This window comes from Lepisma saccharinum, chromosome 1 (assembly GCF_977018435.1).
Source record: "Lepisma saccharinum chromosome 1, izLepSacc3.1, whole genome shotgun sequence".
In the NCBI taxonomy this organism is placed as follows: Eukaryota; Metazoa; Arthropoda; class Insecta; order Zygentoma; family Lepismatidae; genus Lepisma; species Lepisma saccharinum.
The window spans coordinates 149,605,563-149,677,651 of NC_139229.1; the positions used below are offsets into that span (position 1 = coordinate 149,605,563).

Sequence of the window (72,089 nt, forward strand, 5' to 3'; positions counted from 1 at the left end):
TATTTCTGCCTTCCTAAATTTATTTCCTAGGCTTCCCCCAGCTAGATTTCCAATATTTTTCCCTATACCCTCTATCAAGACAATGTATGGGCCACAACTGTCGAGTTCATATAAATTCTGATAGGAGATCCTTCTGTTCTGAGATTTGATACAATTTTCTGTGTTTTGAGACATTGATCCTTCTTGTGAATTATTACATTGATACTCCTCACTATTGATGTTATCCACTTCGATATATTGCGCCGGAGAAGGAGGAACATCGGGATCCACATAACTAACTTGAACACTAGCATTTTCATGCATTAATGCAGCATTATGACAATCGTTTGAGTCTTCTTCCATTTGGACTCTGTTTGTAGACCTTAAACGGCCTTTTACTTTACTTCTTATATATCTTCTCGAAGATCACACACGCTTAATTGACACAAGTTATCTCTCTCCTCAGCACTTCGGCTGTTTGTTTCTTTATACAGCATATTTGCATAAGATACAATTCAATGGGCTTGTTTTAAAACGTTGACTTCGCCATTTATTATTTATCTATGGTCAGGAAATTTTGAGACAAGAAATGGGTGAAATTTCCAGGCATTGTGAAAGCCTGAGAGAGTATTTACTAGTGTATAATTTGTCTGTGCTCGAGTAGATCACACTTCCCTCAAATTGTCCATCGACTCAATTACAGGAAAATATCGGTGGACAAAATGTTGTAAACAAGCAGCATTCAAAATTCCACATAATAGGTCAAGCTTTATTCATTTTGTGATATATTATTTATTAAAAGAGCAGTAATAGATAGTGTAAGTATAAATTTATTAAATTTATTTAGTTCTTGACGTTAGTTCTACCTGTTTATGCACACTACATGCAAAATAATTAGTTACCCCTCAAAGGTAAATTTCTCGAAAGGGACAGACAGCTGAAATTCGTAAGTTCATATAATTTGAATATTTTTACTTACGTATTCTGCATTGAGAAACATTGCTGAAGGTGCATTTCGCTTATTTCACGGAAATAAGCTGTATTTGCGACATATATCGAGTAAGTTTTCTTCGTTTCTTTTTGCCTTCGGTAACACACAAAATGGCTGTCACAGTTTCACTACCGTACTCTGCATGCAGCGTTTCCACCCCATTGCACCCAAATATGCCTACATAGCCCCACGAACCATTCATATATAGCCTCATGAACCATTTCTGGTAAGGTTAGGTTAGGTAGGGTCACGTATAGGTTACAATAGTTAAAAATTGGTTTAGAAAAAAATATGCGCAGCCCCACACACCATTCTCGCATAGCCCCACGAACCATTGACACACAGCCCCACAAACCATTTGCGGAAACGTACCTTCTTCAGTTACAAAAACACATGGGTAACATTATAGTATAGGGGTGACGTATGTCTTCAAATTTACAGGAGAAAGTACTTACGGAAATCGTTTTATGTAGCGTTGTGGAAGTTCGTGAATGTAGTTTTGATCCATTTTAATGCGAATACATGTTGTTTTCTGCGAAAATCTCTGTCCGACATGCTGTTTCTGCTGCCGCCATTTGCTTTCTGCACGAGAGCACAATAGATGATGTAATCCCGTAGTCAGTGTTTCATACTCTCCATGTTTTCACTAGAACATGACGTGTCGAGTATTTTCTTTAACTATGTTTGCCTAACCTAACCTTACGGAAAATGTTTTTTGGGGCTAACGTCAATGGTTTTTGGGGCTAACATCAATGGTTTGGGGGCTAACATCAATGGTTTGTGGGGCTAACGTCAATGGTTTGTGAGGCTAACGTCAATGGTTTGCGAGGTATTAGCATAATTTCATATCCGGGCACGAAAGTAGGTATTTTCCAGTGAACGAGGTTGCAACACTGCATAAATCGACAAAACACTCACACAACGTGCGATGAACCAGTACACTGTCGCCATAATGTGTATTACAGAATCGAAATAACAAGTAACAGTAAGTACTCGTAAATGTAAGAAATAGACATTATCTTACTTAGAAATGCATTGTTTCACCTTAGGAAATGTCCCGCATTCCAAAATAATATGTTAGAAATGTAAAAAATTGCAAAATATATGATTTATAGGTGTCACCCCCATACTATAATAGTACCAACACATGTTTGGCAACACTGACCGGGATTACGTCATCACACACAGGCTACATCCACCTGGAAGTAAATGGATGCAAGAGCTTTCATGCATCGGTCACACATTTTTATCGAAAAATAGATGATTTACCGGCAAAATTAAATGAACGGTAAGAGAAATCACTTCCCAGAACTTCCATAACTATAAAGAAACTGCATTCGGTAAGTAATTTCTCCTGTTAATTTGATTAAATCCGTCTGTCCCTTATGAGAAATTTACCGAATGCTGGATAGTAGTGTGGAAGGAAGTTCTAAGCTTGGAGAAACTATTTAGCACAGTTAAAAACTTAGCTAACTACTATTTACCGGAGAAATGATTTGGTAGCTTACGCATTATTCACATTTTGCTGGTTCATGATTTACAGTCATCTCGGACACGTATTTCCGGCAAATTTTCATGTGAGGCCCGAAGGTGGTTTCATGCTTGAGACCAGATTTGCTATCGGGTGTTTAAAGCATTTAAAAAAAAGGTAAAGTAAAGGTAAAGTCCTCCCCTGTGCATAGCACCATGCCATGAAGGGGTGTGGGGGTAACGCCCCACACTTTCTTGATCCGGTCGTGAGTGGGGGTGATGTGATCAGCATCATGCCCCTGACTGCCTTTACCCCCCAGGGTTTCCCCCAGGTACCCAATGTTATTCGACGCTGGGTAGGCGCCGGGGCCGCTTCCATCGTTAGAAAAGTTCCCGGATTTGAACCGGCCGGGGATCGAACCCGGGACCTTTAGCATGGTAGTCAGACGCGTTACCGACTGAGCCACCGCGGCCTTGTTTAAAGCATTTATAGATGTTATTTAATGCTGAGCCTAAGGACCATAAATGTGACCTACCTAACCAAACAACATCAACACCTACCTAACCAAACAACATTCTTCTCATCAAGAAGAAGAAAATGAAGTAGGATCGGTCAGTTTGTGCTCCGCTAGTTTTACTAAATTTAAAGTGTTTTATATGGCTATGGTGTTGAACAGTGTTACAAGCGAGCTTCAGTAAGTACTAAACTATATGTTTTTATGTATAAAACATGAATTAATATCATGAATGAAGTGGTATATTTGATACTTTTCTGCGTTTAATGAAATGTAAACAAACAAGCGATGTCTAAAGTGTTGTATAGCCAACTTTTTATACAGCGTAATAGGAGCACAGACTAATAAGTATCGACATGAGTATGAGTGTGTGCGTGGAATGTCTGTAATTGGAGGTTTACCTCTGTTGAGGGCAGTAAATAAATAAATAAATAAACAATAGCTTTTACGGACATAACTCTGCACTGGGAGTCTGTGTCCAGGACGAATGGCCGCTGACAAACTAAGCATCACATATAGGAAAGAGGTATGGAAGGGGAAAATCGTTTTCCGAAATCACATATATAATCACTAAGACTAAAGTAAGTGTTAACATGTATAAATAGAAATCGAAATGTGTAAAGACAAATCATGTGTTCCATGATTAGTTTGGAATTAAACAATCGGAACTTCTATTTTTGAGAACATAAATTCCTACATTTGAAAGGCATGGAAATTATAGTTTTGACTGAAAAGGAAGCTACAGAGTGAGTGTTTAGAAGGAAATGTAAAATGTTTATTGATTGATAATAGAGAACTCAATTATTTTACGTAAGCTAGAATATTCAAATGCTAATAAAACATTAATTTATTTTCAGTGCTGGTGTTCAACGCTGGAAGTAGCATGAAAGCCAAAACATGCCAACTGTAATTGTGGTGGATGTATCGCTGTCCATGACAACACCTGTTGTCATTTCAGAAACGGGCGAAACTGTCAACAAACAGTACCTTGCAATTAATGGCATAAGTACTTTGCTTGATTATCTGGCAGTTCATTCAAAGCTAGAATTTGTTGCTTTGGTAAGTCTGTGTGTGATGCCTTCTTTCCATTGAAACGTAATGTGATTTTATGTCTTCATGATTCTGAACTGCTTATCTTTTAAATTTCCAGTTGTTACAGTTTCAAGAATTTCTTTTCTGCTTTCTGTTGTTCTTTGTTTTTTTTTTCACAACAAAAAAAATTATATTTGTTTCCACTAATTGAAGTGTGTCACTGGGACTGGTATTTTTTTTATCTGGTGTTAACCTTGTATGCAAAGTATTCTTCACAGGTCAATGTGAAGTTCCCCATGCATATTGCACCTTACTTTATACGAGTTTTAAATATATTTTCATTCATTTATAGGTTGCATTTTCATCTTTATATGAAATAGTATCTCCATTTACACGTGACTTTGAGTCCATTAAGGCAAAACTACAAGTTCTAGAGGAGTATGACAAGACTTGTGTGGAGGTTGCATTGCATGCAGTCAACACCCTTGTGTTGGAAGAGTGGGGAAGCACAACACCATGCCAGGTAATTTGGTGCTCTTTAGAAGGAAGCAAATTCTTTTAAACTGACAAGTGTGAACTTTATTGTGTTGCACAAATCTGCTGTATTGATATGATTTGGTGAATGGGGGTTTTTGAGTCAGAATCAAATGAGCCAATAATGTTGTCAATATTCTTACAGATTTATTAAATGCATCCAGAAAGTAAGTTTCCCTGGGGTCGTGCACAAAAAGAAAACATTATTTCATTCAATGATTTGTTGCCACAGATACAGCATTTGTCCAGTTACTTGTCAACATAATTCCCACCGGAATACAGGCACTTGTCATTGCGTGGGACCAACTTCTGTATACCTGCATCATAGAAGTCCACCGCCTGTGCGACGAACCACTGTGTGACAGCCGTCTGAAACTCTTTGTTGCTGTGAAAATGTTGACCGGACAGGAACATTTTCAGGTGCAAGAACAGGTGCTAATCACTGGGAGTGAGATCCGGGCTGTACGATGGATAATCGAACACCTCCCAACCGAACCTGCCCAGAAGGGCTGCAGTGCGCCTAGCCATATGCGGCTTCGCATTATCGTGCAGCAAGATCACCCCGGCACTGAGCTTACTACATCGCTTATTCTGAATGGGTCATCACAATGTCCCCAGTCTCACCTCTCGGCAGAAACTCGATGAGCAGAATGCCTTGTCTGTCCCAGAACACCGTGCACATCACTTTTCGCACCTACACAGTCTGTTTGAACATCGTCCTGCATGGAGATTCACTGTGACGCCAATGCATGGACTGCTGCTTGCTTTTTGGGGTGCTGTATGCAACCCACGTTCCATCCCCTGTGATGATCCGGTTGAGAAAATCGTCATCATCATGGTAATGCTGCAGAAATGTCAGCGCCGTGCCCATGCATTTTCCTTTGTGTTTCGGGCATCAGTTGTTTCAGCACCTACAGGGTGCACAATTTCCGGAACAATAGGCTTTTGGTAACAATGTTGTGCAACAACGACCGAGAAATCTGCGGGAAATGGCTGCCGAGTTTCACGACGATCCTCCAATATGTGCTGCTGCACCTGCTCCACAAGCTCATCCATAACAGCCGATGGCTGCCCACTGCGCTCGTTGTCAGGCACATTTTGCGGGCCTTCAGTAAATGTCCTGCACCACAGGCCTGTAGCTAGAACTGACCTCCAGGGGGGCTCACAGGTTATCAGGGGGGGGGGGGGGCTTTGTAAAGCAAGTCCATTTTTCAAAAGTTTAATAGTATTAAATGAAGGTAACTTATGTGTATTGGGGTCATTAAGTTAATTTAAAATATAAAATTTAGAAATATCTTACACGTACTACAGGTTTTTTTTCTACATCTTCTAAAACATCTCTTGAAGTGCTAATGCATCCCTTAATACACACTCCACACTATTTTTGATGATACAGATATTTATATCATACATGTTAAAATGTACAAGGTGGCGCAAAAGTCATCACTTGATTTTCTTAGCCTATAGCTTGTGTTTTAAATTAAACACAGTAGTTTTTTTTGTGTTAAACTTTTATTCATACTTGTAAGTTTCATGTCCTCAATTTTTAAAGATAACATCCAATAAATGACCACCATTCGAATTGATGCAAATTTGGGCTCTTTTTATTGTGTTTTCCATGTGTTGGAAAACTGCAGGGAAATGTTTTCAATTTTATGCTGAATATTGTCCTTTAGTTGCTGTAACGTCTCTGGCTTATTCACATAAACCAATGACTTCAAATATCCCCAAAGGAAAAAATCTGGAGCCAACAAATCGGGGGACCTGGCCAGCCATGGCAAATCACCAAGACGGGATATTACTCTGCCCGGAAAAGTGTCACGCATTATTGTCACAATTTTTCCACATTCTTGTGGGTTATACTTATTCATTTTCACACACAATAAATTTCGTGAGTATCTTCTATTTAACTGACAAAACACTACTGATATAAACAACAAGATGTCAAAATAAAGGTCAGTTCAAATAGGATGATGACTTTTGCGCCACCTGTTACAATATTCACTTCAATCATAGTGCATACCGCACATTCCACCCCCAGGCCAAAGCAATAAAAAAAACTTGGGATCTGTTGACATTTGATGCAGATGCGGAATGTATGTGGATAATGACATCAAAGTCACAGATTTCTGTCAAACGAGAGACTGCAACAGGGGCAGGGAAGGTACAGATATAGAAGGCTCCCTATGAAAGAACTTTCTATAGTCTAGAGAATCTTCTAAACACTTGTTGCTGCTTAGACTTCTGCTCATAAACAAGATGAACGAACAAAGTTGTGAACAAAATAATACCGGGTGTCCGAGAAGTCTTTGTATGAAAAGAAAAATTAACTGTATCCGCTATATGCAACATAGACATGAAAAAATGGTACCAAAATGTTTGGAAACTATTCAAGTTTTATTGGCAATAGGAAAGAAATCAATAAATCTCCACATGAGCACCCTTGGTAGCACGGAGTACATCTAGTCGAAATTGAACTTTTCGCCATGCATTAGCCAACATCACAGGAGGGATTGATGTGATGACTTGGGTTATCCGTTGTTGCAGAGTTGCAAGATCAGATACAGGAGTTCTGTAGACATTGTCTTTCACATAACCCCATAAAAAAATGTAAAGGGGTTGGTTATGTCTGGAGATCGTGCAGGCCACACTGTCGGTCCATCTCGACCAATCCATTTTCCAGGAAATTTCTGATCAAGGTATAGGAACGAACCTCCAGACTCCAGTGTGGTGGTGCACCGTCTTGTTGAAAGGTAACATGTGGTTGGTATTCTAGCAATTGCGGAATAGCAAACAATTACAACATGTTGAGATACACTCCAGATGTTACGGTGTCCTCACAGAAAATGAACGGTCCGATTATTCTGTCATGCAGCAGCGCGCACCAAACATTCACCTTCGGGCTGTCCATGGTCGACTCCCTCACCTCATGAGGGGGCTCCTTACCCCAGATACGCACGTTGTGTGTATTCACTAAACCACTGACACGAAAGACCGCATGGTCTGAAAAAGCAACACGTTCCAGCTAGCCATTATCAGCGTCAATGCGTTTGCCGTCATTGGGCAACAAAGCCTGCAGAATTTGCACTTTGTATGCACGAAACAGTAAACGTTTGTGTAACACATCATAAACAGAACATTTTTGGCATCTGTAATTCACGTGAGGCCGTATGCACGGATTTCTTCGGACTGCGCACAAAAGCCACTCTGACATCTTCCACCCTCTCGTCTGAGGTTGCGTCAGCAACAGATCCTGTGGTCTTGAATTTGTCATATCACGACTTAATGCTCCTACCATCGGGCGGCACCTTTCCGTACGATGTTTGAAACTGTGTGTGCACTGTTTTTTGTGACCTGCTCTCGTGAAACCACAGGATACATTCAGCTTTTTCCTGACTTGTGCACATTTCCGGTTTGCTGGACACTGGCACTGCTACACTACTGCAACGTTACAGAAACAAAAAAACTTGAATAGATTCCGAACATTTTGGTACCATTTTTTCATGTCTATGTTGCATATAGCGGGTACAGTTAATTTTTATTATCATACAAAGACTTCTCGGATACCCGGTATATTCTGTGTACGTTTTCAATCTTCACCTCAAACAAATTAGAATACAAAATAGTTTTACCTAATGTCAAGGGGGCTGGTGGCAGTGCCTGGCTACGGGCCTGCTGCACGAACGACGCACCATCTACTTGCTCATGACGTCTGGCCCATACACCTGGCACAGCTGACGATGAATATCGATCGGCTGTATGTTTTGTGCGTTCAAGAACTTGATAACCGAACGAACCTCGCACGTGGCGGGAGAAGGAATAAGAGCCGCCATGTTTCATCGCTGCCGCGACGCTACTGAGGACTTTCGGGCATCTTCTAGGACATTCACTAGCCAGAACATGTGCCTCTCACGCATGCGCAGAACCGGTTTCAAGACGCATGGCCTGCCACCTGTGGGTGAGTGGGAAACTTACTTTCTGTAAAGTAAAGTAAAGTGTTCCCCTGTGATTAGCACCACGCCATGAAGGCGTATAGGGGGTGTGGGGTAACGCCCCACACTTTCTTGATCCGGTCGTAAGTGGGGTGATGTGATCAGCACCACACCCCTGACTACCTTTACCCCCCAGGGTTTCCCCCAGGAACCCATGTTATTCGACGCTGGGTGGGCGCCGGGGCCGCTTCCATTGTTAGAAAAGTTCTCGGATTTGAACCAGCCGGGGATCGAACCCGGGACCTTTAGCATGGTAGTCAGACGCGTTACCGACTGAGCCACCGCGGCCAACCACTTTCTGGATGCACCTAATATGTCGGTAGATTTAAAATTATTTTAATATCTGATCCCAGGTAATACTTTTTGGGTTGATTACAAGATGAAAGCATTATTCACTATGGTGTCTTGAAAGACATCACGATTATCTCTAACCGTTATTGGACAATTCTCTTTGTTTACTGTGCATTTATACATGTATGTATGTGAATAATTTGCTTTTCATCCAATAGTGTTTATTTAATGCAAGGTTATTTTTCAATTTTTTTTGTATATTTTTCTAGATTGTTCTGGTGACAGATGGAACACCAGGCGTAGGTCCAATGTCCCTGAAACATTCAGTAAGTACGCTGAATCATCGTGATAGCTCCTCACCCTTTCCTCTGCCATTCTCCTTCCCAGCTAAGTTGAATGTTATGTGCATCGCATCACAGGAAGATCCCAGCATTCAAACTGCTCTTCCATTGTACCAGAAGCTGGTAGAATTAGCTGGAGGGGACGGGAGTGTTTTCGTACCTGAGGGAAGTTTATCCATGAAGGTCAGTTGCAAATTAATCATTTATATTGTGTTAGAGATGATATGATCCATATTTTTATGTGACGTCACAACTTTAAAATACGAGATGTGGCTAGGAAGAAACCGGACTGTTGCTACAAAATCTTTTATTGGTAATTTTGTACAATACGAACAGTATCCCCTTCAAAGTACTCTCCTGAACTATCGATACACTGCTCCATACGAATCTTCCATTTCTGGAAGCAGTGTTGGAAATCATTTTCTGAAACCATGTTCATAACTTCCGTTGCTTTTGTTTTCACAGGTTCTACAGTCATAAATCTGTTTTTTTTTTCAGTGCTGATATGACACTTTGGGAATAACAAAAGGTCACACGGAGTGATACCCGGCGAATAGGGTGGATGTTCTAACACTGGGATCCCATGCTTGGCCAAAAAAGCCTTGACTGACAATGCCGTATGGACAGGAGCATTGTCCTGATGAAGAATCCATGAGTTGCTCTTCCACAAATCAGGTTGACGTCTTCTTACTCGCTCACAAAGGGTCGTCAGCACCTTAATGTAATAATGTTGGTTGTTTTGCAATAACTCGAATACTCAAGCGACGATCCTCTCGAATCAATTCACCGACATTTGCAATGTTTGTTTCCGTTTTCGACATGCAAGGCTGTCCAGGACGCAAGTCATCCGCGGTCACTTCTCGTTCCTCTTTAAACCTTTGAAACCACTCAAACACTTGCGTGCATGATAAACACTCATCTCCGCATACTTTCTTCAACAAACCATACGTTTCTGTGGCAGATTTTCATAAGAAACTCCACATTGATACGCTGTTCCACTTTCTCACTTAACATTTTTCCGACGGAGCACTTTGTCGACAAGCTACAGCGGAACTGAGAGCCACGCACCCTGGGAAATCAGAAAGTTGATAGGCAGGATATCACGTTATACACTCATGCACCGCTTGACCTTGACACGCTTGCAGTTTGTCAACAGCAACATCAATCTGTTTTTTTTTCTAGCCACACCTCGTATGTCACTAATATATTTGTTTTGAGCAAAGAAAGCATAATTTCCATGTTATTATATGTAATATTGCACCTTGTTTGTAATGTATATATTTTGTTTAATGTTTATTGTATTGTATGCTCTATTATGAGTAGTTTAATGTATCTTCATGTTTGCGAGAGTGCACTATGTGAATTTGTATTTCTAAACATGTATAGATGTCAGTTTTATTGATAGTATCCTTTTGTAGATAGTGAGTGATTCATCTGTACTTTAATCTGTGTTCTCGAAAATAGTATAAAAGCGAGGATAGCGCATAAGTAATATCACACTTTCACTATGGATCGTTGAAGATTTTAAACTTAAAAGGAACTCCTCGGTGTTGTGCATATATCTTGGTATGGTAGTTCGGTGTGCAAGCTAGGTCTATGTGATCATAGGCATGCCGATAGCCACGCATTGAGTTGATGCATTTTTAGTTGAGTCAATTCACCGACAAAGCGAAATCCTCGCCTTCGTCTCAAGTATATTCACATTATAATTACCATAATTAAATAAAGAATAAAACCTTTTAGTTTATCTACTGCAGCAATGTGGTTTTATTTCTCTGTGCTGTGAATATTGTCTTTGCCTAACACTATCCCTGTGCCTGAGAGGAGTCTGTGTACTTCACTGAGTCTCATCGTTCACCGCTGAGTATTATTAAGTTATTATTAATAAATATTATAATACGTTTAATAGAATAATAATACAGGTTTGAGCATATCAGAGATTAGAACATTATTTAATTGCAAAGATTTGAAAGGAAATCGTCTGACATCTTTGTGTGTCTAGTGTGCAGTTACATGTTTTTCTAGGTTTCAGATATGTAAAATGCAACCAGTAGTGAACACCCAATAAGGTTTAAGTGTTAAATTTGTAATCTTGTAAACATTTTTCACCATTTTAAATTTTAAATAATTTTTTCTCTTTATTGTGGTAATGGTGAAATGCAAAGTTGTTGGTGGCAGAGTTCACTCAAATTAAAAAAAATATATTATAATACTGATTTTTCCCTTATTTTATGTTATTTATTTTACCTCTCAAGGTTAATCATGGTAATAAGAGAGGTAATTAGCACATAATAGCATAATTCGGCTGATGTATCGGTATCAGAAAGTATTTGTTGGATTTGGTCTTTCGCAGGGTTCCCAAAAATGTCATGCAAGACTTTTGCAGTTCATTTAATTTGCACCAATATTGTGTGAAAAACTTATCTTGTGATGACATAACAGGTATTTTGATATTCCATGTGATTCTTTAATATTTTGAAGCAAAACTCGGGTAAATTGATGCTTAAAGTTGGAGTGGAATATCATATTCCTATCTCTAGAATCTTGACTATTGCACTATTCTAAATGATCAACAATTCTCAGAAGAATTTCCTCAAAAAAAATAAATTGTATGCTACCTCTTGATTGCAGTACTAGGCAGACCTGACCTTTATTTTGTGATTGATTTTGCACAATTACGAATAATTACAAATACCAAGAACATTAATAGAGGAGAGAAGAAATCACCTATGCAGATCTTTAGATTGTTTTCACTGTTTTATGTACTCACTTTATTGGTTTATCTATGTGCTTTCTTTTTCCAGAATGTTCAGGCAATGTTCCAGAAGTTAGCAGAAGCAAATTTTGCATCATTCCAGGGCTCTTTGAAATGTGGAAATTTAAATTCAAATATTGTTCTGTCCCCGACACCCCAGGTAATTTTGAATAATGTTAATTAAAAGAGTATTAAATTGTACAATTTCGAGCTTCAGTGTGCAAGGAGTGACCTTTCCGGAGGCTGTCAAATGTTGTACACTTCAGAAACAGCATTTCTTATAGAGGCTCTGGTGTCTGGGCCCTCAGCTAGTACAATCCATGAGGTTTGTGTTTTGTGTCCTGGCCATGTGTGTGATTTTTCTCTTTTTAATTTGCATTCATCCTTTGTCAGGATAAACCATAAGTGGCACAAAAGTGATGTTAAATAAACTAAATAGCCTCCTTAAGTTGTTTTTTGTATGGTCGCTGTTCACATATATAAAAATTCAAACATATATCTGAAGTGTTGATTGGAGGGGTAACTTCTGTTAAATTTTATTACTTAGAGTAGATTATAGCAGAATAGAGCAGCCCATCCATTTACAAAGAAAATGAGAGGGAAATGCTCCCTTGCCGCTGGCGAGATGCTGCGATTTGCCAAAAGCTGGAGTCAAACAGTTGCACACTTGCAGCTGGAAAATCAAGATCACCCATTTCTCGTTGCGTTTTCTTGGCTTCATCCATCCATTGCATTTGGTCAATTTCTCGCTGCAAGACCTGGCTCCTATCCTTACAAAACACGGAGTCGCTTGTTTCAATGTTATTTTAGATAGTGCCCTTTTTAAAAAGAAAAGAAAGTATAGATTCTGTTTCTTTGCAATGAGAATTGTACATACAGCCATACGAACTTGCTGAATGAGTCTGTTCACACAACGACGAAGCTTGCAATCACATAACTAGAAATATATTTCGAGGGGAATTAATTTATCCTTCATGCATTTCATGAAATCAACATAATTCCCCCTCTAGGTTCCATCACCAGTGTGACTTGCGCCTAACTTTGGGAAGGGTGGGGGGGGGGAGGACCGAACATGAACATTAGGTTCCAAAAGGGTTTTAAAAATTTCTTCTACCATTGTACATTTTAGTAAACATGAAAATTTGTGGGGGAGGGGGTGTCCTGCCTTGCCCCATGCTCTACAGGGATTAACGCGTACAGCTAAAAACAAGGGTACTGGGTCCGAATCTGGGATAAGTAAAGGATGCTTATTAATTTTCTCAATCAGTATTATATATTTCTATTACCGTGATAACCCTAATTAGTAATTACATAATGATGCAAATAGAAATGCGGAAATGAAAAAACAAGGACCTCTCCTATAGAATCATGTCGCCCCTGTTGATGTAAAAATATGCATATAGCATTAGGATCGTTATTTACATATTTTTATAATTTTGGTTTAGAATGTGTATTCTCAGCACACATCCTCAATACAAGCTTGGGAACAAATAATTAATAATAATAATAACAACTGAAATTCGGTATTACAATATTTATAAAATATTCATAATAACCATCTATAATGATTACACCAATTAAATGCAGGAGAGCTACTGTATAATACTGACATGCAAATGAAATTTAAATTAAATATAATGTATGGAAAAACCTAGTTTTAGCTTTTGATTTAGGAGGGGCGATCGCCCCCATCGCCCTCCCCGTGGATCCGCACCTGGTAAAAAAGTATGCATAAATAGTTAAATACCAGTATAGAAAATTCCCCCCAAGCCGCTAAGCACCTTCATCAACCACCAGAACAACGGCAAAGCAAGCTTTGCGCACGCGCGAATTGGCCAGACTGGTGCAAAACTTACAGATGTTTGGAATGTCTGAATATTGTGGGAAACTGAAGAGATATTGGAACTTGACCTAACCTGCAAGTCCCCCATCCATTTTCACATCTTGTTGGGATAGCAATAAACCGTTCTCATTCCTGGCATGAGGGTCAGTGACCTTGAGAGGGAGAAAAGCATGCAAGCTTCCTTGCAAATGGATGGCCCGCTTAAGAGATATTTCATTGCCTTTTTGTGCAGAATACTATTTTTTATAATTGTAGTAATTGAACAACATCTGTACCTCTTGTATCATATTGAGTTGATTTCAATATAATTCATATAAATTTTCAGCTTTGATGGCAGAGAGTTTAAAATTTTGTGGGTTTCTGAAGTTTTTGGCAAAATTTATTTTAAGTTTAGTTTGTGTACACAGAATAGTTGTGCTTAAATTTACATTTTCAAGAAATATACCCTCAGTGGGAATTAAACCGTGAAGCCCATGATTACAAGGCACATATTAATGTTAGCCACTACATTTTCAGGAAGGCACCAGGATGTTTTTTAAAATATATAATACATGTACATTAGGGTAGTCCAAAAATTATTTTTTCGAATTTAATTTCACATAGTTGCTAATTTTGTTCCTTTTCCATGAACATATTTTACCTCAAAAAATCTCCCTAATTGAATAAAATTTAGAGGTCGCTCAAGCGACATGAAGTTTTTTCATAAGGATACATATGTAATGTACATATGGGATATATGGGACATTTACAGCATTCAATAATTATTGATGAAATTGTACTATTTACACTATGAGGTGAATTTTTATCACAATGATACAATTATTTATTACACAATTGCAGTTTATTTCAAAAATAAATTAAGAAAATTTAAATATTCAGTCAGTGTTCATTTCAAAATCAACTTCTTTAAAATCCAAATACAGTCAACTCTCGATTCTACGACCCCGGGTATAACGACCCTCTCGAAGTAACGACCCTTTTCCCGGAAACCGTGAAAAATTTAGAAAAAAATTGAAAAATTTGGGAAAAAAAAGTTGAAAAATTGAAGGAAATCGGCCGAAAAATGCGTTGTTTTTTCCTCCACTCATTCGCTTTACGAGCGCTCTACCGCTCACAGTTAGGTCTGAACTAAAAATAGACACCTCCACACCATGCTTGAGTGATATCCAATAGCACTTGACCTCTGCCCTCCCCTCCCTCAAGTGCACCAATGTTACCCCGCACCCGACTGCCGCTACCCAATGCGCCAGGCTTGTTTTGCCAAGCTTGCTCTTGGATACGTGAGCAGAGAAGATCGAATGTGCTGGGATGTTATTTTAAATCGACTTGACTTGTTTCCTTGTCCTAAGTGCTGGTGAAAACTCGCGGGGGAGGGTGGGAGCAGCCCGAAATGACTGCTGGACTTGCAGTCTTTGACAATGTGTATGGCAGGTCAAGCTCTTTCATCGATAAATACACCACCTTGAGAGATAAGATCGCAGGAATGTTCGAAAATACAGATGCGTGGCGCCTGGAAGTCTGGCCCATCTGTCCAGCTCTGACTAGAGTTCAGCAGGTTCCCGTGAGTGAGCAACTTTCGGCCTTGTAGCCGACAACTTCCGGTAACCGCTTTCATTCAAAACGTGTTCTTTGTTCCCTGCAACACTTTATAAAAAAGCGAAACTGTTAGAGATAATCAAAACCACATAGGTGAACTAAAGATCGTCAACCCGCTTAATGCGTTGTCATCCAGGTTTGCACAAAAGTTTACTTCGATCTTACGTGCATCATAACTCCCGTTTCCCACTTCATACGTTTTCCTAATTGTGTCGATGTCGTAATATCTGCCAAAAAAAAGTGTTCCGTTAAACGACTGACTTCTCCCTCTTTTCCTGTCAGCAAACGTAGGGGGAGGGGGGGGGCGATGCAGATTGTTTCAGCCAGGATTTTCTTGCTGATGCGGGCTGATTACAGGCGAGGGTGGAAAAGGAACCACCCCTCTTCCTTTCCTTTGACGTCTAAAATGGGGCAACCAGTTCTGGTTATATTCTTGAAAACGAACAAAAACAATAGAACAAGTAAAAAAAAAAGTGACCCAACTCCCTTTCCCCAGCTCATTCTCCGCCACTGGTGTGCACGGCAATGTTGATAATTGCAGATTTCAGTTTTTTTTATTTATTTATTTATTATTATTATTTTTTAATGCTGTTGTCTGCATAGGAAATATTGCCCGTATTATTGTCTGTTGCATGGTAAAACGTAAAGCAAGGGTAATTTCTTTCTTCTTTACACTGCTGTTAAAAGTTCCGTCTTCGACAGTTGCGTTATCTTTAAAATGCTGGGACTTTTCTCTTCCGCCACCTGTTGCTCGAACTTCCAGCCGGTCTCCTTGTTTTTACGATGCAGCTGGCGCCAGTGTTTTGTCTAGAGTCGTTTTCACGTTCAGAAGACACAATGGGCTCTTATGGGCAATGCTTTTCTTATGGGAAATACGAGCGCACTGTTGTCAAATTTCTGGATTTACAAATTTAGCTTAAGTAAAATCGGTACCTGCAGTTTTACAGGAAATTTTGTAGAGAATACGATGGTGAACACAAAAAACTGGTAACTTGCTCACATAATTTTAGATAAATTAAAAATGCAAATTTTCTGTGAAAACACAATTTTTACATTGTTTTCATTCCTAACGTTGAAACATGCCGTAAAATTGAAGCTTTCATTATGAAAAAAATTGACACTGTTTTTTAATTGTCATAGGTGACAGTGGTACTCAGAATTTATCAATACTTTAAAGCATATTTGCATTAAAAAATATTCAAATAAAGTATGTGGAGATTTTTTATATTCGTGCAGTAGAAAATGTCGTCGCTGGCCATTTTTTGTTCTGTAATTCCAAGTAAAAACTTCCAGCGACAAAGTTGTGGAGAAAATAATGAAATTATTTTTTATAACCACTCAAAGGTTCCCAGAAATATTATTTCCATGCATTTGGAGTTTCTTTTTAACCCGAACCGCGCGCGAAGTAAGGAGACGTTGTCTGGCCATCTTGAGCTGACTCACCGCAGCATTCCGGTTAATCACCACCAAGTTTTCCAGCTGTTATTTTATTTCCATTCAGTAAAAATATGAACTTCATGCAGTTTGTTATAATAGAATTGAAATTACTTAAATTTAATAATTGACAATTATTTCCAATGCTGCTGTTGTGAGCAACATTAGTGCTGTCGCAAATACACGTTGTTTTCGTTTACATTACTGTCGACATTAATGCTGAAATGAAGATCACCTTTCGGTTTCCAACTTACACATAAATTCATAGACACAATATTAACCTTTGAAAGGCTTTCCAACACGTGACAAAATATGGGGCTTCAAGATAGAAATATGACATGCCTTGCTTGAGTCATTCACGTCTTATCAGTTCACGTGGGCCATAACTCATTTGTTTGTTTGGGTTGCAACTTGAATGTAACCCATGTGCCAGGGTCCCCTTACTTGAGTGAGAGATCTGCTTTGGTCTGTTTAGACTTTTTCCCTCTCCCGAAAAAGTGTTTTCAGTTGTGTGAGCTCTCAGTGATTTTTACTTTTTAAAGTGATTTCTGAAGTGTCATATTCGTGCATTACACTTGTGTTTGTAGTGATCGCAATGGATCATAGTAAAAAGGGTAACTGTAACGTTCACAATATAATATTAATGTTAATAATTACATATAATTATCATTATACAAAATATGTAACACCTTCATTGTGAAGGAAGGTCATCATTTTCCGGCGACATGAGCTAGTGCTGTATTGGCAACACTGTGCGGTTTCTCCATAAGCGCCGTTGTCTCTTCTGAACGTGAAAACGACTCTAGCTTCTGCAAAGCTCTTGTTTGCCGATAACAGCGATGACTCAACCAGCGCGAAGGCGAAAGTTATTGTTTTGAATCTCGCAAAGCTGTTTTGATTTGATGATAACGAAATTCGATCTCCAGAAAGGAAAACAAGAGTTAAAATAACTTCATGTTCTGCGCCTTCTGATAAGCAAATCTGTAAATTTCATTTGCATCTGCTTTTCTTCAGAGCCATTCATGTGGAGGAAAAAAAAAGTGTGTTCAATGTAGGAATGGTTGCTGACTGATTAAAAAGACATTAATCAAGGAGAAAACGTTTGGAAGGGTGGGTGTTTGACATCGAGAATACTCCTAAATCCAACATTAAATCGTCGATTAACGTGAGAGTAAATAACGATCTCCCATTTTGATATGTGAAAATGTTTCATAAACCTTGTTTTCAGTTCATTTTATGCTGATGGGCTAATCGGGACTAAATATACAGTTTAAAGTGAAATTCAATTCCAAACCCGAATGATTATCGACTGCCACGCTGTTTAATGACTTGTCCTACAATACGCATTGGGTGAAAACAGATCGCAAGTTGCGCATTTCCTTTTTCACGCTGGATTACAATGCAAGTCAAGGAAGGAGTTTGGACTGCTCCCTTGAATGGGGAAGCAGGGTGAATGAAGTTAGTTGAAGCAAAGAAAAGTGACTTTTTTACGATGTATTTTACACAGCCGAACCAGAACGAAAATTACAGCCCTGCCTTTATTTTCTTTTTGTCTGGTACCTAGAGAGGTTGTGTTGTTTCTCCCGAGAGATCTAATCTTACCAGTTAATCTTGTAACAGACAATGCTCCAGTAAACCTGTATAAAATCCAACATTCATTCTGCCCGATTATCTCCCGACTTTTGCTGGTACCAGTCTGACTGGTGTCAAGATTCTTCGAGTTTCCCTTCCAATAAGCGAGAGATTGTTTTCCTTTCCATTGGTCTCAGTGCAAACGGGTCTCTCATGAACTAGAATTGTAAGAATTTCCTGGAAAAGCAACGACTGTGCACAATTGAAAGAAAGTAACATTATTTTAAATTCTCTTTTGTGAAAACTTTTTCATGTTCTATTTTCCTTCTCACAACACGCATCCTGTGCATAACAGGTTGTATAACTACCAGGATAAATGGTGTTGCCATCTCCTAGGCATCTTTGTGTCCGTTTGAGCTCCCTTTAAGCTGCAAATTCCAATAACGACCCCTTCGAAATAACGACCCTTTTCCCGGGAACTGTGAAAGGTCGTTGAATCGAGAGTTGACTGTATAATCTTATGAAGGGAGTTGGTAAATTTTTGAAATAGTCTCAATCATCTGAAACGTGACTTCCATGTTCCCCGACGATGTGAATAGGACCTGCATTTCACTTTATTTCCTTGCTATTGACTCATTAAAGTTGGATATAAAGGCCACTGAACGTTCAACAGGATTGTTGAGAAAATTCAGTGACTGAATGATTGCTTTGACGTTTTAGAATTTATGCGAGTCACTCCAGATCTTGGCTTCATTTTGGAACCTGAAATTATCATCAGCTGGAAACAAACCTAAGGTGCAAAGGGAGGCTGAATTTATCAAATCAAATTAAGCTTTATAAGTCTGTCAGTTTGATGCATATTGAACTCCAGTTTTCATCAAAGCCTTAAGATGGGTTGTCATTTCTTGCTTTTCCTTGGAAGGTACCTTCTTTCTATCCAGTTGAGCTCCCAAGATACTGCAAGCGGGCCTCAAACTTGTTCCTTGCAGATTAAGAAACTGTCCTATACTCATCAGTCAACCTGAATATAAGTAAGTCATTGTTCGAGGCATCTTGTAGATATTCTTGCACATGTAGCTGTATCTACCTCATCTCGTCTTCCAGCACCTTACAATTATATTGACTACATTTTAGCCAAAACTCCTAAACAAAGTTCCAATACATTTTTTCTTCTATTTTCTCATCGTTCATGTTTTAAAAGCTGTTATATCGAAAATCATGCTCACAATGTCATGCAGCACCTAGACGACATGGAACATTTTTGAGGCTTTGAGCTACCCCTAAATATATTTATATTGCCTCAAAATTTTGCACAGAGTATGTCTACACCTAATGGAACAAAATTAGCAACAATGCGTTGAAATCGGAGAAGATGTTATGTTATGATGGACCAGCCTAATGTACATATATTTATCAGTTTTTGTATTACATTTTACATAGAATTGTGTAACTTTGGTTGTTTGTTTTTTAACTGTCTCATTTGTTGTTATTCCAGCCATACTGCAAGACCATAAATTTTGAAACTGTGAAGAAGTACATCTCAGACACAATACAAATAGTTGGGTTTCTGAATGTTTCAGATGTAGGAAGTCCCATGGCATACTCTCGTCATTTGGTTTTGCCTGTTTCGTCAGGAAAGGGTAGGTTGATTTTCCATAAAATGTATAGATTCATAAAATTAAACGTGATATATTGTGCAGTTTTCTTGAGTAGAAATTCAAGCTGACAAAGGCTGTACATAGGATGCTATTATAAATTTTCATATTTCACAATCCTCTTCTTCTATGGTGCTCCGGTCCATATTCAGTCCATGGCCTCCCCAATTTTCCTCTTCCATCCCGTCCTATCCAAGGCTGCTCTCTTCCAGTTCTAAGCAGTTGCAGGGACGTCGGAACCGGGGGATGCTAGAAATGAGACTATATTTTTTCCAACTTGTCTTTCATTTTGTAAAAATTGGAAAAATATTTTTGCACTAGTTAAATGAACGTGGACTCAAGTTTTGATACCAGCAAGAAGTATGTGACAGAAAGATACATGTACAGATGAGAATTGCAGCCACATCTCCGCAAATCAAGTGTAAGGTGGAATTATCCCCTTAGAAATTCGCCGCTTCGATTTTACAGACAGATGCGGTCGGTCTGAAACAATAAACCCCGCGTATCCCGATGGGAAGGGGGCAGAGAGCAGACTATATTTCCCCCCACAACCACCCCCCTTAATTTTAAATCTCTTCTTTTCCATCTGCAACTACATCCCACGGATGCAAGGGCTCCAAACCAGGCGGGCAGGTGGAGCTTGGTTGAAGGTGGGAAAAAATGACGTCTGACTGCCATGCAGAGACTCGGGTTCGATTTCCGTGGTGGGTGATCTAAGGTTGGAATTTTTCCGGCCTTATCCCTGCAAAAAGCAGCTCCTGGACTCACCCAGCCTAAAATGAATGGGTACCTGTGGGCAACCCTGGGGGGGGGGGGGGGGGGGTAAATGTGGCCGGAGCATGGTGCTGATCACATCACCTTCACAATGTCAGAAATCGAAAATGTGTGGTCCCTACCCCCACATCCCTTAAATGTGCCTACATGGCACGGTGCTATTAGCACAGGTTAAAAAAACAAAATCACATGCGAACAAAAGAATGAATGGTGTTACCTTTCTCTGAGGTCTAAAACTAAGCCATCAGCCCTGAACATGACGTTGGTGCTAAGCACAGGGGAACACTTTACCTTTACCTTTTTTATGAATCTATGACCATTATCGTTGGAATTTGTAAGCTGTGCCTTCCAATTGTTTCTTTACACATTTCATTTTTGCCTATTTGTGCGTTCAGGTCCCCCATGATCATCTACACATCGCCGGATGGTACACTGTCTATTGTCTTTTCTAGTTTATCATGGAAGTCATCTTTTTCTAATTGTTATTTTTCTTCTGTAGGTGCATAGACATTTATGATGGTTACATTAAAGAATTTAGTTCTCATTCTTATTTTACATATTCCCTCATCTGTAGGTTTAAAATCAATTAAGTTCTCTTTCATTCTTCTCTCTACTATGAAGGCCACCCCTGCTTCTTTATTTCCTTTCTTTTTGCCACTACTGTATATAACATGTCTCTTTGTTTCCCATATATCATTATCTGTCCACCTTGTTTCCTGTAGGGCAGCTATCTGTATGTTATATTTAATCAGTTGGTCCGTGACTATTGAGGGGCCCCCTGGTTTGAGAAGTGTTCTGTACCCATCTCAATGCCCATATTCTTTCACCGTGGTCGTCTTAATTTATGTCCATCCTTCCGAGGCTCTGATTGTGGTTTCGTAACTGTTGGAATTTTTCAGGGCTGAGTTGTCGGCACAGCACCCAACCCCCAACCTGGTGGGCCAGGATTTTCTTTCTGGGTTTACTCCCTTAGCCTTTGAAGTTCCCCTTCTCTACAAGGCAGTGGTTTCCTTGTTCTCCCAAGAGGGTGGGTTGCCTCTTCCGCCATCTCTGCCATTCCGAAGGTCTCCTTCTCCGCCACAGATGCCGTTGAGAGGTTTTCATCGTATCCCTGGTAAGGGGCCCTTATAAGGTGCTACCATCCAGAGCCAGATGGACCAAGGTTTTTTTAAAGAGGTATTACTCCTCTAGGTTCCTCCGTCTCCTAAGCCGTTGAGATGACCATCCATCTTCTTCCGCCTTTTGACCGTTAGGTTGCTTCTTAGTCTGGCTCTTTACTCGCTAGCCTGCCCGGCATGGGTGACCCTGCCAGTAGCTATGCTACCTCCGGTATAGGCTAAGGGATCATCAGAGGATGCAAGCCCCACCACCAACTACAAGGCCCTGCAACCACTAGGTGGGGATTTCACAATCCTGTCTGTCAAAATCTCAATCTCAAGACGTTTAATGGCTATGAAATTAACGATGTACACAGTATGTATAACATGACTTACAGACTACATAAGCAGTTTGAGAGAAATTCATTATTTACTCTGTTTTTTTTTTACATTCATTTGGAAAACAAGAATAGAATTAAACTTATAATATATCTAATTTAATCCAAATAAATACTACATATTAAAGGTAAAAACTATCCCTTGTGCATTGCACCATGGTATGAAGGCACCTAAGATATCTGCAGATAGGGCTCCAGGCACCTTAATTTCAGGATTGCCCCCAACTTCTCATTGGTATATGCTAGGTGAGTACCTGATCCTGTTTATGAGGAAACTGTGTTGGGAAAATTACCACCTAAGATTACCCACTCTGGGAATTGAACTGGGTCTTCCACATGCCAGTCTGACAACCTACCAATTTTTTTTCTCTCTCTCAACATATACATACATACATCATATATATGTGTGTGTGCATGTTAGGGATGGACTGATAAATATTTCCAAATAGTCCTTGAAGAGCCTGAATGGTTCATAAATGTATGTTGCTAGATGACTGCAATGCAAATGAAGCTGCATATTTAGACATTTACACCCAAAAGAGTGGAGCATGGAGATTATTTGCTTGTTCAAAAACATTTTAAGAAAATGATAACGAATCAGTAAAATTATTGGTCATTTTACCAAAAAATGGATGCACCAATTAATGACTATATCAGTTGATACCATATGTAATATACATGGTGCGGCATTTAACGTTTCCCATTCAAAATACTATAACTGATATATTGTACAAAGAAATTACATGAAATGAGCAATGTTAGGCACTTAAAAGTCTTGCATTTAAAGACGGCGTAGGTTCAAATCCCGCTCTGGTCGGAATTTTTTTCGGCCTACGTATAGGGCCGGTGGCAACCCACCATCGTGAGGAAATTGGGGAGCTCCGAGTGAGTGAGTGTAATCCGGTAACGGAGACCTACTATAACAGCTGGGGATACGTCGGGCTGACCCCCCGACTATTCCAATACTGGTTGAAGATCTCCACGCTTAGAGGTGACGAAGGAAAGCATGGGAGGGAGACCGGCAGTCGGTAGGTATGCCTAGGCCCTTCATGGGCTGTTGCGCGACGGATTATTATATTATTAATATTTAACGTTCAGACCTTATTTTTTGAATAAATCGAATCACATTAGTTAGGCTATAGAGATTAGGGTGGGTACAAATATGTGTCATTTAATGGTAGTTAAGCAGAACTTTCGATATTGGGCTGATTTAAATCCATGCAAAATCTTGAAGCGGCCGCTACACAGTCTTAAGGTCATATTCTGGTGTCCTATTGCAGTGCAGGGAATTGTCGGCCCCTACTTTTTCGAGGACGATGCGGTGACCGTCAACTCCCAATGTTACAACACCATGTTAACAACCTTCTTCCTGCTTGAGGTGACACGTCTTAACTGGAACATGGAGAGCATGTGATTTCAATGAGATGGAGCCACATGACATCTGTCAATGAACATGCTACGTACTGCTTTCCCCAGGCAACTTCTCTCGAGGTTCAGTGACATTAATTTTTGATTGATTGAGTTGGCGTTTTAAGTTAACTTTATGCACAGTAAGGCTAATCAGGACTGGGCTTACAGTTTAAAGTGGGATCCGAACCACTATGTGCCTCCACGGGGTATCGAACCCGAGACCCCTTGATTACAAGGTGACGACGCTACCACTTCACCATCGGGGGAGGCCCCAGGTTCAATGACATTCTGTGGCCCTCCATATCCTCGACTTCAATGCACCAGACTATTTCTTGTGAGGTTCCCTGAAGGCTAAAACCTACGCTCGTACCCTCCCTGATCCCAACAGCCTTAAAAATGTGATATGTGAGGAAATTGCTGATGTTACGCCAGACAGAAGTGTACAGCACCCTGTATAATCTATGAGTGTCCATTGTGCTAGTTTCTTATTGTTCTTAATAATTAAACTAAACTGCAGGGTGCAACAGCCATTTACTATTCTATCCATATCTGTAAATTTTATTTTGGTAGTCATGAGCTCTTTGTACATTGTTTTCTATTGTATGAAATTCGAAATTGCAGGAGATGTTTCACCTAAAGTCAAGGTTGAGGGTGATTCAGAAGATGAATCTGTCGTAGACGATGGAAGGATTCCATCATTCTGTGTTCTTCTACATGGTGCACTAAAGGTATGTACCTTTATGTCATCCGTCTTTTGATTAAAAATTTTATTTTTGTTTTAAGAAGTTAGACAAAAGTTCATTTGAAGGGTCAGGAGGAAAGAAAGAGACAAGTCAACTCTTGTCAAACTCCAGGAAAATGAATTTTAATTGCAATACATTACTGATGATAAATAACAGTAATAGCTTAAGTTGCTACATAATTTGCAATACAGTATATGTATTATGTTAGGCAGCAGTAATGAAATGGTACAAAAAAACATATTCCTTGATGAATGAGAGTGTCAAATGTATGAAACAAAATAGCGTCGTTGCCTTGTAATCAAGGGGTCCCGGGTTCGATACCCAGTGGAGGCACAAGTGGTTTGGATCCCACTTTAAACTGTAGGTCCAGTCCCGATTAGCCATACTGTGCATAAAGTGGACTTAAAGCACCAACTCAACAACAAGTATGAAACAAAAGAAAGCATATTGTAACGTCCAGCACAGCATCAACAGGAAATGACATCACTACCTTGCTTACGGTAGAAAGTTATCTTACCTGTTTTTTCCCCCTGACCCTTCATTTAAGAATTGGATTTGTGTACAGTGCTTCTTCGTACATTTAGTAGAAAATTACCATTGTTATTACACTGAAGTTATCACAACTTACACCCTAACCTGAAAAATAACCTTGCATCCATTGTCTCTTAATTTTTTTTGCAGATACGTACCTGATGTGTGCCAAAAATGTATATCAATTATAAGAATTTTATGGTGTTTTGATGGTTCAACATGGCATTTTTTTTCTCACTGTACAATTTCAAGCATGCATTACAACAAAATGCAATGAATTACAATCATTATCCAACATGTTCAGAGGTTGATGAATTGCCATGATAGTAGGATTATTTTTTGTTTTTCTTGTCGAATACAGTATAGACAGTATAGGTAATTGTTGTGGGTAAAAATGCTGTAGAATATCATGTAATGAAATAATACGATAAGAAAATGAGTACGGGACAGCGAGAGTAAATAGAGAGAAGACAATGTGGTCAACCAATTCTGTGTATCTATCTCACTAATCACCTTGTTAAGTGCCCTCGGTTAAATTTGAAGTCCTGACTGGCACGTCATTTTACATATGTACTTGTCTGGTGTGTAATATTAACCAATCAGAATTAAAGTTAATGTGTTAACACAGTAGGATGCTATGGATATATGTTGAAAAGGAATACCAGCTTACATTTGCTAAGGAATAGCATTTATGCTGAAACAATTATAAGTATTTTTATGCAAAATATATTGATAAAAACAAGGGGAAAAAGTTACAACTTGAAATTATGCATAGGTAATCAAGAACATTATCACATATAAATGTAATTTAAATAAAGAAAAAGTTTCTTTAAAATTCCCTCTTGAAGAAGAGTAATGCCCGTTTGCACCAAGGTCGATTTACTCGCGAGTAGGAGTAAACTCAGAGTTAACCCACGAATCGGCTGATTATGTTGCACCAACAGAAATGCTGGGTAAGCTGGGAGTAAAAGGAGGGTCAACTTTACCCGCCGAGATCGGCAAGTAAAAGCAGAGTAAACCCACATGCAGTGGAGTAATGGCTGCCATCCACAACCAATAATGTATCACTTCAGAATTTCAAAACTAAATAAATGTAAAATGGGAAGTAATAGACTCAAACTGCGTATGTAAAATGCGAGAAATATATAGTATGTTATTAAATATATACTTTGGCAGATGTTTACTGTGCACATCCTGCAGTACAGAGTTTGTAAATTTGCACGTGCAATACAAACATAAACATACACATAGTAGCCGGAAAGAGTGGAATAGTCTTCCTAGCCATAAACGATCGTGAATACTACGTGAAGGTACATGTATACATCAAAATCTACTGTAAACATCACTGTAAAACTACTTACTATGATCGCAAGCTGCAATAAAATATCAACATTTATTCACGTAAATATTTTCCCTCTTCTTTATCACATGCTTGAATTTTTCTTGTGGCAGTCACTTGTCACTGTTTACGGAGTTACCAAAGTCCCGTTAGCGCCAGGGCCTCCCCCATGGTGCAGTGGTAGCGTCATTACCTTGTTTTCGAGGGGTCCCGGGTTCGATACCCGGTGGAGGCACAAGTGGTTTGGATCCCACTTTAAACTGTAGGTCCAGTCCCGATTAGCCTTACTGTGCATAAAGTGGACTTAAAACACCAACTCAAACCAAAACCCGTTAGCGCCACCCTTCCTCTTTCTTCCTGTCATGCAGCCACACCACGAGGTGCCAAGAGTTGAAACATGCCTTGTTGAAACAGGTAACCAATCACGTTCTTCCATCTGTATGATGTTTAGGCACTTGCTTTCAGGCTAGCTGCTATATTAGAGTAAAGCCGGGGTTTCATGACTCGAGTGGGGTGGAATGCCTCTCAGATTGGTGCAATGGAAAATGATCCTAACTCTAGTGTTACCCTGGCCCATGGATTTTCAAACTCTGGAGTTTGTGCAATGTTGGTGCGAACGGGCATCAGTCTTTTTCATATATTTTAGCATACATCATATCTAATTTTAGTATATTCAATATGTCACTTTCTTCATTCAGGTTTTCTACAAGATTGCTTCCAGCCTTCAATTTTCAAAACTCCACATTGATTAAATCACATCCAAAGTGTAGAAGATATTTGTACCACTTTGTCTTACTCCTCAAACCATCCATTTGAGGTATTGCATTATTCATATGCTTGCTTGATAATGCAGATGAAAGCAAATAACAAATTCCTGCTTCAAATTACACTTGGCACTTTTCACATATCCTTGGGTTATATCACAAGTTCCAAATCTTATTTAAAGATATGTCATTATCGAAGTACTTTCAAGATTCAGTTATGTGAAAAAATGTCTCTATATAGTTTAAACAAACTAATTAAGATTAACTTGTAAAGTTTAATCCTTTATAAATATCAATAATTGTACAAATATGAATCTACCACAAATTGCTACATTTGTACTTTTACTCCTTCCATCATGAGATCTTTTCAGTGTCACAGACAATAACTAGTATCAGAGAAACTAGTTGAAGAAATATTTTTAGCATGTGTCATCTTCAATTGTTGTTTTATATTTTTGTCACTAAGTGCTTAACAGCCTGAATGTTTGTGAAGTAAATGTACATATTTGCTCTGTTACAGCTATTTTGCAATGTATACAGGGTGTTTCTAATGTTTGTTTCCAATGCGTAGGAGGTGATTCTACAAGTGAAAATAAACACAGAAGTTCATGTGACGAAATGCTGAAGACGGTACTCATTTGGATTTATTGAAGTGGGAAAAAAAGTGTGAAAATTATGTTTACAAGGAAATAGTGGCACAACGTCCAACCATATGACCGTGGCGAAGGGCGTTCCACAAAGAAATGCTTCATGCTCTATTAAAAAAAAGCACAGGGCAGATGTGTGAAGTTGATGCACAAGGGATTCCCCAAAGGAAGTGAATGGGTCTGTTGAAGTCATGGGGGTAGGGAAGGGTTTAGTGAGATGTGTTATCCACGGAAAGTGATATGTGGAGACTGACAACCAAGAAGAAAGCGAATATCCGTAGTGGACATCACCGTTACTTAGAAAAACAAAGATGGTGGTGGTGCTGCGCTAGGTTGCATATGTGTCAACATGTTCACTGTGTACAGAGTGGAGTTGCCGAGGGAATCACATCACAGACGATTTTCAAAATGTCTGCCATAAACGTCCACACAGAGATGACAACGCCGAATCAACGATTGTGTAGTGCGAGCAAACAACCCTGCGGTGTCTGCTATAGACGCTGTAGCGACATTAATGCGTGCAACGAGATCCTCGGCTGACACGACAGGTGTTTCGCACACGATGCGTTTCATCTCTCCCCACAGAAAGAAATCCAGGGGAGTGATGTCCGGCGATCTTGCTGGCCACGGCACAGGCCCACCCCTACCAATACACCTATTGTGCAACAAGCCATTGAGGGCACCATCATGTTGGAACCATACTCCTTGCCTCAGTGCCAAGGGCACGACCTCCAACAGTTCAGGCAAAACATCACAAAGGAATGCATGGTATGTGCCACCATAAAGGCGGACAGGGAAAATGTACGTCCCAATCAAATGGTCATGCACTATCCCAAACCACACATTAACCGGAAACCTGCGCTGATGGTGTGCCATGAGAATTGCATGTGGATTTGCAATATCCCAAATGTGACTGTTTTTACTATTGAACATGCCCATTTTAGTGAGCGTTGCTTAATCTGTCCACAACATACGTGGGCCAGAGTCCTGAGGTAAAAGGTCTTGTACCTTTTGGAGTTTGAAAGGCTACATCCCCTCTTCGGACAGGACGTGCCACACATTAACATGGGAGGTGTTGTGGACAATGGCTATAGCCCGCGTACTGGTGTCAGGACGATTCCTGATGGCATTTTTCACCGTATCCACAAACTAATCTGTGCGCACACTTTGTGGCCTTCCAATTTCTCGATGGGGTGGTATAGAGCAACCACAAGGAAAAAAACCTTGGATGAAAAGTCCCCATGCAGCTTTCTCTTCTTCCGTTCCGCTCAGGCCATAAGGAAGCTCTCGCTCTCCCTTCCTCGCGGGAGTATGGTGCACAGGAGTCACGGGTCTGCGCAGGTTTCTTTGCTTGTGGTTCCACTATAGCACTTATCCTGTTTCCTGAAGTCGAGTATGTACTTCTTGAAAGAAGGTGTGTGACGGCAGCCCCCTATTTGGAAATTATTCCCCATACAAACGCTGTGCTGCATGGCTATTATTTTCTGTCTCGCCATAAACGAGATGTCTGCCAGCTCCTCTGCGGTGTATGCAACCATCCTTATACCTGGATATCTGCCAACCCGTAGACGACGAACACTAGTGCACTGTACATGATGGGCCGTGCCTATCGATAACACCTAGCAGTGCCTATTACGAGGTTTGCCCAATTTGCCAAGTTCACATCCTTCTACTCATACGTCTTCAACCTCAAACTTGTGATGGCAACCTTATGCGCGGTGATGCTGATATCTCAGTAAGTGAAGCACGAATGGCAGCAACCGGTGCTTTCCTGCTGGAAGAGAACTACTGTGTTAGCGCCCCTAGCGGGAAACGCCAAAGTCAAGGTCACACTTTTCGGCCTTTCTGCATGTGGGTACGTACAAATATTGACAACACAACATCGCGACGAAAAACATCGCTCACATCACATTGCCCGGGTTGCCCATGCTAATCCCTCCATAAAACCCTACCCTACCCCCCATGACTTCAACAGACCCATTTGCTTCCTTTGGGGAATCCCTTGCACATCAACTTCACACATCTGCCATGTGCTTTTTTTAATAGAGCATGAAGCATTTTTTTGTGGAACGCCCCTTTGCCGCGGTCATATGGTTGGCCGTTGTGCCACTATTTCCTTGTAAACATAATTTTCACACTTTTGCCCACTTCAATAAATCCAAATGGGTGCCGTTTTCAGCATTTCGTCACATGAACTTATGTGTATATTTTCACTTGTAGAATCACCTCCTACGCATTGGAACCAAACTTTAGAAACACCCTGTATAACAATATACTTTTCTAGTGATTACAATTACCGTTTTTTGAATGTTGATACAAAGTACTAAGAATGGCATCATATTATACCCTGGACAATTTTATAGAGTTGACCTTTGTATATAAACCTTGATGCCAATGCAAATGTACACAATTTCAATAAATGTAATTATAAATTAGAATGTTTCTTATGTTGCTTGTTTGAAAGAACACACATGTTTAAAGATATTGTTTTTTGATATTATCAGTTAAATAATAACTGTTATAAATATGTGTTCAAAATATTGCACAATTTGATAATTTTGTCGTGATATACAAATTAGCTTTTTTAAACATCATATTTATTCAAATTAGTTCAAATACTAATTTCAGCCACATTTAATTGCATTATATGAATAAATTTCGAATAATCATATGACCAAAACTATTATTATTATTATTACACAACTCTGAACTTAGCCTAACCATTTCAAATCTTAATATGACAATATATTAATTTTATTTTCTCAGAATATCTAGATATTGAGGAGACATACTTTTTGAAAGCATATATCCCAAAATTCTCTACTGTCGTTCATCATGTCTGAATTAAAATCCATTTTGGCTCATGATATTACAGAAATTGATCATGGAATAAATTTCAGATTTTCAAAGAACTTGCTTGTTATTTTGAATTCTGTTTGTCATTATTGTTACTTTTCTTTTCACAAGACAATCATGTACATATTTTCCTTAATTCTTTTTCAGTTGGTGTTGTAGATTTTTCACCTTTGTCTATTGCAATACTTTCAGGTTGAAAACATGGCAGCATTGTGTATATTAGCTGAAGACTGGTTTGGTATAATGTATTCATGGGCAGACAGCAAGAAGAAATCCAATTTGATGTTAACTATATTTGAACCAGGTAATTTTGTGTAATTGTATTTATCATATTTGGTGGTGAAGTTATTTGCACAATGTACTACAAACAACTGAGGAGTTCCAGGTTGAAATTCCGACTAAGGCATGACTGTTTGTGGTTGTCCCGTCATATATTACATTCATTCAGCCAGTGATAGCTTCTACCTGTTCGCACAATCGCATGTGCATACCAAATAAATCGTAATTTATTTTTATTATACTTACTCGCTAAACATCATTATCTTCAAAACATCAAATGTTTCCACTCCACTTCACCTTTCATTTGCTTTGATGCTTCACCGGCATTTCTGCCTGCGTTTGGTCTGTCCCATTGACAGGCTCACACCTTTCGAGTTGAGTTACCTGCTTACTATTTTCAGCAGACAAGGGAGAGAGAAAGTAAACTGGTCGGGAAAGGGTCTTCTGGCTTTGACACAATGCCTTTGTACCTTGTATCAATAGAGGCTTCATTTGCACAAACAGTTTGAGAGCAACAACCACCAGCCATGCGGTAGAATGCAGTGATGTTCGGTGACGTCAGCACTTGGGGTAGCAATCAGTGGCATGCCCAAGGGGGGTTGATGGGGGTCATTAAATCTTCCATATTTGAAAATGATTAAAGAAAGCATAACATTTCCAAGTATTTTTTTCTGCACATAATATGTTCCCATTTCATAAACAATAAAACTATATTTTTACATCCCACATTATACATACATATTATACAATGTGTATAAAGTTGAGGTGTAAATACAGAGAATGTAAGTACTGCAGAAATTTCTCCCCTGAGTTCTTCAGAGGATTTATAAAAGAATCGAGGGGAAACCAATCCCCTACCTGTTCCTATAGCAGATAGACTGGGGTTTCCTAAACCAAGATCATTTAACCATTGCACATTGCAGTGGCCGCGGTGGCTCAGTCGGTAACGCATCTGACTACCATGCTCAAGGTCCCGGGTTCGATCCCCAGCCAGTTTAAATCTTTTCTAACGTTGGAAGCGGCCCCGGTGCCCACCCATTGTCGAATGACATGGGTACCTGGGGGAAACCCTAGGGGGTAAAGGTGGTCAGGGGCGTGATGCTGATAACATCAACCCCACTCATGACCGGATCAAGAAAGTGAGGGGCGTTACCCCACACCCCCTATACGCCTTCATGGCATGGTGCTAAGCACGGGGGAGCACTTTACCTTTTTTAGGGGAGGGGGAGGCAAGGGAGGTAGAGGTAGGAATTTTCCCTTTCCCTTCTGGCGGGCGTTTCTACCTGAAACTGGTGTGGTGGTGGAAAAGCCAGCTAGACTAGCTCCTTCAAGTTGTTCCTGCTGATCTTACCAAGGGGCGAGAAGCACATGAAAAAGGAAGTGGTGATGCAAACTGTGGTTTCAACAAGACAATAAATATTGTGATTTGAAAATAATTAGAGATGCGAGATTGATTTATCTATCTCTGCTAGATTAGCTACTCCTCAGTGCACGTCACTGCTAGAATGTAACTTCCATCAAGTATTTCAATCTAGTTCCATTCCAGACCATGTGACAGTTATGGGCAGCCCACACATCAATCCAAATTGATGGATTTTTTTTATAAAAATGAAATTTTGATGGCATCTTCACCATCTCACCCTGTTCCAAGCATATATACCGTATTTACGCATGTATATGTACCATTTCAAGAAATTTGGTTTGTCGAAATAGTGGGAACCATGATACACTTTATCTGATGCTTCCGATGAAGTTACTGGATTCCCTCTTTCCCCCTTTTGGAAAATTTTCAAATACCATACTGATCACCAGTCAAGTACAAAGTTTATGCATATTCATGTTACAATATAGATTTCATTATGCTTATTCTGTGATTTTTGTCAACTTATGAAGTCGTTTCTTCTTAACCCTTTCTGGAGGAGCTTGAAGATACCGAGTTTTTCCCAAGAGATGGGGGTGTGTTTTGCTGTTTTTCAAAAAAGTATAGTTTACTTTCTACTTAAATACAATTGGAAAGAATCGTTTTGAAAATGGAATTAGGCCAGATGATTTTGGGTCAAATCCACTGGTAGATAAGGCTTAGCATTAAGAAACCCTAGTGTTAGGGTAAAAAGTCTGTGTGGGAGGGGGGGAGAACTGCTCCCTATGCCCCAACCCTAATCGCTGTACCACCACTGTCAATGCGTATAGACACCTAATTGCCGCTACTCAGGACATACATTTTTTTAGCAAAAGCAACATGTAAAAAACAGAAGTGAGTTGGTGTTTTAAGTCCGCTTTATGCACAATAAAGCAAATCCGTACTGAACCTACAGTTTAAAGTGCGATCTGAACCACTATGTGCCTCCATCGGGTATCAAACAGGGACCCCTTGATTACAAAGTGACGACGCTACCACTACGCCATCGGGAGACCCCAACAAACACAAGGGAATGAAATGCTGCAGGAAAAAAATATTACGTTCTAACTAATATAATAGGAAATGGAACACACAAAATATAGGGAAACACATGAGTCTGCATTAAGCTACATATCTCCTCAACCCCTGACCCTAAAGGTTCGAACAAAAAAACATTCTCTAGGGGAAATCATGAGCTCTTAATTTGGTCCAGTGACTATAGGACATAAATTGCATAGTTTCTTACATATTTGCTGTTATTTGTGTGAAAAACCAACTTTTACGCTAATTCTAAAAATTAAAGAAAATGTTTGAAGCTTTGTAATTCAATTACAATTTATGATAGCTCTATCAAACAAAAACCATAATTTAGCAAATTTTCTGCTCTATCATTTTGGTTATCTTCACTTTTTGTGTACAATGCACAGTTTTCGAGATATTATTTTATTAATTTTTTTACTTTTCAAGGTGAATTTTAGGTGCCATTTTTCAAGATGGCGGCGAACCTACAGGTTAGAGAGTGGTAGACTCTTGAAAATCGGATTCTTCACATTTTTTTTTTACTGTAGGGGCAGTTGGTTTCATTTCTGTTGCAATTAGTTCACCAGAAAACATTATCTTTCCTCGACTAAGTTATTCAATGCTATTTTTAAGAGATCACCTAATTCAACACGAGCCCAAGTAATATTCAGGAACAAAAAACACATGACATCTAGCAGTTGGAATTTGAAAGAAGTGGTTACAACATGCACACAAGAGACGCAGTTCGATTATAGCTAATCTTATTGGACAAAAATAGTAAGATGGTCTATGCCCATTGCTCGTCTGGAAAGAGTTAACGAACATATATTTTTCTTCCAGGCAACAATGTAGTCCCATGGCTTGGTGAGCTGGATCAACTTGGCCCTCTTGAAGATTTTGAAAAAGATAGGAAAGATCGGAAAGATGACTCTGTTGCCCCCTTTCCTGCACATCCTCCGGAGAAGAGGAGCTACTCCCAGAACTGTGTTGTATGGATACGTCAAGCTGGACTGCAGTCGGACATACAGAAAATCCTTCGCCATGCTAGGAAATTACCTGACAAAACAGCACAGTTTTACAAGGTTTGCTTTTTCTTTTTGGCAGAGTTTGAAATATTTGAAACAGCTTAGGTACACCATTTTTAACAGTACAAGCAATGTGTAGAATATAATTATACAGGGTGTCCACCATAAATCCCCAACATATTGAAAGTCAAAATATATCTTGCCTGAGTGGCAGAGAGGTCAGTGTAACTTGCTACAAAGCGAGGGAACCTGGTTAAGATATAGATGGATGATTGTGTGTGTCCCATCATCCACTTCATCAGTCCATCATCGCAAGAGGTAGAAAGCAACGTAAAATATAGAAAGAAAGACATTAAAATTGGTCAGTCAGTTGCAATAGACTTACATATTCAATTATGGCATTCCAACAGTAGCAAGAAGGGTATGATACTGTGGTGGCAACCCCACCATCTCGAATGAAGCTGTAGAAAACATGCAAAGATCATTCTGCCACCAACATTTTCACCAGAATATCCCCTCCGTGCATTTTTGTGGTGAATAAGCTCTTATATTTCATGATAATCCAGCTGACAGAATTTATTTTCTGCGTACCACCACACAATCTCTGCATGCTGACTCAGAAAAGGAAAACTATTGAACAGAAGTACCAATGTGGCCATGATGAACACTATAAAATCTCCACATAAATTGTGAATCTATGTAGAAATGTTAGACGTTCCAAATCTTGGAGTTTCCTGGTATATTTGTGCACAGATTAACTGTAAAAGTTTGTTGCTTGATGGCCGAGAATGTTGAGTCCATGTATGGCCATGGTTGTTACTTTGTGAGTGTCTGTTCATCAGTTTCATTTATTTATCATGCAATTATGCTTATTTACATGAAAATCTCTTCTTGCATTGATGTTAATATTAGGGTCATTCCAAATGAAATCATCATGATGCCAAATGTGAATCATTTTTTACTCAAGTGAAAGTTGTCATGTGTCATCTCTGTCATTGAGATGGCAGAAAATGTAATTGGTAGATTTCTTTTATAAATCCGAAAAGAAATAAAAGTATGTAGTGACCACAAACAAGAGAGCCTTCAGTCAGAAGCTTTCGCACATCTTCCCATCTATCCGTTCAACTCAGGCCATAAGAAAGCATGCTACACTCTATCTCTCCCCTCCATGTGCTAGTAGTACGATACACAGGACAGTTTTCCACAGTATCTTTTGCCTGTGGCCCCACTATAGCCAAGTCAGGGAATTTTGTAAAAACGTTCAACAATCTGGAAGTCAGTGAATTGGAAGGGTCTCGTGCTTGCCAGGTTTAGAAACAATCTTGATTCTAGATATTTAGCATAAAAATATGTTTATATTTGTCTTTGTTTATTTTCAACAATGTTGAATAAACTCCGTCCATTTGATTAGCAATGTCGAAGGCTTATATACGAGGGCCATCCAGAAAGTCACCCACGTTTCGGCAGGGGTGCCGCTAGGGGTGAGGTGAGCAGGGACTTCCGCCCGTTCAGTGCGCATCCAGCTGTGGATGTGTGAAGTTCGTGTCGCTTCTACTCTGTTCATAATACATTGTTAACACGAGTGCTCCAATTGAAAATCCCGCCAGTTGTGAAGTGAGGTCGGTCATACGATTTTTGTTGGCGAAAGACACTAAACCGATTGACATTCATCGACAACTGGGTGAAGTTTACGCTAAAGATGTGATGAGTGAAAGTGGAGTGAGGCGTTGGTGCCTCATGTTTAAAGATGGCCGCACAAACGTTCACGATGAAGACCAAAATGGGCGACCGAGCATTGTGACAGATGAACTGGTCGCAAAAATCAATGACAAGATTCGTGAAAATCGCCGTTTCATGACAATGCCCGCCCACACTCGGCCAACCAGATGCAAGAACTTTTACAGGCCTTTCATTGGGAGGTTTTCGACCATTCGTCATATAACTCAGACTCAGACTCAGACCAAGGGACTACAACTTGTTTCCCCACCTGGCTAGCAACGCAGTGCTTTGATGACGACGCAGACCTTCAGGCTGGTGTGCAGAAATGGTTGAAGTCACAGGCACCAACTTTTTATGACAATAGACTTTGTAAGCTTGTTCTATGATAAGTGCCTAAACTTATACGGTGACTATGTCGAAAAGTAGTGTAAGAGTGTCGCTTCAAAATGTATATGATAAACAATGTCTACTTTCTTCTTTTTATTTAAAAACGTGAGTTACTTTCTGGATAGCCCTCGTATATTAATATGTGATTGAAAAAAACCTGAAAAAAGTAATGAAATTTGATTTGGTAAAATGAGTGGGATGCCTGATATGTACATGGTATTAACTAGCAGAAGTGAGACATGAAACACAGATTCTATATCTGAAAGTGTTCTGGGCACAATATCCATTGGAGTCTTAATTCCGAACCCATTGAAACAATTATCAACAGTATCTCTTCTACAAGTAACATTTACCACATATCTAATTAAGGCTTTATAGTGATTTAGATCACACTGAAAACTGGGTGTGCAGTCTTCATATTTATGTACACTTTGAACAATGTACAATTTTGTTTTTCAATCTGAAAATGGAATATGGTACACAGTGGGGGTGATTGGGTTCCAAAACTGGGGGGGACATGGTGCCAAAACTAGGGGGCAAGGCCAGTTTACTTTCCCTTGGTACATAAGGTTTAGCATATTGCGTGGGCAAAAGTGGCAAAAAATGGGGAGGCAATAATCGCAGCCACTGATGGCACACAGTGCATGAGTCCCACGTCACATTTTTTCTTAACCTTAAGTTGTACCCTTTTTTTAGTGTCTATATCACTATATCTTTATTGTTATATATTATACTGAACACATGCTGGAACATATCACCTAAATAAAAAACATAAATACTAAATAAGATTTTTGATTCTAGGAATTGAACAGAGTGAGACGAGCAGCTTTGGCATTCGGCTTCTATGAACTTCTTGATGGACTGGCATCAATCTTCGAACGTGAATGTACACTTTTACCTGGATCTGCCCACCCTGATTGTGCCCTGCAGCTGACACATGCAGCAGGTGTGTTGCGGAAGCCATTCAGCAAAGAAATAAAAAACAATGTAACACCTCTTGTTACAAAATTTCAGAATGGTGATTCAGGGAACTGAATTTTGTAATAAATACTTTTTTAACATACAAATTTTATTATTTCATTTTTTGTGCTGTTTGAAATAAATACTTTTATAATTTCAAATGCTGATAGCTAATAAGTAAATCTTTCAATAGTACCCATCCACATGATAGCCTATTCAAATGAAAAGAAATAATCTCTTTTCACAAAATGTTTTACCATTTTTTGCATAATATGTGAATTTGGAAAACAGATTTCCTCAGCAAATAAGAAAAACACTACAATTCACCTATATCACAAACTGTTGCATTGTGGCTTTGAGCAGCCATGATGGAGGCCAGTTCTTGTAAGCATACAGAATTCAAACAGGTGGGTGGGAGATACTAACACAGACATTCGTGATATTAAACAAATGTGCAGTTGGTGCAGATGTATGAACACTACATGGTGGATATTTCCTTGCAAAAGACAAATTAAATTGGTTGCATCTTGACGTCACATGAAACCCACTTATAGTGAAATTTCCTACTGTCTCAGAATTTATAATAAATTGTTAAAAAATACACTTGGAGTTAGTGATTGATTAGATTGAAGATCTCTAAGACATTTTCTATTGTTTAAAATTAATTTCCATTATAATTATTACATGTTTAAAATCATTTAATTATACTTTTGTCTGAAGGTGATGCTTTAAAATTCCACAAGTAATGATTTGTCAAAAATATATAACTAAAGTATGGCTATCCATAAGTAAAGAGTGCAACACAAGTGACCTTATTGCAAAATTTAAATAATGTGTAATGGTAGATTTAAAAAATATACAATATTACACTGAAGTGTAATATTTATTTATTTATTTATTTATTAACGCCTTGTTTTAAATGGCGGAGTTAAGGCCGTACAAAGCCTTTTCTTCCACTCAACCATACACATAAAATTATACATTAGCTATTATATTATACACGAAGTACATTAAGTCATTTCACATAAGTCCACACACACACATTATACTCATACACACAAGTCTTAACGCCCTGAATATAACACACAAAATACAAAATATATAATACTCAAAATATGATATTGGAATGCAAAATTTAAAATTGTATAGAAGTAATTACAAAGTATTTTAAGAATTAAATCACTTGCATATGCCCTTTGGTTTGCTTGACAGGGAAAGATCTAACGAGAATTCTGAAGAGAGTGGAGAACACGTCTGCTAAAGGAAGCGACGGAGCTTACTGTTCTAGTGCTTTCTGGCAACTGATTCCATAGTCTTACAGCCGATACAGAGAAAGAGTTGGAGAAGAAGTTTGATCTGTGGACGGGGATAGAGAGAGATGAGGAGCTGCGTGATCTGGTGTCGTGATCGTGAAATTCGTGAAGAAATTGGAAGCGAGAGAGAAGATACGAAGGTGACTTGAGGTTGAGAACTTTGTAAAGTAAAATTAGTGTGTGCAGCGTTCGTCTTTCTTGCATACGTATCCACCCCAATTTGAGAAAATAAGGTGATAGGTGGTCCCAATATTTTAAATTAAAAATGTATCGTAAGCAGGCATTTTGAACACTCTGCAGAAGTCTAGCTGACTCACCTGTTAAGCCGGAATACTCTACGTCACAATAATCTAAATGGCATAAAACTAGGGACTGACATAGTTTGGCCTTGATAGAGGTGGGGAGGAACTTGCCCATGCATCTTATAGAATACAGAGATGCAAAGGCTTTTCTACATGCCGAACTCATGTGATGTGACCATGATAAATTTCCATCTAATACAATTCCCAGATCTTTAACAGTTTGGTTAAATGGAATGCGAGTCGAATCTACAAGAATGGAAGGCTGAATGTTAAGATCTACGTAACGTTTCAGTTTATCGGCAGCAATCAAAATCGCTTGTGTTTTATTAGGGTTAATGTACATGCCATTGTCTAGCGACTAATTAACAATCCTCTCTATATCTTCATTAACCTTGGAAATGCCATCGCTTAACATTACTGGGGGTGCAGAATAGTACAACTGGAGGTCATTGGCATACAGGTGATAATGGCAGTGTTTTAAGATATTTGGCAGGTCATTAATGTATAAAGAAAATAATAAATGGCCAAGTACGCTTCCTTGCGGAACACCACAGGTGATCTCAGATAGCGCTGAGCATTTGCCATCATAAATCACCCTTTGTTTACGTCCAGTTAAGTAGGATTTGACCCAGTCCGTTGCAGAGGTGGTAAAATTAAAAAAAGTGATTTTAGCTTGGAAATGAGAATATCATGGTCGAGTGACTGGAAAGCTTTCGTGTAGTCCAATAAAACTAAAACTGTCGCCTGTCTGCAGTCCATCGCTTGTCTGACGTCGTCAGTTATGTGAGTCATGGCGGTGCTAGTGCTGTGATTAGGTCTAAATCCCGACTGAAACGGAGCCAGAACTTCATTTGTATGTCGGCTGATTTGGTCGTGAGCAATGTATTCTAATGCTTTCAATAGAGCGGGAAGAATACTGATAGGTCGGAAATTGTCAATGGAAGTGGCGGGGTCAGTCTTGGCGAGAGGAAGAACGTGTGCAATTTTCCACTTATCTGGAAAAATACCAGAGCGAAGAGAAAGATTAAAAATATCAGTGATGTATGGCAAAACTATTTAAAGTATTTGGAGATTTGAGGCACTTGTCAGATTTAAACCTGCGGTGAGCCGAATCGCGCTCCGCCATAAGTGCGAGAATGCTGTCGGTCATCCAGGGAGAAGCAGGCCGCGTGACGCATTTTTTCTTTAGTAGAGCATGTTTGTCGAAAAGGTGTAAGTTTAGACTATTTAATTCATTGAGCTTATCGTTAATATTAGTGAAGCTGTATATTGAATTCCATGGTGTTCTTGTAGCATTTTCGTTTAGTGAAGCGAGATTAATTTTCTTTAAATCCCGGTATTCGATTATGTTTGGCTTGGATTTCGGAACATTGAGCGAGTAAGCAACGTAAATAAGGTCGTGGAACGAGAGACCGCATTAGCCATTTTTAGATTTGAGGTTTAACGAACAGAAACAAGATGGGAGAAGAAACATTAGCATACCAAAATTAAATATACAATTATTACTTACCCTGTCAAGCATAATAGCATGGAGGAAAGCATCAGGGAATGACACACACGCGCACATTAAAAGACGATAACATAAACAAGAACCTGGACAAAAAACCCACACTAAACACACATGATTTGAACACATCACACACACAATTATTCATACACAGCGTATCATAACGACAAAAGTCACATATGCTCTTCATTACACTTCATAATCAGTTCGCGTTGCACCCCATCTCAAGGGAGAACGTCAAGATCCTCGGGGGAAGATATAAGGTAGCGACGACCTCCGTGAGATACGAAAATGCACCCGTCTTGGCTCCAGGCATTGCGTGTCCCTACGCGATCCTTTGTCTCCCTCAAAACTCTCTGTCTGTAGGGAGTTAGCGACTCTGTAATTAATAGGGACGAGTTCTTTAGCATCTTCTTTGACTTCCACACCTCATTCCTGGAGCGGTAGCTTACAAATTTCACTATGATGGGGCGTTTTCCCAATCTCAAGACTTCCGCAGACAATCTTTTCGGAGGGCCAAGCCTGTGGCACCGGTCAACGTGCTCGAGCTTGATGTGCTGCAACTGAAGCTTATTTTGAAAAGTCTGGAGCACGATGCTGTCCACGTCTTCATTGGTGGTTTCGGGGACTCCATGCAGCAGAATGCAGTTCCTCTTAGAGTGCGCTAGGTCATCTATTTCAATGGTGTTCTTGTGTATCTGCTTGTCCATGCTGTCTAGGTCTCGCCGCAGCGCTGCCATGGAGTCGCTCGTCGATGTCTTAAATTCCACAAACTCCTCTCTGAGGTTCAGGAGTGACTTGCGGAGGTCAGCATCTTCTTGCACCGATCCATGGTTGTCTAGCAACTCATCAAGCCATTGCTGGAATGCTTCCATAGTTTTGCCTATTTCTTCCACTTTCGTCGAAACAACTGATAGTGTAGGCTTGGACGTGATAACAACCCCGAAGATCCACACGGTGAAGCTATTGACCTGGCGGAAGATGTGGCAACGTACAGCGGTGGAGAATAGAATGCCAGGCTAGCTGAGGGGTGAAAGCGCGGAGCTCTATTCAAGCACGTCCATCCACTACAACTCTTGATAGGATTTACATGAGTATTCTATCCAGAATTTTCCATCCAGGGAAAGGTGAGGGGTGTGAGTACAATCTTTTTTAGCAAGGAACAGGATAAATCTGAAAAACTAAATATGCTGACCAAGGCAGTAATTTATTTTATTAAAAACATAAACTAAACGTAACGTTTCAACCTTCTAGCAAGGTCTTCTTCAGACTCTGTATCAAGTACAAAAGTAACAAGATACAAAACAGGGCATTATATATACACACAAACATTACTCCCTCCAGACTATTTAGAAAGTTGTTTGGAACTTTCTAGCAGTTGACTTTCACTTTCCAACTTTACTTTCACCTAAAAGGCTAAAGGCAATTACTTCCATATAGAATGTGGTTGGACTTTTAATCTCACGCTCTTTTCCCTTAATTTTTCTTCCTTCTCCTCCCCTCTTTCTCTCTTGTCCTTTCCACTCTTTCTAACATCTTCTTCCATTCTTTGTTTAACTTCAATCCCCCATTCCAGTTCATTGTGTCTTCTTCACCTCTCTTCTCTATTTCCTTGGCTTCCTTCCATTTTCTCACTAGCATTCTCTTCTCCCTTCCTATCTGCTTAGCCTCATCCCACTCTATGTCATGTCCTGTTTCTCTCGTGTGTTTAAATATTGCATTTCTTTCTCTCTTAAGTCGTACATCATCCCTATGTTGTTTCAACCTGTCTTTCAGCCTCTTTTTCGTTTCTCCTATGTACACACTCTGACATTCTTTACATTTCACTTCGTAGATAATCCCTTCCTCTTCCTCTTCTCTGTTTTCCTGTTTCTTGTTTGCATTCCTCGCTATTCCTAAGATGCTTCTCCCTCCCTTCCTGTAAGTTTTAATTCCCGCTTTCTTAAGCACTTTGCATATCTTTTCTGTGGTCTTCCCCATACTCCTTATTCCAAACCTTCTCTCTTTTTCTTTCTCTTCCTCTTTGTCTTTCTCTTCCAATTCTTCCCTGCCCGTTTTCTTCCTTCTTCTGTTTATGTCCAGTCTATCCTGCTTCTCATAGCCATTCTTTTCCAGCTGTTTCCATAGGCTATTTATTTTGCCTTCTTTTTCACATTCTTTCATGCATATTTTCTTGATTCTGTCCTCCATATTCTTTATAAAATTTATTTTTGTCACCTCACTTACATCACTTCTTTTGTGGCAGAATACCCCTGCTGCACACTTCTTCTGATGCCAAGCGGTTTCAATTTCTTGTCCTCTCTTCCTTTTCATCAATATATCTAGAAAGCTTAACTTGTCTTCTTCTTCTATTTCAAGTTCCAATAATATCCCTCTTTCTTCATCTTGTATTTCTTTGGCAAAAATATCAAGCTGCCTCTTCGTTCCCTTCCATATGCCAAAACAATCGTCCACATATCTGCAAAACAGAATTATTTTGTCACCTCCTTTTTCTATCACTTTCTTTTCCCATTCATTCATAACCAATTCAGCCAATGCTGGGCTTAGACTGGAACCTATATTTAGCCCTTCACTTATTAACATTATTTTATCTCCCATTATACTGTAAGAAAGATGAAGAAAGAGGGATATTATTGGAACTTGAAATAGAAGAAGAAGACAAGTTAAGCTTTCTAGATATATTGATGAAAAGGAAGAGAGGACAAGAAATTGAAACCGCTTGGCATCAGAAGAAGTGTGCAGCAGGGGTATTCTGCCACAAAAGAAGTGATGTAAGTGAGGTGACAAAAATAAATTTTATAAAGAATATGGAGGACAGAATCAAGAAAATATGCATGAAAGAATGTGAAAAAGAAGGCAAAGTAAATAGCCTATGGAAACAGCTGGAAAAGAATGGCTATGAGAAGCAGGATAGACTGGACATAAACAGAAGAAGGAAGAAAACGGGCAGGGAAGAATTGGAAGAGAAAGACAAAGAGGAAGGGAAAGAAAAAGAGAGAAGGTTTGGAATAAGGAGTATGGGGAAGACCACAGAAAAGATATGCAAAGTGCTTAAGAAAGCGGGAATTAAAACTTACAGGAAGGGAGGGAGAAGCATCTTAGGAATAGCGAGGAATGCAAACAAGAAACAGGAAAACAGAGAAGAGGAAGAGGAAGGGATTATCTACGAAGTGAAATGTAAAGAATGTCAGAGTGTGTACATAGGAGAAACGAAAAAGAGGCTGAAAGACAGGTTGAAACAACATAGGGATGATGTACGACTTAAGAGAGAAAGAAATGCAATATTTAAACACACGAGAGAAACAGGACATGACATAGAGTGGGATGAGGCTAAGCAGATAGGAAGGGAGAAGAGAATGCTAGTGAGAAAATGGAAGGAAACCAAGGAAATAGAGAAGAGAGGTGAAGAAGACACAATGAACTGGAATGGGGGATTGAAGTTAAACAAAGAATGGAAGAAGATGTTAGAAAGAGTGGAAAGGACAAGAGAGAAAGAGGGGAGGAGAAGGAAGAAAAATGAAGGGAAAAGAGCGTGAGATTAAAAGTCCAACCACATTCTATATGGAAGTAATTGCCTTTAGCCTTTTAGGTGAAAGTAAAGTTGGAAAGTGAAAGTCAACTGCTAGAAAGTTCCAAACAACTTTCTAAATAGTCTGGAGGGAGTAATGTTTGTGTGTATATATAATGCCCTGTTTTGTATCTTGTTACTTTTGTACTTGATACAGAGTCTGAAGAAGACCTTGCTAGAAGGTTGAAACGTTACGTTTAGTTTATGTTTTTAATAAAATAAATTACTGCCTTGGTCAGCATATTTAGTTTTTCATAATCATGGAAACAAGGCTTAATGGTGTTATAATAGGATAAATCTATCACCAAAATGTCTACAAATTGGGCTTTTGTGAGAAATTGGGGGGGGGGGGGTCTGGTCTGTAGGGTGACCAACTTTCAGCCATGTATGACAAATGTTGCACATTTTTAGTGGCATGGTGTGACTTCAGCAAATGTTCAGTAATGTGTAAAATAAAACAATTAATTTATATGGTATATGATATACAGGTAAGAATGTAGAATAAAAATTTACAAATTGCATGTTTCTCTTGCACAAATTTCAAAAACTCTCTACAGCTATAGTCACAAATAATTGTTACCATTTGCTCTGACCTGATTAGTTCTAGGCTACTTTGATTTTTTGCTCACAAAAAATTCAGTATGGGCATTTGATTATGGAATTCTTGCATCAAAGCCTAAGATCATATTAAGGCTAAATATGCAAGATTTTGCATTCGATTGTAAGTTGTGTGACTTGCTGAACTTGTCACATGTTGGAAGTAATTTGGGCAATAATATATACTTTAAATTTTGCAATCTTCATTTTTAATGAAATATACAGAAGTAGCAGATCAATATGGGAGCTGGAAAAAGCCAAGAAAAAATAGCTTTAATATGGGAACTCCCAGATTTGGTCACCCTCTCCGTAAGTAAAGTGCTCACCTGTGCCTTGCATCATGCCATGAAGGTGTATATGTAAGGTCACCCTATATGTGTGGATAAATTACTGATTTACACATTTAGAAAGTTTTAAAGGTGGGATAAGAATTTAATGTTACCCCATCCACATGGATGACAGCATGCTCTAGTTGTGAGACATAAGTGGATTATTCTGTCGTCTCATCTATATGGAAAGTAGTGGAATTCATCATTTCTACTTGTATTTTGTGTTTTTTCTTATTTTATGTAGCTTTTCTGCAACTTTCAGTTAATTTTGATAACAGTGATGACGATAAATGAAAGTACACTTACAATGGAACAGCCATGGCAGGACTCAAACCTAGACTTTCAGTAGCTAGGTCACGAGTTGATCATCTAACGCTCAGCCCCAGATAGGCTAATCAGGACCACACCTACAGTTTAAAATGGTATCGGAACCACTATGTGCCTCCACCAGGTATGGAACCTACGACCCAATATAGCATTTGAAGTTGAGGGTGCATCCTCTCTCAGCTAGTAATAGTTGCATAAAGCACCCTGTTCCAGCCTACTCCCAAGGCTGGAACAAACGTTCCCCACATAGGAATTTCCATTTACAGCATGAAACTAAACTGCTCACAAAAAGTTTTGCATCACCAACAAAAACTGTATTCCTGGGAAGAAAATAAACATACAATTGCTCAATCAGTACAGGAAAGAAGAAAACGTGGAAAACATGGGAATGGCATGAAAAAGAACGTTCACACTAATCCAAAAAAAGAAAAAAATGACACACTGCTGAAGTAGCAAAGGGAAACAAATGGCACAACAATGCTATCTGCCTATTTGTTATGTCAGACAGGATGTTTACCACCTGGTATGTCCCCCTCGAGCTGCAATGAGGTCTTCAACACGCCGGGGCATGCTCGCAATGAGATGATCAAGGTCATCCTGTGGTAAACGATCCCATTCCTCCTGTGCTGCCAAAAGAAGCTCACGTGGAGAGTCTGGGAGCACAGGACGGTGTGCCATTGCATTCCTCAACATGGCCCAAGCATGCTTGATACAATTCATGTCTGGGCTTCCTGGCGGCCAGGGCATTCTGTTAATTTGGGCCTGCTGCAGATAATCTTGCACCACCCCTGCACGATGTGGCCGGGGATTATCATCCATGAACACAAAAGTTGGACCAATGTTCCGACGGTATGGTTCCACAGTTGTTTGTAGGATGTCTCTGATGTAACGCGGTCCTGTCAGTGTCCCTTGAATTGCAATTAGGGGCGTTCGGCGGCCGTGCATAATCCCTGCCCAAAACATAATGCCACTTCCTTGGAATGGATGAACAGGTTGCACATGACGAAGTCTCTCCCGCGGTCCTACGCCTCTCCACACACTCTCACGTCTCGAATCAGGCCTCAGACAAAGCCTACATTCATCTGTAAAGAGTACACACGACCATTCTGCAGGTCCCCAATGCACATGTTCGCATGCCCACACCAAACGATCACGCCGTTGGTTTGCACTTAGAGGTTGCCGACGCATGGGTCTTCGGCAACGTAAGCTTCTTGCTCGCAGTCTATTGCGAACAGTCTGGGTCGAAACACGTACGCCTGAGGCTTGTTGGAGGTCATTTCGCAACTCATTTGCGGTCCTGGTATTTTGCCGCAGGGCTGGGATTCCTAGCAAACGGTCCTGGGCTGGTGTTGTTACCCGTGGTCGACCTGAACGGTGGCGATCTGCTACTGTCCCACTGTCTGCGTACCTTCTCCATGTTCTGCTGACATCGCTCTGTGCGATTCCCATCGTCGCGGCTACTGCCCGTTGTGACATCCCACTCTGCACGAAGGCGATAACCCTTGCCCGATCGAACTGCGATATTGTACGCCTGGGCATGTCTACAACGCACCTTCACTACTTGAGTCTCTCTACGTAAGTGGGAGATATACCCTTGGCCATTACCACCCACAATACTGAGATGTTCGAACACACAAATATGCTCAGCTGGTCGTGGCTGTCGTCTGAAGAGCGAGTTATGCGGGGTTGAAAGGGTATCTTGCACAGCACAGTGTGCTTTCTCACAGCTGGCCCAGTGGGACATGTTGCGATTGTTCTTTCTATCATTTCTTGGGTGATGCAAAACTTTTTGTGAGCAGTTTATTAAGAAATTGACTACTGAAATATATAGGTGTATTTACAGATTCTTCTATCACTTCTGAAACTTTATATCAAAAAGATATTTAATTTATTTGATACAAATTATAGATTTATAACTACATAGTTTACATGGAAAATTTCCATCATCTGCCTGAGCTTCAATCACAGAGAAATACCAGTGTAATATCCTTCCACTGGAAAGCAGGAGTGACGGACCACGTGCCTACAGGGAAAATATCTTCTCGTAGATTTCAGTGTTGGTTCGACTCCAAAGTGCGGGATGTACTGGCCAACAAGACACGAGCGTGGCAACTTTGGAAGGGCTTCCCGAGTGAACACACACACAATACCTTTGCTGCTCTGCGACGACACTCAAAGTATCTCCTTCGAAAAAAATATAAGGAACATATTAACAATATCACTGCAACAATCCCGGAAAACCCAAAAAACTTTTTTAATCTAATAAACTCGAGGAAAAATAACAGTAGGATTCCAGCTGAAATTACTCATGATAGTGAAAGTGCGATAGGCGACCGAAGGGCAGAACTCTTCAACGCTTATTTTCATGGTAACTTCTGCCCCGTCTTCCTTTGCAGCGTTGCCAAACGTAAGACCAGTCTGTTCCTCCTCTCTAACAACGCTTGTCACTACACCCGATGAGGTGAAGAATCTATTGTCATCTCTTTCAGCTCACCGTGCCCTAGGACTGAACGATATCAACACCATGTTCCTCAGCCGTACCCTGTGGCCAAGTGGTTAGCACACCGTGCTGCGATGCCAAGGGTCCCGGGTTCGAATCCCGTTCGGGCTTGGTTGTTTGTGAATGTCCATTCATCAATTTCATCATTTCATCACTCATCCTCATCTTCGCAAATTAGCCAAGAGGCACAAAATGCGAAGTAAAATAAACTAAATCAAAATAAAAAAAAAAATAAAAAACCATGTTCCTCAGGAAAACTGTGCAATCCCTGTGCTATCTCCTTTCCATTCTCTTGAACAGATGTTTTTCGGAAGGCATCTTTCCTCACGCATGGAAACAAGCTAACATCACACCGATTCACAAAAGTGGTAACAAAAATTTTGTTTTATCTTACAGACCAATCTCCTTACTCTCTCCTCTGTCCATCATCTGTGAAAAAGTAATCAAAGACAGACTGTACAAATTTGTTTCTCCGTACTTAAGCTCTAAGCAACATGGTTTTCTTCCTGGTAGCTCCTGTCTTCCAAACCTGTCTGTTTTACTCTCACATGTTATGAAATGCATTTCAAATAATTCACAATTAGATGTTATATACTTTGATCTGGCCAAAGCCTTTGATACTGTTAGTCATCGTCTTCTGATTCACAAATTATGCAATAGATTCAACATTCATGGCAAATTTCTAACCCTTCTCACAGATTACCTTAGCGATCGCCAACAACGTGTCGTTCTTCCAGGAACTGTTTCTAACTTTCTTCCTGTCCTCTCTGGAGTTCCACAGGGTAGTGTTCTAGGACCTCTCTTGTTCATATTATTCGTTCATGACCTTGCCGACCATCTCACAGCTCCCTCTAGCAATTACCTTCTTTTCGCAGATGACTAAAATTTTCAGAGAAATCTCCACTTCCGACGATACTCATCTTCTTCAGAATGACATAGCAACATTTACTTCCTGGTGCCTGACATGGGACCTTACATTACATCCTGACAAGTGTACTACTCTCACTATCTAACTCAAGAAGAATCTGTTAAAGTCATCTTACTCCATCTCTGGCAATAACATCAAAGCAGTATCCTCTCACAAAGACCTAGGCATTGTTTTCGACCAAAAGCTCACATTTGAGGAACATATTTTATGCACCACAAAAAAGGCCATGCGTCTCTTAGGTTTACTCTACCGTTTCACTGAAATTAGTGACATCTCAGCCCTCACCGTCGTCACGTGCCACTTCCGACGACACAGTGAAAATCACAAGGAAGAAATGTTCCCGAAAGCGACGATAGATGGCAGCATGCCATATAAACAAGAGCAGAGCTCATTGTACAAACTAGGAGCGGAGAAGAGCGATTATATATATTATAGTAAATGAAAAATATATAAAGGAAGAGTATAAAAATTATAGGAGGAGTGAATAAAATGTTGTATATAGCAAATTAAGATAATTAAGAATATGGCCGCATATGAAACGTTTAGGAAAGTTATTAAGTAAGCGAACGAATTCAGAAATCTATCTCTTTTTGATTCTCTGGCGAGGAGAACGTCGCCATGTTTTGGTTGCTTGTCCCCGGTGGCGCTGTTGTCAAATTAGACGCCCCGAAGCACTTTATGGTTGCGCTCTTTATTAGTCGCACTGGGCCATCGGCAGCGCTTGTTATTAGCGATCCTGGTTATTTCCCTTGGTTGTTGTTTTAGGAGGCGGCGCTATTGTCAGATTAGACGCTCCTAAAAATCCTCTATAGCTTTGGTTCAATTCTCTACAAGGAATGCAGCATAATGATTTGTCTATATTATTGAGAAGAGATATGGTAAAGAGAAATATTTGCGATAAATGAGAGGAATAAGTCTTTTTCCAGTGGCAAAGAAGAATAGAAGAAATAAGAATTTGCTGTGAAAATATACAAACAGAAGAATTTATCGAGAATATAAGAATATCTCATCGGAATATAGAAGATAATAAGAATTGCTGCTGAAAGAAGAAATAAGAATTGATATGAATAGAGGAAATAAGAAACAGCGATGAATAAAAGGGGATGACTATCTTTTGTAAATAGAAGAAAGAGATTGTCATAAAAGGTAGAAGAAAGAAAAAGAAGATTATCCTTTTACCAAAGAAAAGAAGTGGAAATTGAAGAAAGAAGAAGCCATTCACATATTTTATCATAGAAGAAATTGACGAACGAAGAAGAAGCCTTTATTTCCTATAGAAGAAATTGATGAAAGATGAACGAGCCCTTCCATATTTTATAATAGAAGAAATTGATGAAAGAAGAAGAAGCCTTCCTATTACCATAGAGGAGATTGATAAAAGAAGAAGTCTTTTACCAAAAATAGAAGGAAGAAAAGAAGAAGAAGCCTTTTCCCAAATTAGAAGGAAGAATAGAAGAAGAAGCCTTTTCCCCAAAATTGTGAGAAGAAAAGAAGAAGAAGATTTCCTATCGATTAAATTTATACATTTATTATATATTTCAATGTATATACAAGCTTTGCTAAATATTTTCTCTGTATTGTGTATAGTTTCCAGAATATAGATCTGCATTTAACTATATCCTCTTGGCTATAAAACGCTTTCTTATTTGGAATTCTCGAATAAAGAACCTATCCCCCTGAGATTAAGATATATCTGTAGCCGTGGTATAAATAACATTTAAGTACGTACCCCCGAGGGGCGTAGCACCGTGTACTTCAAATCATTCATCTCCCCAATAATAGAACTGCTCTCCCGTCTGGTCCATGGCATGTCCCACTCACCTCTCCAGAATCGATTCAGTCTTTCACTTCTTCCTAGCTATAGTCCGTCACAGGGTTCCCTCATTACACAATTTTTTATCTCTGCATCTCCTGTCTTTTCTAAACTTACAAACTGCTTATCAGCGACGTTTGCAGAATAATTTCAGTTAAAAAGTAAAAAGTAAAGTGCTCCCCTGTGCATAGCACCATGCCATGAAGGCATATAGGGGGTGTGGGGGTAACGGCCCTCACTTTCTTGATCCGGTCGTGAGTGGGGGTGATGTGATCAGCATCACGCCCCTGACCGCCTTTACCCCCCAGGGTTGAAAATGTGAATGTTTTACTTGTAATTAAGATAATGTGAACGTTTTACTTGTAAATAAGAACATGGCGTTATTACCAGACAGGTCTGGAAATAACGCCATTTTGCATTAACACAGAATTTAGTATTTTATTGCTTTCATTATAACGGTGCAATCAATATTTTATTATTACACAATAGAGGAAAGTTAATTCTCCTATACATGTAAGTTTCATGTTCCTAACAATAAAAATGTATGAATTCTAGAACGAAATGACCAATTGGTGGCTTTATTCTGCGAAGTTACCCTATACAAAATTTCCCGCTATCGAACAATTCAACAAATCTTAGGGCCTCAAGGTTCTCAAATTGTGAAGACACTCCCACGCTCTTTCCACAACTGGAAAGCATTCACGCAAGATCACTTTCAAAGTCTCTGAAATGACCGAAAGTGATACCAACCTATTTCCTTAATTTTATCCCTCATGGGAAGGAAAGATATATCAGTTTGGAGATAGAAATTAAGCTGTGGAATCAGAATCATTACAGCAGAAAGAGTATATACATAATATTTAAGTAAATAAAGTGTCATACAGAGCTGTGCCCGGGGCTGGGGGAGGGTTGGTGGGAGTCTGGGAGACATAACCCCCCCCCCCCTTTGGCCCAGTATTCTAAGAAAAGGAAAGTCAAAGTCACGAAAAGATGACAAAATGAGGAGACTTCTAAAAAAAATCCTGGGAGCATCACTAATAATAAAACTTAAAACATGTTCTTGTGTTCATAATGTGTACAATGTATACGATTTAATTGTGCTGTGTAAATATCAGTAGAGAGTTATTTTTTAGATAGCTTTATTTTCATCTCAAGTTTTATTCAAAAGCCGTCAATTTATTGAATGTGGTTGTAAAATTTGTGAAACAGCTCACTTGAATTACTGTGTAAATAATTTAGCAGTTGCAAACACTGCTAGCGGTCAACACTTTTCACGTAATTTGAGCTGGACACAGTGCAGACCAAGGTCCGTCAAATCTTCCCTCTCTCCCTGGGGAAACTCTTCATGGGATCAGACACATTCCACTTCTTGGAAACACAAGCGCTTGCCCTTTACCATTTTGCCCGAACTCCCAATGTCCATTTTTTACGCATTTTACAATTCACAAAATCTAAAACAAATTGTAATGTAAAATTATATATACATATATGGAATTTAGAACAATGATAATAACTTATTTTAGTTATTTTATGGCTAAGAATTATTGTTATATTCGCAATCTTGTTTACGTGTTCATAAAGACAAATATTCATTACTAGTTTTTGGTGGCAATATATCCTTCTGCTTTCGGTTGAGCTCAGCTATTTTCGGGAATAACGCAAGCTCAGCAAGTAGAGCTTTTTGGTAGAAGTGTTGTGAACGGGTTCCATTTGAATTTCACACTTTGCCATGTGACTCCTTCGGGTGCATTATTTTCCCGCAGAGCAGCCACAAGCATTGAGGCTGGTGCTTGCTACAGAGCTGCTGAGGGAGTTTGCGACCATATTTTTTTGCGAAATTGAGTGCAATGGAAACTAAATAAGGCTAAAACATTATGTACATTAAATGATATTTGAATAATGCAAGCACTGTTTGTACTATATCTTTGCCTCTGGAAGTTACGTATTTACTGCAGAAAGCCTCTATATCATGGTGCTTGAGAGGTTTCTTCAGTAAACTGGCATTTCAAAACCACTTACCTGCATTAGGTATGCGCTTACATGAGCAGTTTGTGCATCAAACGATGGAAGGGATATGTGAAACTAAGAATATCATGTTCGCCAGAAGTGGTCAATAGGGGGCTTCTGAAATAAACAATTCAATTGAGAAGACAAACACAATTTTTTGGTTGATCAAGAACCCGGTGTAAACTTACCAGACAAAATGTGCAAGAACGATGTGGCTGCAAGCATAGGCAAGGGGAAAATGCAAGTAGAGAATCTTTTCTCTCAGCAGGGATCCAGTACAGTCAAAAAGGAAGCACAAAAATATTCCAAGTGAAGCAGAATCATGGCTTCAGATTATGAAAACATGTTCTGCTTTCATAGAACATGCAATAAATGCATGAAATATTCTTTGAGAACTTCTGAAAAATCTATGCAAGGGCACTTGCTCTGCCTCTCCTCTGCACGCACTACAGTCTCTACTTGTTTAGGGTTAGATCTTGACCTGGATATGGGTGAATCCTTCATGAATTTTTCTCTTATCAGCTTCATCCATTCCTCAATCCTCTTCATAACAATGGACATTTCCACTCAATTTTTTTTACAACAGTTTTAAAAACTACACCCTGGAAAAATGACCCCTGCAAGTTCTCGCTTTTCTCTGCGTCCAATTTAAGGCAGAAACGAGACTTCCAAAGTTGCGAGGCTAGCGTTGCGCTGAAAACACGCCGCCGCCATGTTACTACGTCACTCCTTAGGGAGAGCTCGTTTGTCGTCTGCTTCGAGCGTCCAGTTCCGGATGGGTAGCCCACGGTGAGCGAACACGTGCAGCAGTTTTACAAATCTGTACCGATTTAAATAATGGAAGAAGGAGCGATAGGAGAAAGAAAAGCTATGCTTTGTAATGATCATTCTTCTATGAAATATCCGTGCTGCTCACATGCAAGATAAATGAAAGGGTTCAGCTGCGTGTGTGTTCTCAGGCCATGCAAAAAATATTCCTTATAAAATTGGTTGCTGACCAGACACTCAAAAATATTTTTTAAACTTATATTTATCGATATTTACCGTAACCTATGTAGTGCAAAATAAGCAATTCCATAAAGCAATTTCAGTTTGTGTTCCATTTCTGTTGCGCAAATTATGATCAAATATTTTTGTGCAGATAAGAGAAAATACACTGAGAAGATTACATTAGTTGCACAGTACATATCTATACTTAGTTTATGTATAATTATTACAAGGAAATAATGTGTATAACCATGGGCGTATTTAAGGGGATTCAACGGGTCCAACCCCCTCTTTTTTTGGTTCACTAAAATTACCAGTTTCCTTGTTCCATCCGCTTGTTCATAAAAAATTCCTTCGGACTTATTTCATTCTCTTAAATTAGAGACGTATAGGACGGGATACGGATGGGAAGGAAATTTCGTAATTCCACACACCAGATGGGACTGCAGACTAATATCTGCAATTTCCTGATAGTTTCGGAATTTCTGCGATAAAAAACTGCATTGAGACTGTCAAATCAGTTATTTTTCCCCCTCGAATGATATTAAAGAAATTTGGTTCTTAAAAACGTAGTGACACAAGATGAACAGAAAAGTATCAATGCTAATAAGTAGTGTGACTACATACACACAACTTTGTCGGGTCTAGCACCCCTTCCCCCCTGCTCCCCAACAAGCTTCCGCCAGCAGTGTCCTGGATTTTCTCTTACGAAATAAAGCAACCCTAATCATACCAAAAGTTGATCCCCCCCCACACACACACACGTGAACTATATTACGCCCATAACAATATCCCATACTGAAATGTTACGATATAATTATTTTGAATTTTGTACTGCGAAAAAAGCCACCTCATCTCGTTACCCCGAACGCATTAATTGGTTGGTTCACAACTTCACCACTAAGGATCCTGACGAGACGAGACATGGCAGCCTTGGTCTCGTTCTCGTTTTCTCGTTGAGAGTTGCAAATGTCTGTCTCGTGTTTATTTGTAAATTTCTCATTGACAGTCTCGTCTCAATTTATAAACATCCGTCTCGGTTTGAGAGGGCAATTCTCGTCTCAAGTCTCGAAAAATATAGAATTAACAATGTATGCAAAGGCTTATCATTATAAATACAAAAAAAAAAACCTTTCTCAATATTTTTTTTTTATTATTATTATTATTATTATTTTAACTCCTCGTTTCGTCGGAACAGGCCTCGAAAACTGAATATTATCCTGCTTATATATGCAAACCAAACTGTAGATTCATAATTACCAGGAATGAACTGGCGTTGTAATTATTATACACAAAATTCATAGAAATTGCTACATGGGAAGATATTTGATCGATAATTTGGGGACAGCTAGTGGGATGCTTCTATTGTTAATATTAGTGTTGCTCACGAGACGAGGCATGTTCCGTCTCGTCTCATAAAAGGAGATGGGACAAGTGAATGTTTTCGAAATGAGATGGGACAGAAGAAAAAGTTCGTCTCTTATCGTGGCAGGTTGGGTGATACTTAGATTGTGCAGTTGGTGGTAGTGTGTGTGTGTGTGGGGGGGGGGTGGTGTACTCCTGCACCCCGACTTCGAATACTGCTTGTAGTTTTTCATCTTCATTGTAGCGATTAGCCAAAAGTGGGAAGAAATGTGATGTTAGAGATGATACATAATAAATTAACCATGCGTTCTCATCGTTGCGGTTAAACAAAGTGAACGGAAAACTAGGCTAAATACAAAAATTTGCAATATATATAATAACTGAAGAAAACTGTCATTTACTGCAGGAAATTTAAAAACTCACCGTACCTATTTATACCGTATCTCCTCTTATATTGCAGAAATTGGCATGTAAACCAGTGTGTTCTAAAAGTATTATTTTAAAATTTGTGAAGAAAATATTATGACGAAAATAATTGTAATTCCAGAAAAGGCATTCCTATAACATTAAGTTCTTGCCAGTCAGAACTAACCTATGTATTCGCAATGAACAAGGCTGTTCACGTGTTCAGCCATTGACTGTTACAAGGTTTGCTTTGTCACCCTAATGGCAAAACCCTCTACCGAGTGGCTGAATTATACTAAATACTACTATACTGCTAGGGCATAATTCATCTCCAAGAAATGGAGCACAGATTTTTGCACTGGAGTTGTAAGATACTTGTTTTACACAGTAACAAGTGAATTTGCTGTCGGCTCATGCTAAGTTGACGTGACGAGCAGAAGCCCCGCCTGCACGCATTTCTAAGTGATGACGTCAGAGGACCTCCTGTCTGCGGAGAGGACGTTTTCAAATCCGTGACGTAGGAGGTGAATTTCAGCGGTGATTGAAGGCGTGTTTCTCGAGAACCGAAACAAATATCGCCGAGATATTTTGCACATCTCGTGTGTGTGTCATTATCTGTAAAATGAATGGATTTAAAACGTTTTTCATGTCAAAGTGGAAATGTCCATTAACCTAAAGATGATGAAATGCATAAAATTTATAATTACAACATAATCAAGTCATAGGTCCATTTGATACTGCATACTGTAATGTTATGTACCTCCATATGGTGAGCAAGGCCAAGCCCTCCCCCTTCTGCATGTATATATTTCTGGTAATTTTGTAACTTTATTGGATTACGCTGAATTACAACCACTTCAAAAAAGCTTCATATCCACAAAAAAAACTAAAATTTAATGCCAATTTTACATGCAAACAATAGTTTTCCCTCATTAAAACCAAAGGTTCTACCATACTTCTACATGTGATAATTCCCAAGGTTATTAGAAGTAGATAATTCCGAATTAATTTCTGCGAATGTACTAATCCGTCTCGAACCTAGGCCGTGTCCGGATTGGCAAGCGCTCCGTCCCGTTCTCTTCCGTTGCTCTCGCGTGCCGTCGAAGTGACGTCCAAGTTGTCCGAATCTACATGTCCCCTTGCAGTACGGTTGTCACTTTTATCGCCAGGTGTCAGCCCGAACGTCACTCACCACGTTCTGAGGCGCAGGCGCACCGTACGGAAGCAGAAGGCAGACGCCAAACAAATATCACAATTATTTCCACCTATTTACTACTCATATTAAAAATGTAACATGCTATTTCATCATTTACATTTTTTCTACATTCACTATTATCGACACAATGTTAAAGTATCACTGAGTTTTCCATCGTCTATTCAGTAAATGTTGTCTGTACAAAGTGAAAGTTGGAATATGGCTGCCAAGCGCAGGGTCACAACGAGTTCAAGCGTGCATCTGTCGCGCCTCTCAGCTCTCCCCTCCGACTCCACGTCTGCCGCGAATTCGGACAACGGAGGTTGGCTGAGTCCCCGGATGGAACGGTGCTCTAGGTCAGTAGTATTCAACCTAGGGTACTCATACCCCTGGGGTACGCGAAGACTTTTTAGGGGGTACGCACAATTTAAAATAATTATAAATAATGAAAACTGTTTCTGACAGAGATAACTTGAAAATGTAATAAAGGGAAGCAAAGAAAATATACATTTCTTTGTCAACATTTTCCTCAAAGTAAATATAAAAAGGGATCGATTGCGGATTCCATGTTACTCCCCTCACCGACCACCAGACTAAAGGATTCTAACTCTGATTTATTATTATGCTCAGAACTTGTATTATCATCTATTTCCAAGAATCGCTTTTGTTTACTCTTTGCAAAAATGAAATCTTGCAGCTGCGCTCATTGCTAATCGTGCTCGGAATGGTATTTGAATTGTTTGTTTCAAACGCTGACAATAATGGGAGTGTTTGTGAATGTACGTTACGTCTGAAGAAAGAAGAAAAGAGAGGGAGGGAAAAGGGGAGAGAAAGGGGAATTATGTATTATTTCGAGACTGTTGTGTGAAGGTGCGGTTTCATCTCTTCTCTCCCTCTTTATAGTTACGTTCAGTTTCTCGTTATTAAGCCGCGCGTCAGGCTAAGTTTGCAGCAGGTTTTATGCATCAATCCGCTCGAGAACTGAGCTCAGAATCTTCCGTGCCAGTCTTTCCTCAACCGCCGAGCTGCTTACATCGCAGACACTGAGAAAATCCACAGTATTGCCAACCGCACAACACATCAACACCCGCATGCATGTCAAGTGGAATGTATTTTTGCTTCTCTTTGTCTCCTGAAACATAAAATTTTAAAAGTACTTTCTGCGCATATATTATTTAATAAATGTGTCATTAATATAAGAGCGAAATAACTTCTAAACATGAGAGCATGTGTGTATATTTCAAGCACGCAAAATGAAAAATAAACGGAGATAAAATTAAACAACGATAGGTCCCTCTTGAATTTAATGACAAATTATTGTTTTCGGTTTAGAAAGATACATTTATGAAAAACGTGGTTGCTTCGTCCGAAATACATCCGTTCCTGTAAGACAGGCGCAATTCAAGTTAAACTCCAAAAAAGCATGATTTGTTATTGGTGATATATACAATCAGGTGCATTGTCTGTCGATATTACTCTGGTTTCAATTTATGAATCACTTCACTAAACCAGGATTCAAATCTTGGTCTGTCCATTTCTTGCTGATAATCACCCTTCCCTTTCTTTGCGCGGAACAGTAAATATGCGCCTTCAACAAAGCTTTCATTGCCGCCAGTGGGTGAAACAATAAGCCTCTCCCTTCCCCTCATCGTCGGTTTCTTCAACCATAGAGGTGGTTTTGCATGGTGGTATCCATCCATGTTTTATTCCCCCTTCCCCCACCCACCGAGTTGAAGGACTTCTCGTCCAAATAATAAAAATGTTTCTTCTCACTGCGATATCTTTTAATACCGCGGAGATTCTTTTGTCGTCAAAAAACAAACAATCGTTTCCTCTCGCTAAACTCAAACAGCAAATCATTCAACACCCGTGATACAATGGACATTTCCACTTTGACATCAAAAACGTTTTAAATGCATTCATTTTACAGAGAATGACACAAACATGAGATGTGCAAAATATCTCGGCGATATTTGTTTCGGTTCTCGAGAAACACGCCTTCAAACACCGCTGAAATTCACCTACTACGTCACGGATTTGAAAACGTCCTCTCCACAGACAGGAGGTCCTCTGACGTCATCACTTAGAAATGCGTGCAGGCGGGGCTTCTGCTCGTCCCGACAACTTAGCACGAGCCGCGGAAGCGACAGCATATTCACTTGTTACTGTGTAAAACAAGTATCTTACAACTTCCAGTGCAAAAATTTGTGCTCCATTTCTTGGAGATGAATTATACCCTAGCAGTATAGTAGTATTTAGTATAATTCAGCCACTCGGTAGAGGGTTTTGCCATTAGGGTGACAAAGCAAACCTTGTAACAGTCAATGGCTGAACACGTGAACAGCCTTGTTCATTGCGAATACATAGGTTGGTTCTGACTGGCAAGAACATACTGTTATAGGAATGCCTTTTCTGGAATTACAGTTATTTTCGTCATAATATTTTCTTCACAAATTTTAAGATAATACTTTTAGAACACACTGGTTTACACGCCAATTTCTGCAATATAAGAGGTGATACGGTATAAAAAGATACGTTGAGTTTTTAAATTTCCTGCAGTAAATGCCAGTTTTTTCAGTTAATATGTATATTGCAAATTTTTGTATTTAGCCTACTTTTACGACGCTTTTCCGTTTACTTTGTTTAAGCGCAACGATGAGAACGGATGGTTAATTTATTATGTATCATCTCTAACATCACATTTCTTCCCACTTTTGGCTAATCGCTACAATGAAGATGAATAACTACAAGCTGTATTCGAAGTCGGGGTGCAGGAATACACCCCCCCCCCCCACACACACACACTACCACCAACTGCACAATCTAAGTATCACCCAACCTGCCATGATAAGAGACGAAATTTTTCTTCTGCCCCATCTCATTTCGAAAACATTCACTTGTCCCATGTCCTTTTATGAGACGAGACGGAAAATGTCTCGTCTCGCGAGCAACACTAACATTAACAATAGAAGCATCCCCCTAGCTGTCCCCAAAGTCTCGAGCAAACATCCTCTCATGTAACAATTTCCAGTTCAATGAAATGTCACTCACAAGGAAACAGTCATGCCCAGTCGAGTGTCAAACCTGGAACATGCGACTTTCTCAGATAAATCATGAATTTTGTGTATAATAATTACAACGCCAGTCATTCCTGGTAATTCTGAATCTGCAGTTTGGTTTGAATATATAAGCAGGATAATATTTAGTTTTCGAGGGCTGTACCGTCGAAACGAGGAGTCAAAAATAATAATAATAATAATAATAATAATAATAATAATAAAAAATGTTAAGAAAGTTTTTTTTGTATTTATAATGATAAGCCTCTGCATACGTTGTTAATTCTATATTTTTCTAGACTTGAGACGAGAACGAGAATTGCCCTCCCAAACCGAGACGGATGTTTATAAATTGAGACGAGACTGTGAATGAGACATTTACAAATAAACACGAGACAGACATTTACAACTCTCAACGAGAACGAGACCAAGGCTGCCATGTCTCGTCTCGATAGGATCCTTAGTGGTGAAGTTGTGAACCAACTAATTAATGCGTTCGGGGTAACGAGATGAGGCTCCTTTTTTCGCAGTACAAAATTCAAAATAATTATATCGTACCATTTCAGTATGGGATATTGTTATACACATGGACGTATATATAGTTCACGGGGGGCGGGGGGAGGAAGGATCAACTTTTGGTATGATTAGGGTTGCTTTATTTCGTAAGTGAAAATCCAGGACACTGCTGGCCGGAAGCTTGTTGGGGAGCATGGGGGGAGGGGATGTTGGACCCGACAAAGTGGTGTGTTTGTAGGCTCGAACTATTGATACTTTTCTGTTCATCTTGTGTCACTACCTTTTTAAGAACCTAATTTCTTTAATATGATTCGAGGGGGAAAAAATAACTGATTTGATAGTCTCAATGCAGTTTCTTATCGCAGAGATTCCGAAACTATCAGGAAATTGCAGATATTGGTCTGCAGTCCCATCTGGTGTGTGGAATTACCTTAATGTCCTTCCCATCCGTATCCCGTCCAATACGTCTCTAATTTAAGAGAATGAAATAAGTCCGAAGGAATTTTTTATGAACAAGCGGATAGAACAAGGAAACTGGTAATTTTAGTGAACCAAAAGAAGAGGGGGGGTTGGACTCGTTGAATTCCCCTTAAATACGCCCATGGTTATACACATTATTTCCTTGTAATAATTATACATAAACTAAGTATAGACATGTACTGTGCAACTAATGTAATCTTCTCAGTGTATTTTCTCTTATCTGCACAAAAATATTTGATCATAATTTGCGCAACAGAAATGGAACACAAACTGAAATTGCTTTATGGAAAAGAAAGTTAAATAGGCTTTATAAATAAAGTCAAGAATGTGAAAATTCATATTTTGCACTACATAGGTTACGGTAAATATCGATAAATATAAGTTTAAAAAATATTTTTGAGTGTCTGGTCAACAACCAATTTTATAAGCAATATTTTTCGCATGGCCTGAGAACACACGCAGCTGGACCCTTTCATTTATCTTGCACGTGAGCAGCACGGATATTTCATAGAAGAATGATCATTACAAAGCATAGCTTTCCTTTCTCCTATCGCTCCTTCTTCCATTATTTAAATCGGTAGAGATTTGTAAAACTGCTGCACGTGTTCGCTCACCGTGGGCTACCCATCCGGAACTGGACGCTCGAAGCAGACGACAAACGAGCTCTCCCTAAGGAGTGACGTAGTAACATGGCGGCGGCGTGTTTTCAGCGCAACGCTAGCCTCGCAACTTTGGAAGTCTCGTTTCTGCCTTAAACTGGACGCAGAGAAACGCGACAACTTGCAGGGGTCATTTTTCCAGGGTGTAGTTTTTAAAATTGTTGTAAAAAAAATTGAGTGGAAATGTCCATTCGTGCGCACATTCACCTCACGCCCTGTTTTACTTTGATCTTGTTGCCGCAAGGAGGATTATGCATTTAAAACAACTTGCTTGTCTTTGAATAGCATTTCCCTTCGGATGAAGCCCAAAATAACATTCGGGTAAAACCGCGCGCTGAACAGGAGATTCAGCCATTCTCGCAGCTCTACAAAAAACATAGGGTTAAAATAGTGGGATGTCCAACACTGGTATCACCGATTCCACGCGTTCTGCAACGCATTCAGTCTCGCCCGACTCGCTCTAAAGTTTCAGTGTCTCTTTAACACAATACACATTGCAGTTGGCGAATCTGCGGTTCTAAGTTCGTCTGCACAGTGATTGCAACCAATTAAGTCCATACCTGCTAATGGATGTACTATTTTGTCTGTATATTACAAATCAAATAACTGTTTTCTTGCAAGTATGCAGTTGTGTCGGAATGGAACCCGTCTCAGTGGAACTATATTCTTCCGCGCACGTTTGAATCTACATATGCGAAAACCTGCTGCAAGGTTGACTTGACGAGCGGCTTAGTGTGGGGATTTTAGCTTCTGTTGCATCATGGATAAAATCATAGTAATTATGCGATATCGCCCGAACACCTCTCACTCGTTTATTTTGTTAATTTTAACATTGATACTTACCTATCTTGCATTGCGGAAGATTCTTTAAGGTGAAGTTATGCCATTTTCCATAAAATAGTGTCAACTTTTCATATTATGAGTCGTTATTTGTCAGGGACGTAACTAGGTTGATCAGTTCGGGGGGGGGGGGACCCAAAACTTAAGATTTTTTTTCTATCAAACCATTAAAAACTAACAAACTATTAATATGCCATATAGGCCTACATAAGTATACGTATAGTATATATATATATATATATATATATATATATATATATATATATATATATATATATATATATATATATATATATATATATATATATATATATAAATTTACGGATATAGACTCGCGAAATCCACGGCCATTATTCGGGAATCTAAATGCAGAATGAACTTATTAACTTAATGGCATCTAGACAGTCTTTAAAATTCCATGTATTTTCTCTTATGTCAGATTTTTGAGACACCAAGAACAATGTCATTAGTCCTTACTCCTTAGATTTGTAAATTTGCTCGAAGAAAATTGAAAAGTAGAGAAACCCCTCTTCCGTCAGTTTAGATATAAAAAAGTGCTGGAATCAGGTGCACAAGTATGACAACGGTGCGAAAATGAAATGTTTGTGTAATGAGTTCAAGATAGGCATCCCATGTATATTGTTTATACCAGAATCGAATCCGGCGGCCTTTAGTGCAAGGCGACACCCTTAACCACAATTCTATGGGACATGCACGAGTCTTTTGTGGCGTCGTACTGTACACATTGGAGAATGATGACTATATATATGAAATTTTATGCACACATCTAATTTTAAAAGTAATCCTCTTTGCGCGTGCAAAACTGAATATATGATGGCAATAGAAACAACAAAATTTCCGCGCGCTCAAATTATTGCGCTCTAGTCTTTCAAGGTTCGATCCCTGGTAGGAACTCCAAAATTTCTGTGATGGCCTAACATCGTGAGGACAATTGGGAAGCTACTTGAAATCAATATGTAAGCGAATTCCACTAAAACTAGATGGGACTCGATGTGATGACCACGCGTCACCGAATGGAGGCTTTGTCCTTCAAAATTAATTTTACTGAATAACTGTAGTTTTCTTTAGAGGACCTAAACATGGCTTTTTTGCACAGTACAATGTTGTTTTCTTTCACCCTACTTTTATAGTTTTTCATTCAAAGCATGAGCATGACGCACTACTAAACCAGAGGTCCAAGGTTCGGAAATATAAATTATTGATTGACTTTGTTCATTTTACGATTTTATGTCACTTTTCTGACACTTTTTGGCTAATCGTGAAGATGAGAATGAGTTAAGATTAACTTGATGAAATTACCATCACAAAGAAGACAGACACATTCTCAGGTCGGAATTCGAACACGGGACATTCTGCTTCGTAGCGTAACCTGCTAACCACTCCACCTCGGAGTTGTCGGCCCAAATAGAAATGAAAATTAGAAAATGCCGTCTTGAATTTGCAGGAACCGAGTTCACCAGCAAGGGCAAAAGATTTTCGCTCCCACTATAAGGATAGACAAATAACAGAAAATGCTTGATAAGTAACTTGGCTCTCCATATTTCATGATATTATTATGGAAATAACTATTATTCGCTATATTACTTTGGATTAATTTTATTTGTAGAGGTAAAGGTGGTATTATGAGCCCCCATTTTGTTTTGTATTTTTTAAAATTTGATTTTTAACTTTTTTGTTCAGATTCTTATGATAACTTTAACTACAACATTTCATACAACTATTGTTAAAATATAAACCAATTTGAGAAACTTTAAGGATATGAAAAAAAATAAAATACAAAACAAGTCATTTTGTGGAAAAAAAGTTTTGTGCTGGTAATATGAGCCCCTAGGAAAAAATAATAGAATAACTGGTTTAGAAAAGTATATGACAAATTAAATCATGCAAACAACATTTTATTCATTACAAAACCTTAAAAAAATATTATGATGTGAAATATCATAAAAGAGTTCTTAACAAAATCATTGAAAAAATCATTACAAAACCAATGGAAAGGGTCATTAAGAAACCATTTAAAAAGTTTTATTTTGTTTTTTTGTAATGTCTATTTACAAAAGTCGCAAATGTAAATATCCTTCTCGCATCCAGCGCAGTCGTTGTGTGCCCAAATTTCACAGATGAGGCATTGCACCCACAGTTCTCCTCGGTTATCGTCCGAAAATAGACCCTCGCAGAACAGACAAACTGCTTCTACATCACCGGGATATTCCATTCCGATTGGTGTTTCTAAGACAGATTCCCCAGAATCGATATCTGATTCACAGTATTCCTTATCTGAATCTTGATGAAGCTTCGGTTTCACTGCATGCTTTGTTTTAGGTTCTGTTTCTTCAGTAGGCTGTTGATCATCTCTTTTGTTTTTATCCTTCAGTTGTCTCTTCCCTTCAGCTGAGTCTGACTTCTTTCTTTTTTCTCCAGTAGCCAACAGAGCATCTTTGTACGGAGACGATGTAATCAAAGCAAGCTGCCTTGGAGGGTTTAGGACCTTTGTTAGTCACTTTCCTCTTTGGTTCGGGAACAGGACAGATATCTTTTGGAGACACAGTATGTCCGGGAATCTTCTTCTCCTTATCGTTACACAGACCGGAAGGCCCTGCCCATGTCAAATCTTCAGCAGCTGGTTGGAATCTTGTTACTTGCACATTCTCCAAAACTGGTGAACTTGCCGTTCCAGCGCCGTGTGATTCTACACTTTTCGTCGCAGATGCATTTTGATTATCTTCTTGTGGAGTTTCGGTACCTGTGTTTTGTCCTCTTACTGCATTGTTGGAGGATTTAGGTATTTTCCCTTTGCCTTTTTGCAGGGTTTCCAAATCCAGTACCTCTTGAGAGAAAGGTGCAAAGTCCACAGCAGGAAAAAACATTCCGGCTACACGGATATAATCTTGTAACCTGAAACCCATTCACAGCAATTTATCCGGTCTGGCAAGTCAAATAAGCCTTTCCCAATAGTTCGGCAATATCATAGGGTCCAACAGGTCTCTCACTGTGAAGCATCCACTTGCGTATGTTTTCACTGTAGTGATGTTTCAAAGCGCCAAGAAATATTTTGTCAAGAGGCTGCAGTTTATGTGATGTGTGTGGGGGTAAACTTACAATGGATATGCCATTTTCTCGAGCAAGATTCACAATGTCAATGTTTTTGGTGTGGGAGTTGTGGCCATCTAGAATAAGGGGCACAGGGTCATTTTTTGAGGGTTTAGTTTTGTCAATAAAGTGCGTTAGCCAGTCTGTGAAAATATTTGCTTGTATCCAACCGGACGGATGACATCTACCAATTGCCCCCGGTGGAGCGCCTTTCACGAGAAGCTCAGACATATTTTTCCTGGAAAAAATGAAGATAGGAGGTACAAAAGTTCCCCCTGCACTCATGCAGCAGACTACTGTCACGAGAGAGCCCCGTTCAGCAGAACGTAGAGCTCCCACTTGTCTTGTGATTCGAGGGATTCTGCTTTGAACGACTGATATTCCTGTCTCGTCGACATTAAATACTCTATCTTCCGGGTAGTTGTGTTTGGCGTACTCGGCTTCCAGGATATCAAAGTATCAAAGAAATTGTCGACTGCCTCTTTGTTAAAGCCATTTGCTCTTGAGAACGATGTCGCAGCAGGTTTCAAAAGAGATAAAACATTGTTATGACGATTCATGAAGTGGTCGAACCAAGCTCTACCAGCTAACCCCTCTTCTGTGAATGGATGAATAATTCCATTTCTTTCACACAGTTGGTAAGCTACTCTGCGAACATCTTGTCTGGTAAGACCATAGAATTTACTTTCCATGATAAGTAAATACTCGACTAATTCACTTTCCAGCTCCTCGCCCATTATAGGTTTTCTCCCTAATTTTGTTAAAGCGGCTTCTTCCGGTGGTTTGTCAACTCGAACAAGTCTTTGAAGAGTAGGTCTTGGAACAAGAAACATTTTTGATGCCTTTTTCAATCCCATATCTTTGTTTCTTACAGCCTTATTCGCCTTAACCATATCTTCATTATTCCAGTTTTTTCTTTTGGTCTTGTTTTTTGGACCTAGCCCTTTTCGTGGCATCTGAAAATACAAAGTTGAAAACACTCCTGTAGTGTATATAATATGATCCCCTTAAAATTTGGGGGCTCATATACCAAGCACGATGGGGGCTCATTTTACAACCCTCGCCAAATTGGAATTGAAACACGCATAACGAATCTTTGTTACTTGCAAAATTACATAGTATCTACACAAAAACAATCTTTTAAACATGCTTTATCCAATGCAATAATGCACTAGGATGAGTTTAAATGAATAAGTACTGCAATTAAAAGCAAAACACTTACCTTTCAAAGTTTTTCAGATCGAGAAAACAAAAAGAACACGTTCACTCATAAACTATCAGCTGTAACTGAACGAGAACTCTCTGGCGGCAAAAGGCATTACTAAATTAGCAGTTCAAATCATCGCCACCAGGCTGAGGCCACTCCATGAACAGATATTGGGGGGGCTCATAATATATGAATGGCTCATAATACCACCTTTACCTCTATGTGTAGTCAACTTTCCCGCCTAAGCAGAAGCCACAGCGTGTTGGACATTTGGTCGATCAGTCGATCCTACTTCAATTTTTTCGAGAGGTAAACGAGCTGGCAGCTTCACACTCGAAATTTCACTTCGCCTACCCCCGTGGCGGAGTGGTTAGCACATTGTGCTACGATGCCAGGTGTGCCGGGTTCGAATTCCGGACTGAGCATGGGTGTTTGTGAGTGTTCATTGATCAATTTAACCATATCATCACTCATCCCCATCTTCGCAATTAGCCAAATGTGGCAGAAGAGCAAAGTAAAATGAACCAAATCAATCGAAATTTCACTCGCAATGCATGAAAACGAGATCTCAAGCACTCCGTGATCTTACCGGAATCTCACGTTTATAAAAGCTAACTATGAAACCACTTCTCGGGTCAAACTGTTCTTCGAACTAGCTGACAGTCATCAATTGTCGACCAATCAACACAGTAGGGCAAAAAGAAGCAGATGTTTCTTGAAAATGCGTGTAAAGTTACCAAGGAAGGATATAAAGTAGGTACATTACAAAGGCTTATTATGGCCTTTCCCTTCATTGCAGGTTATGAGCACAAGGGTTGAGTGTGGGAACCTGAAGGAACCGCGACATCTTTGTTATTCATCTTCCGCCAGAAAAGGGACAAACAGTAGAATTTTGTCTCTTGCAATTTGAAAAGCCTATGTCCATGCTGAACCATAAAGTAATTAACCCAGAAAGTCCTAGCTACCTGCAGTGCGTTTCGGCGCGGCCGATAACCAGAGCCAGATGAAGAGAAGATTTTGTGGGAAGGGGGTGACCTGGCTTAGGCCCCTTGGGTGCATGAAGGGAAAGTGTGTTTACAAAAGGTCCCCGACTTCCCAGAAAGGGACGGCCCATAAAATCACTGCATTTCCTACCAATGCATCCGTTTGTGTTCAACCAAAGTGTATGTCACCGTAGGATCCGAGCGCATCGAGTTCTGTCGGTTGCGGGACTTCTTGAGTCTTTTGTCAACATGGTGCCAATCAGAGTTTCTTTCTGCCAAGGTTGTTGCACCTATGAATCGACTCTTCAACTTGAGTGGCAAAAGACATGTTGTACGGAGGAAAGTTGCACCGGAAAAATTACCTTCTTAAATACGATGAAACCTGTAAAACATCCACAGATATTTATTCAGTGGTGGACCCTTTGACAAAACATCAATATTTAAAAAAAATCTTCGAACGGACTGTATAAAACACTACAATACTCCAAAAACTGAACCTGCTCTGCAACACAAGGAAAATGCTTCATTTAGCAATGAATGTGCCTTTGTTAAGTTGGTAAGTTCAGTATGGCACTACATTTTAAATAATGCTGATGGAATAAATCAATAAAGTTTGTTAAATGACAACGACTCCTTACCACAAGAATATAATTATTCTTTACGGATGTCCCCTATAACAGTTGGGGGTTCGACGTGCTGACCCCACGTCACCCCGTTACTGGTTAAAGATCTCCACACCTCTAGGTAGGATTGTGGGAGGGACTGGCAGTCGGGAGATAGACCAAGGCCCTTCCAGGGCTGTCGAACCACGGGTTATTATTTATTTATAGATGCTTAAATATATGTGCAACCTCACATGTCTTTCCAGTGACTTATTGCAAGGGTTTGTTATTGTACTTGACTCAACAAAATAAGCTTACTGTGTGAGGAAGATTCATACGAAACAAAAATACACAAAATAATAACAATAATAATAATAATTTACTTCAAAATTACAAAAATGTATTTACTTGTTCTTGTTTAAATTTTCGATTCTCGAAAAGTTGTTAAGGAGTTGAGTTGGCGATTTTAAGTCCACTTTATGCACAGTAAGGCAAATCGGGACTGGACCTACAGTTTAAAGTAAGATCCGGACCACTGTGTACCTCCACTCATGTATCGAACCCGGGACCCCTCGATTACAAGGCAACAACGCTATCACTGCGCAATCGGGAAGGCATCGTTTGTTAAGGAGGATTCTCAAAATCGGTCTTCACGATATCGAGAAAAATATGCGACTCGAGAAATCTTACAGTTTGTGAAGATAATTACTTTTAACACGTTGCGTGTTTTAGACTGTTCAATAGTAGAATAGATATTTGGTGCGAATAATACTACTTAGCTACCTGGAGATATGAGGCATCCTGCCACCACCATTATACTTATTTAGCGTGTATTGCGCTCCGATTCGGGACCAGTTGAAACTGTTTGCATATATGTCGTTAACCGCTGCACAGGCGGTCGTTCTTCAATCTAATCAAGCTCAAAACATTGTTTGGACGAAACGGCAACACTCAACGCCTTACCCTGCCTGTTGTGGACCTGCGACTGCTAGGGGTGGAAAGACAGCTCCCTCAAAATTCCGAGAAACAACGAAGTTCTAGTTTCCTACACTGACATCCACTATAGCTAGAACCAGGAAAACGAGAAAGAAATGTGGTTTTGGGTTCGTGCCACTCAAATTAAAAACAGTGTTTCTAACTGAAAGAAAAAAAATACTGAAAAACTATTTTGCAATATTTGTCATGAAAGTAAAATTTTCAGCAAATGTAGAACAGTTTGCCGGGGCCACGTGAACATTTCGGGGGGCCAGTGCCCCCCCGGGCCCTCCTAACGACGTCCCTGAGTTAAACATAATGGACATTTCCACTTTGACATGAAAAACGTTTTAAATCCATTCATTTTACAGATAATGACACAAACATGAGATGTGCAAAATATTTCGGCGATATTTGTTTCGGTTCTCGAGAAACACGCCTTCAAACACGGCTGAAATTCACCTACTACGTCACGGATTTGAAAACGTCCTCTCCACAGACAGGAGGTCCTCTGACGTCATCACTTAGAAATGCGTGCAGGCGGGGCTTCTGCTCGTCCCGACAACTTAGCATGAGCCGCGGAAGCGACAGAAAATTCACTTGCTACTGTGTAAAACAAGTATCTTACAACTTCCAGTGCAAAAATCTGTGCTCCATTTCTTGGAGATTAATTATGCCCTAGCAGTATAGTAGTATTTACTATAATTCAGGCACTCGGTAGAGGGTTTTCCCATTAGGGTGACAAAGCAAACCTTGTAACAGTCAACGGCTGAACACGTGAACAGCCTTGCCATATATTCTATGGCCTTGCTCATTGCGAATACATAGGTTAGTTCTGACTGGCAAGAACTTAATATTATAGGAATGCCTTTTCTGGAATTACAGTTATTTTCGTCATAATATTTTCTTCACAAATTTTAAGATAATACTTTTAGAACACACTGGTTTACACGCCAATTTCTGCAATATAAGAGCTGATACGATATAAAAAGGGACGGTGAGTTTTTCAATTTCCTGCAGTAAATGAGTTTTCTTCAGTTAATACATATATTGCAAATTTTTGTATTTAGCCTACTTTTACGTCGCTTTTCCGTTTACTTTGTTTAACCGTAACGATGAGAACGCATTATTAATTTATTATACTTTATTTATTAATTATCATCTCTAACATCACATTTCTTCCCACTTTTGGCTAATCGCTACAATGAAGATGAATAACTACAAGCTGTATTCGAAGTCGGAGTGCAGGAGTACACCCCCCCCCACACACACACTACCACCAACTGCACAATCTAAGTATCACCCAACCTGCCATGATAAGAGACGAACTTTTTCTTCTGTCCCATCTCATTTCGAAAACATTCACTTGTCCCATGTTCTTTTATGAGACGAGACGGAACATGCCTCGTCTCGTGAGCAACACTAACATTAACAATAGAAGCATCCCCCTAGCTGTCCCCAAAGTCTCGAGCAAACATCCTCCCATGTAACAATTTCCAGTTCAATGAAATGTCACTCACAAGGAAACAGTCATGCTCAGGTCGAGAGTCAAACCTGGAACATGCGACTTCCTCAGATATATCATTTTGTGTATAATAATTACAACGCCAGTTCATTCCTGGTAAATCTGAATCTGCAGTTTGGTTTTCATATATAAGCAGGATAATATTTAGTTTTCGAGGGCTGTACCGTCGATTATTATTATTATTATTATTATTATTATTATTGAGTTTATTTTACTTCGCGTTTTGTGCCTCTTGGCTAAATTGCGAAAATGGGGATGAGTGATGAAATGATGAAATGGATGAAAATGGACATTCACAAACAACCATACCCGACCGGGATTCGAACCCGGGACCCTTGGCGTCGCAGCGCGATGTGCTAACCACTCGGCCACAGGGTCGGGCAGGCTGTACCGTCGAAACGAGGAGTTAAAACAATAATAATAATAATAAAAATATTAAGAAAGGTTTTTTTTGTATTTATAATGATAAGCCTCTGCATACGTTGTTAATTCTATATTTTTCTAAACTTGAGACGAGAACGAGAATTGCCCTCCCAAACCGAGACGGATGTTTATAAATTGAGACGAGCCTGTCAATGAGACATTTACAAATAAACACGAGACAGACATTTACAAATAAACACGAGACAGACATTTACAACTCTCAACGAGAACGAGACCAAGGCTGCCATGTCTCGTCTCGATAGGATCTTTAGTGGTGAAGTTGTGAACCAACCAATTAATGCCTTCGGGGTAACGAGATGAGGCGGTTTTTTTCGCAGTACAAAATTCAAAATAATTATATCGTACCATTTCAGTATGGGATATTGTTATACACATGGGCGTATATATAGTTCACGGGGGGGAGGGATGGATCAACTTTTGGTATGATTAGCGTTGCTTTATTTCGTAAGTGAAAATCCAGGACACTGCTGGCCGGAAGCTTGTTGGGGAGCATGGGGGGAGGGGATGTTGGACCCGACAAAGTTGTGATTGTAGTCACGAAGTATTGATACTTTTCTGTTCATCTTGTGTCACTACTTTTTTAAGAACCAAATTTCTTTAATATGATTCGAGGGGGAAAAAATAACTGATTTGATAGTCTCAATGCAGTTTCTTATCGCAGAAATTCCGAAACTATCAGGAAATTGCAGATATTGGTCTGCAGTCCCATCTGGTGAGTGGAATTACGAAATTTCCTTCCCATCCGTATCCCGTCCTATACGTCTCTAATTTAAGAGAATGAAATAAGTCCGAAGGAATTTTTTATGAAAAAGCCGATAGAACAAGGAAACTGGTAATTTTAGTGAACCAAAAAAAAAAAAGAGGGGCTGGACCCATTGAATCCCCCTTAAATACGTCCATGGTTATACACATTATTTCCTTCTAATAATTATAAATAAACTAAGTATAGATATGTACTGTGCAACTAATGTAATCTTCTCAGTGTATTTTCTCTTATCTGCACAAAAATGTTTGATCATAATTTGCGCAACAGAAATGGAACACAAACTGAAATTGCTTGATGGAAAAGAAAGTTAAATAGGCTTTAGAAATAATGTGAAAATTCCTATTTTGCACTACATAGGTTACGGTAAATATCGATAAATAGATTTTTAAAAAAATATTTTTGAGTGTCTGGTTAGCAACCAATTTTATAAGCAATAT

At 39.4% G+C, this 72,089-nt stretch overlaps 1 protein-coding gene across 1 annotated transcript; it reads left to right on the forward strand.

Moving 5' to 3' along the window:
• The first annotated feature begins 661 nt into the window (after window positions 1–661).
• Window positions 662–37,463, forward strand: IntS14 (integrator complex subunit 14). The gene is made up of 10 exons (XM_083124858.1): window positions 662–797; window positions 3,813–4,014; window positions 4,340–4,510; window positions 9,074–9,328; window positions 11,950–12,060; window positions 19,841–19,985; window positions 24,301–24,407; window positions 30,752–30,863; window positions 34,098–34,339; window positions 37,190–37,463. Exons 2-10 carry the CDS (start codon window positions 3,853–3,855, stop codon window positions 37,421–37,423), a joined length of 1,539 nt encoding a protein of 512 aa, XP_082980984.1. The 5' UTR covers window positions 662–797; window positions 3,813–3,852; the 3' UTR covers window positions 37,424–37,463.
• Window positions 37,464–72,089: the final 34,626 nt, after the last annotated feature.

Excerpts from the sequence above, each read along its gene's own strand:
- IntS14 (XM_083124858.1), top strand. The coding sequence starts at position 3,853 with ATGCCAACTGTAATTGTGGTGGATGTATCGCTGTCCATGACAACACCT. Across the intron at positions 9,329-11,949 it reads AGGGAAGTTTATCCATGAAG|AATGTTCAGGCAATGTTCCA; the intron begins GTCAGTTGCAAA and ends TTCTTTTTCCAG. Across the intron at positions 12,061-19,840 it reads TTCTGTCCCCGACACCCCAG|CCATACTGCAAGACCATAAA; the intron begins GTAATTTTGAAT and ends TTGTTATTCCAG.